Genomic DNA, 72,089 nt, shown 5'->3' with positions numbered 1-72,089 from the left:
ATCTAATGAGCTATAAAATTGCATACTTGAAATTCTGCATAAAAAGTTTGGATTTCTCTCTTTCGTGAGGCGTGTTTTATTGTGTGTGAACATAGTGTTATTTAAGCAATAATTTTAAGTAACTTAAATTAAGTCTTCTTAGTACGTACTGCCATCATGCTAGGTGAAAATGGGCCCCGCTTCGCGCGGTATGTGGAGGGGAGAGTGGCTTGGGAATAATAATAATAATAGAGTCCCTCTTATATAAATTTCTTGTTGATGGTTGTTGATGCAAAATGGTTGTTGTCATGCAATACGACTGTAGCATGAAATTTATCATTTCGTAAGCCTTTTGAGGCATTCGGCGATCTGCTCGGCAAATGAAATGTTAAAGAGAAGCGCAACTTATTTCATGCTGGCAGATGAGAAAGAAATTAAGCGCTCATTGCTTAAACGCCCAAGTCATTGAATCGGAAATCCGGGACTCTGCCAACTAGACGATTTCCGCCGGAATTGCTGTTTGATATTTGTTTACCAGAAATGTTCACTGAGCGATTCTGTGTCCAGTATCCTAGTATTTTGGACATTTTCATATTTTTTTTTTTAAATGTGTTTATATGAATGTTTGAATATAATAAAAAGAAACTAGAAAAATTTTGAAAAAATTAATCATTTTAAAATTTTTGGTAATAGGACTATGAATAAGTTCGTGCGGTTTTTTTTTCGAAATTTGAAACTTTATTGACGTAAAATGGTTACAAATTTAATATTCAAAGTATTGTCCATCGCTTACTACTACTTTTTCCCATCTTTCTGGCAATTCACGGATTCCCTTTGTGAAAAATTCGGTCGGTTTTGCCGCAATCCACGAATCGATCCATTTTTTGACTTCATCGTAATTACGGAAGTGCTGGTCAGCCAGGCCATGTTGCATCGATCGGAAGAGATAGTAATCGGATGGCGCAAGGTCTGGACTATACGGCGGGTGGGGTAGGACATCCCATTTGAGCGTTTCTAAGTATGTTTTGACCACTTGTGCAACATGTGGCCGAGCATTGTCATGTTGCAAAATAACTTTGTCGTGTCTATCGGCGTATTGCGGCCGTTTTTCTCGCAGTGCTCGGCTCAAACGCATCAATTGTCGTCGGTAGACATCCCCCGTAATCGTTTCATTCGGTTTCAGTAGCTCATAATACACAACACCCAGCTGGTCCCACCAGATACACAGCATAACCTTCAGGCCATGAATATTCTGCGCCGACGTCGATGTTGAAGCATGGCCAGGGTATCCATACGTTGCCCGACGTTTTGGATTGTCGTAATGGACCCACTTTTCATCGCCAGTCACAATTCGATGCAAAAAACCCTTTCTTTTGTGCCGTTGAAGCAGTTGTTCGCATGCCATAAAACGGCGTTCAACGTCTCTTGGCTTCAATTCATACGGCACCCAATGGCCTACCTTTCGGATCATTCCCATGGCTTTTAAACGTTTGGAAATGGTTGATTGATCAACTCCCAAAGTTTTTGCAACCTCTTCTTGCGTTTGAGCCGGATCTTGATCGAGCAATTCCTCCAATTCGGTATCCATGAACTTTGGCGGCGCACCCTCGCGTTCTTCGTCTTCCAAGCCAAAATCACCACTTTTAAAGCGTGCAAACCACTTCTGGCACGTTCGCTCAGCTAGAGCATGCTCACCATAAACTTCCACCAAGATACGATGACTTTCGGCTGCTTTTTTCTTCATATTAAAATAATGAAGAAGAATTCCCCGCAAAAACACATTATTTGGCACGAAATTCGACATTTTCAAGTGTGGTAAAAATATTGTTGTTTACGCTTCAGATAAAAAACTTATACTGACGTTTGTGCCTTACGACAGTAGCTCTCCAATGAATGTTTGGAAATGTGGATCGATGGAATAATAATCAAGTTACGCCATCTGTTGTAAAACCGCACGAACTTATTCATAGCCCTATTACAATTTTTTAAAATAAAATATCTTCGATTCTTCTTACCATTAAAAAAATGTTATCTTTTTCTTGTTTTGGGATAAAATATACTTTAAAAATTTTCAAATTGGAAAAAAAAGATTCTAAAAAGTATATTTTATCAAAAAAAATTAGATACAATTGAAAAAAAAAATATAAAAAACTAAAATACTCAAGCATAGGCTAGGCTAGTTTAAGTGGCTGCCATCCGAAACACTTAGTCCTCAATAGTATCAATAGAGACTACTGGAGCTCGTCCTTTACACTCTTGAGCCTCCTGTGAACTAACCCCTGGATGTAATGAATTTTCTTAATTTCGGCAACCCTATTTGTGATACCTTTTCATTGCTGTTAAGAAATGGGAATTCGAGCGTGGAAAGCCCCTTTCTGTATAGAGAAATGCTTGTAAACAGGAGGTGTTCCACAGTTTTCTCTTCTTCAATATATCGACAGCTTCGATCATCATGCATCATCATTGCATGCCAGTTTATTTGCAAGCCTTTCAGTCTGACTGTGGCCTTTTAGTACCTCTATCGTGTTTCTCATATCTTGTCTCCTGGGATTTAGTAACGCCATGGTTCCATTCTGGCCAAGTTTATCTGCTTATTTGGCAAAAGAGTGATTGCCTCCAACGGGCATTAGCGGCATGGATAGAGTGCCTATCTATAAATAGTTTGCAGGTAGCTTAGGGAATCGGTATTAGTACATTATTTAAGTGAATATTTATTGTTGTACCTTTCCTTCCAAGCTCATCTGTTTTCCAACTATCTTTTATGTTTCTATGGGCTGGCACCCAATTCAGGTTTATTTTAAAATATTGCAATACTTCGCATAATAATTTGTGGCATTCAGCTACCGTTTTTGATGAGTATTTTACTGACTCTAACGCTTTCAGAGCTGCCTGATTATCCGAGTAGAGCAATATGCCCTCTCTTATAGCGATAACTTCTGCCTTTAAAATACTACAGTGATTAGGCAAGCGAAAGGATGCACTGACGCTTAGCTTTTCTAAGTAAAATTCTACACCTACCTATTCATCAAGCTTAGATCAGTCAGTAAATATATTGGCTCTATTTTCATCTTCTACCGTACCATTGTTCCTGTCTTCTTTTAAAGGGAATATTGTGATAAAGAGTTTATCAAAATGAAGCCCTACACTGTTACGAAACTTTGTTATAAATGGAAAATTTTCCTCAAGCGTAAAATAAAACCAAATTTCAGAAAAATTTACAACAGCACACAAAATACTTGGCTTGAACCACTTCAATGGACTGGACTCGACTGGAGAATATTTACACTTCATTTCTACAAAACTTTAACTATGTAGCTATATATGTATGTGTGTACATATGTATGCATATCAATTCCACATTAGCATTTATCGCCACACAATCGATTAGCACCTCATTGAGAGTAATTAGCGATTTGCAGTAAAGTTAAACATCAAGCAAAGACTCCACTTAACAAAACGCCGCTGCCACACTGCGTTGACCAACAACAATGCACTACAAATGCATATATTTGCACAAATGTAATACTTTCTATTCATTCTAGAGTTTATTTGTTTGCTTGTATTTGCATTTTCAACGTTCGCATAGAATACAACTCATTTGAAAAGGGTTAAATTAGCGCCTCTTTAACAGCGTAAACAATGTTGACAGGCCAAACAAAACCCAAACAAACATTTGTGAGCAAAAGAAATCGAGTGAGAAGAAGGAAGCACTAACACCGTCGGAGTTGCGCATGCGTTGCTGCTGATCTGCTAAACAAAAAATTAAGAAAAAAACTGACAAAGGCTTGATTCAAATATTTAAATGACTTAGCGCCACACGGCGACATATAAATATTGACATACAAATGCACATACAAGCTGGACTTAATGCAAGTGTTTTACACCTGCACATACATATATTTCTGTGTATGATAATATCGCCGCAGTCTTAGCCCAATGTTTGTAGGTATTCTTAGCAATTCAACATTTACAAATTGCCGAGAAATCAATGTTCTCAGCACTCAAGTCAGAGTTGTTATGCCGAATTCTTGGCGCTGACTTTGGCTTTAATTGTTTGCACAGCGTATTACATATGTGTGTACATATTTATTTTATTCCCAACCAATGTTTATTTAGGCCTTCTGTCTTCTGCACCTCATCAATAAGACTTCTTTTTTATTTGATTTTCTTCACATGCGTTTGGTAGGATATACATATATACTTATGCAATCTTAATAAGCGTTTACAACTAACTCAGATGTGTATTTCTCAACTCGTTTTCCTCCTTTCTTCCTCTTCTCGTTTTTCAGCCCTTTGAATACGTTTTCTGTTGAAGGTTACACTCAACTCGAATGCAATCGATCACTCAACTGGGCTGTTGCATGAGTTTCCAAGTTTTTTTCTCCGAAAAAATGGCTGTGAAAAATGGCGTTAGTATTTTTTTATATTTAATTATTTATTCATTTATTCCACAAATATGGATGTGTATGAGTGTATGATGTACATTGGATATACCTGTATGGGTAAATGGTGGATTTCAAGTATACTTTCATGGAATTTGCTCTGATTATTGTGAATAATGACAATTTTGTTTGAGAATCTCTGGGATGTATTTATTATAGAATATTTTCACTCTGTTCTGCTGTTTGACATAGTGACTGCAGTGTGCTTGAATATTACATACGCACGTATGTGTTATTTGAAGACTTATAACTCAAAAATTGTTCAACTTATTTGTTAATAAAGGTTGTCAAAAAAGTCTTGCGGTATTTCCGCAAGCTTGTCTTTGCAAGCTCGTAGTTCTAGTTGTATTCGTCGCATCGGTTCACGCTAGAGCTTTTTGGAAAGCTCTTTTCACGTGCTAACACGTGTTTGATTAATTGTTGTTTGCTTTTAGTCGTTCGTGAGTTATGGCGTCGCAAACATGGAGCAAAATAAAGAGAAAATACGGCATATTTTACAGTACTACTACGTTAAAGGCAAAAATGCATCTCATGCTGCCAATAAAATTTGTGCGGTTTATGGACCCGATACAGTTTCCATTTCCACCGCACAACGATGGTTTCAACGTTTTCGTTCTGGTGCAGAGGTGATCGAAGATGCGCCACGGTCCGGAAGGCTTGTCGTCGAAAATTGCGATAAAATCGCTGAATTGATCGAAAGAGACCGGCATAGTAGCAGCCGTAGCATCGGCCAAGAGCTGGGCATGAGTCCTCAAACCGTTATAAACCATTTGAAGAAGCTTGGATTCAAAAAGAAGCTCGATGTATGGGTGCCACACGACTTGACGCAAAAAAACATTTTTGCCCGTATGGATGCATGCGAATCGCTTCTGAATCCCAACAAAATCGACCCGTTTTTGAAGCGGATGGTGACTGGCGATGAAAAGTGGGTCACTTACGACAACGTGAAGCGCAAACGGTCGTGGTCGAAAAGCGGTGAAGCTTCCCAGACGGTGGCCAAGCCTGGATTGACGGCCAGGAAGGTTCTTCTGTGTGTTTGGTGCGATTGGCAGGGAATCATCCACTATGAGCTGCTCCCCTATGGCCAAACGCTCAATTCGGACCTGTACTGCCAACAACTGGACCGCTTGAATGCAGCACTCATACAGAAGAGGCCATCTTTGATCAACAGAGGCCGAATTGTCTTCCATCAGGACAATGCCAGGCCACACACATCTTTGATGACGCGCCAGAAGCTCCAGGAGCTCGGATGGGAGGTTATTTTGCATCCACCGTATAGTCCGGATCTCGCACCAAGTGATTACCACCTATTTCTGTCCATGGCGAACAAGCTTGGTAGTCGGAAGTTGTCCTCAAGAGAGTAATGTGAAAATTGGCTCTCCGAGTTTTTTGACAATAGAGAAGCTAGCTTCTATAAGAGGGGCATTATGAAGTTGGCATCTCGTTGAGAACTCGTCATCGAACAAAACGGCGCATATTTGACTTAAATCGCATTATTATAACCAATTTTATGAACAATTGAAAATTCAATAAAAATACCGCAAGACTTTTTTGACAACCTTTATGAGCTTTATGGAAAGCTATTGCTTTTGTAAATAATGTTAAATTTCCAGTAGAAAAAATTGAGTGAATAAGAGTTTAAAGCTGGAAGTAGCTGAATTTATTTTAAGATTGACGAAATTCGATTTATAAAAATTCTGCGTTTGAATTTATAGAAGTCCGAACGCAAATACTTCCAATTCCTTTTGTAATAGCCATAATGATTGATATGATATGAAATCATTGGGAAAGCGAGCTCAGTGATTGGTTTTATCAAGAGGAATATCCAGAAATTTGCAAACCCAATGACCATTAAGGCCCTTTTATATGTGCATCTGTGATTTATAGTGTCACTGAATACTGCTTTATCATTGGTATTCATGTTATAATATCACTAATTTACAGCCGAAAAATCCCGCGGTCCAAACCACCCAATTGCAATATAAAATCGGCCCCGTCAATGTTGTTAGTTCTTGTTTTAAATTTGATATCTGCATTGTTACTGTTCTTAAAAAAAATTGTAAAATTTATTACCTTAAGTAATTTGTTACTAGGAAAATTAACTAATGATATCACAAAAATCGATTCTATATTTCCCACTTATTAAACTTTACTTATTACACAACTGAGTATTTTTATTCTCATGCGTTTAATTTTTATATTATTGGAAAGTTTGTCTCATTTTAGTCTTAAATTTATGTTAGTGCTCAAATATTTATTATAAAATGGCTATTTGTGCACTGCGACCTAGAAAAGAATTTATTTTAGGGTATTAATAAATCTTTAAACTGCTATAGGCTTAATTTCTGCCAGGAGGTTTGGAGGTATACCCCTGTTCCTTAGGTAATTTAGTTTGCGTCTCGCCACTGCTGGGCAATCGAAGACAAGTTGTTTCTAGTGCCTCTTTACAGAGGCTACAAGAATCATTTTCTGTCACACAATTTTTTCCATGTGGTAATTGAGTTTCCAATGCCCTGCTCGTAGTTCAGTGAAGAGCTTTATGCCTTTTTTTAACTGAGGTTAAGGATTGCCTCTACCTTTATATGTGCTGGATCAATGATTTTTTTTCAATTGCCGGTTGTCCGTTTTGGCTATACAGTATTCGATTAAGCCTAGTTGTTCCCGCTTACGTAAAAAGCACTTTTTAAGCTGTTTTTTACCCCGCAGAAAGGCGCAGGACCAATGAAGGGAGTGTTTGTACTCTTTTCTGCTAAAGTGACCGCAATTTCATTCCCTCGTGTCCCTCATGCCGTGGTACCCACATCAGAGTAACAAATTTTCTTGATGCTAGAGTTTCGAGAATTTTTTAAACATACCCGGACCAACCTTGTTTGAAATGAGAAGCTATCTAGCGGTTTTAAAGCTGCTTAACTGTCAGAGATATGATAGTGACTCCACGTGTGCCTCTACGAAGACACTCATAGCTCCGACGGAAAAATGGAAGTCGTTTTTCCCATTGCAATTGCCTTCTTGAAATATTGTCCGGCAACTCAAGCCCCGGCACTGCCGTCTTCCATTTGGGAACCATCAGTAAACCACTCCTATGCGCTCTGTTTTAAAGATATTTCATTGTTTCTCCGTGCTGAGCGATTACTGTTAACAACTTTGAAATTCTTGGAGATTTTTAGATCTCTTTTCATCTTGCCACAGACCGTCAGGCACGGTGAGTTCATGCTTGAACCCAGAATTCTTACATGCCCTGTAAGATTGCTTTCTTTAAGATCAAATAGATTAGGCAGCCTTAGGACCGCACTAGCTACCGACCGTTTGGCTACAAAGTGGAGTGGAATGAGTGACCATTCCTGAAGCCTTTGTGGGGCAAGTTTGCATTGCTCCTGTTACGCTCAGAAAGGCTAGTCTTTATACCTTGTTATGTGTTATCTGAGTCTTAATTTGGTCTACTTTTAGCCACTATACTAAAGAGGCGTAGGTGATCATTGCCACTTAGACGATATGCGAACTTGTTCTCTCTGCGTGATAAAAAGTTTTTAATTCCTGAAACTCATAAGTCAAACTACATATTAAGGAACTATTAAGGATGCACACGATTATGGACACACGATAAAGGGCATTCGTTTCAATGCTAATAAATCCCAAATTATATTAAGCCCTTTTGTATTATTTAATTACATTAAATTAATAATTTTTAAGTATTATCTGTATTCGCAGTCTATAAGAACGCACAGTTTTCGGCAGACTAAAGAAATAAATAAGAAAAATCATTTGAAGCAAAAAGGTTGTCTGAACCTCCCATATTTTTCATTTAGTAATCACTCTTATGCATACTATTATATCTCAAAATTCACAGAAAGGGACAAAAAGGTAGTGAGGAAGCAGCTTTGGTTAAACTTTTTTAATTATCTAATGTTAAAAATTAGTAAATTTGGACGTAAAGAAAATCATAAAAATCTTTTAGCTTGGAAAAATTAACTATCAGTACGTTTTCAATAAATATCAAATTTTTGAATCTCTAAGTATTAGTGAAACGCAAGAACGAAACAAATCTAGAACTATCCACGGGTTCAACGCCGATAATTACGCGTGAAATAAAGAGTCTTTCAAAAGCGAAGCCTAGATGTCAGTGAATAATTCCTAGCCGGTACCTTTTTTGTATGTCTCCCTTGGCATTTGTCAAGTAGGCAGATGTACAATTTTACTCCTCAAAATTATTAAAATTTATTATGAAAATGGTCAATCTCAATGCGTGATTGTTCTGGTGAAAACAATCGTCCGAATGATTTGACAATTCAAAGGTTGGTGCAAGCATTTCGAGAAGGTGGTTTTGTCGAGGATAGAAGAAGGACTGGCAGACCCTGAAATTCAACTTAGTGTTGAGAATATTATTGCCGGCTGTAGAGCAAAGTGTTGGTGAAAAACCTTCAACATTGACACGAGTACCCTATGATCAGAAAGTACCGGGAATGTTTAATTTAAACAAACCGCGCACGTGGGAACCGGTCCATATTTTTTTCTTATGTTGGTAGGACTGTAAGACATACATCTGTCACTTTTTAGCGCCATCGGACCATTAGTGTGTGCTTGGCCGGCCGGAAATGTAGGCAAACAATTCTTGGATTTTGCATGATGACAACGCGCCATCGCACCGAGCCCAAATTGTGCTGGATTATTTGACCAAACACCACGTAAATACCATCATGCAAGCACCGTATTCAGCTAATATGGTCCCGTGCGACTTCTTTTTGTTTCCCAAGTTGAAGTTACCACTTCATGGAAGGAGATTTCAGTCGATAGAGGAGATCAAAGAGAATGTGACGAAAGAGCTGAAGGCCATCCCTTCGTCGGCCTACCCGGGAAGCATAGAGGACTGGGTTAAACGTTGGCACATGTGTGTTGCTTCAGACGGGATAAAATAAATTTGCCTGAAATTTAACTCTGTTTTGTTCAAACAATCCCGGTACTTTCAGATCAGAGGGTATATCAACGTACTCAATAACTGGGCATTCATGAATGGACTATTTGGCGGATTTGCCCTGTAGACGTGTTTATGGTGTACATTTAAATGATGTAATTTTTCACAAATAATTTATAAGTGCTGAATTTTGGAATAAAGAATCAAAATTTTTGCATGTTTTACTTTAAAGCATCAATAGGGCGTGTCTTTTGGAATACCTCTTACAAACAAGCCCAAAGAAATGGCAAATAACTTAAGAATTGTGTCAAAATGTGTTATAAATGCTGAAAAAAAGACATTTATTTCACTCCAATAACTTTAAAGCATTTATAATAAGGAAAATACCTCTGCTTTCCGTGAAGAAGACCGGAAAACATTCTTGGATTATATCAACAGGCCCTCGGAACATCGGAAAACGTGAAATGTATTCATACATAAGTCTAACTTAAAATTTCTTGATCTGACAAAAGGTTGTTTGTTTGGCAAATACTCAGTCAATATTGTCCATCCTACGTAAGACCAGGAAAGCGAATTTCAAGGTTAGAGACAGGTGAAGGGAAATTAATTTTTGTAAGAATCTTTGCAGTTTATGGAGAAAAAGTGTACGTAGCTGGCCCTTTGTCTTTACAACTGGTCCAAAAATGTATCATCTTATTGAGGTCAAAGCCAGACAGCGGAAAATTTTCTGTACATTCTCCAAATGAAATGTACATAGTGAATCGTGGTTGATTATAGTGACCCCTTTTCTTTCCCATTCATTGTGGCCCGTAATTAGTCCTATCAGGGTTCGTAGCTTACTTCTTCTCTGTTTGAAATGGAATTTTGCAACCACCGTGTCAGGTAGGGCGGGTCGATTTAAAAATCGCTCATTGCTCTGTGAAAATCATATTCTAGGGATCAAAATAAGAAACTTTGCCGAAGGAACCATACCTCTAAAACGAATTCTGATGTCCCCCAATTTGGGTCGAACTTTTGGGTAGGGGCAAATTTTGAGAAATCCCACTTTGACCCATTTAGAGTGCTCCAATCGAGTCCAAATGTGTGACCGACCTCCACTAACTTTGGACGGCCGATCCACCCATGCCAGTGGCACACCCCCTGGAACTCCTCTGGGGGGTTCCCCATACAATCATTTCAAGAAATCATACAAAAAAACTAAAAAGTTCGACCCAAATTGGGGGACATCAGAATTCGTTTTAGAGGTATGGTTCCTTCGGCAAAGTTTCTTATTTTGATCTCTAGAATATGATTTTTACAGAGCAATGGGCGATTTGTTTGCCTCCCCACAAATCGACGAGGCCTAGTGTCAGGTCTTCTAAGGGCGCCGGACTACTTTCGGTCCAATTGAACACCACAGTGTTCAGACTCACACATAAGTTCAAGTTCGTTCCACCCACAACTTACATTACTGGCTTATTTTTGAAGAGGTGCGATTTCTAAGACTTTTAGAGCAAAGAACTTTAAAATTTTAACCGAAAATTGGAAAACTTCCACAAACTTCTCAGCATAATTCCATGGTTTTTAATTAAAATTTGTAGAAAAATGTTTGGTATGCAGTTTTATAACTCATTAAGATTTAGTATAATAAAGTGCCGCCGAAGCTGAAGTGGTTGTTGCGTGACTATCACGCAGAAGTGCACCGGTTCGAAACCCCGGGCATAAAACACCAAATGATAGAAAAAGTTTTTTATAATGGCAAACCTCTGAACGTATTGCTACCATGAAAAAGTGTTCTGCCGTTCGGATGTGGCATAAAACTGACGCACACCACAAATAGGAGGAGAGGCTCGCCAAACTTCCAGTAAAGGATGTAATCGCCAATTATATTTTGTATATAAATTGTAAGTTTGCGGTTGCTATTGTAAAAATATACGTTCATACTATTAATGGTTAATGGTTAATGGATGTAAAGGGTTAAGGTATAGCCCTTTAGCACTGCGACCATATTGATCTATTGTGCACCCTATGCTGTCTGTTGACTGTTAAGTAAGCTTATGAATTGTACCAGCTCCTTCTGAGGAAGTGATTGAAGGTCTTCATCTATAAGCATGAACTTGTTTAAAAACCTTTTCCTTCTATGCGTCAACCCCGGACATTCGATAATGAGATGTTCTATAGAAGTGTTATATGTAAGTGTTTGTTGCAGGTGAAGTGACCCGTGAGGGCGCCTGTGAGAGTGCGAATGCTTTTTTTGTTTAACGTGAGGTCCATGTTAGCTCTTTTAGCGTTGAAACTTAGGAATTTTTTGGAGTTTCTAAGATCCTTACGTTGATACTATTAATTTTTTATAACTTTTTTCCACTGGCAATTTACGCATTTCCTCCGTATGACGAATGCACACATTTTTAAAGTAGTCGGATACGTGAAATAACAAGATTTAGAAATTCGCACATATTCGCAGCGGAGAGTAGAGTCATAAGTCGTTCAACTTTTTTTTAAGTAAGCACGCCGACAGGTGGAAGAAACTCGAGCGGAATATTTTTGAGAGTTGAGATTTTAACAAATTTTAACACACCGAAAATTAGGGGATATATAAAGGGTGGTTAAGTTTTAAGGGCCGGCGTTGATTTGGAATAAAATACAATTCTTTTAAAAAATTATTCTCATTTCTCTTTATTATGATAATATTGATATGGCTCAACTACGTATAGAACAAAATATTGGCCAAATGGCTGCCGTGGCCTCAGCGGCACATCTCCATTAGACCGGAGTGAAATACGTAAATTTTTTCAAATCATATCGTAATAGCAGGGAAAAGTTGCTACATATCAATACAAATTTAGGAAAAAAAAGAAATTTCAAATCGGTTAATATCTTCCGTTCGCGCATTGCATTTAAAATTTACAAATTTTATCCCAAATCTAGCTGATTTACGAAAACTTGTAGAAGTTGTAAATGATTAAAGATCGAGCTCCCTTTTTATACATAGAACTTTCAGCATTGAGTAGTAGACTTTTAATTTACTAATCTATCCATTTCTGTGGTTCTGAGCGATTAACTTTTACCAATTTTACACCAAATCTACTAAGGAAGCCTATGCCAAATGAGGCTTGCGTGAAAGCGGCTTACGGCTACTACAACACGTCTGTGCTTTAGATCGTCTTCCATATGGTTACTTGTATTCCATCGTCTTTCTTTTCATTTTGCTTTTGATTCTGGCATACCGATAAACGAAGTGCACGGAAGAGCTAGTACTCTCTGGTCATTACCAGTTCTGCTTTCACTCTTGTCGAACAGCGCTGTTTGGTCAAAAAAAATTCTATTCGATGTTCTTTTGAATTACATAGTTTACACAATTACTTAACATTAAATCTCTTGAAACATTTTATTCATGTCTCTTACTCGTAAGGACATACACTGCCCATTTTTTGGTGCACCTAAACCACTGCTGTCATCGGTCCTTCCCACTAATACCGACATTATACAATGTTGGCAAGAAGTGAGGTACAAAATGTCAGTAGAACCTTCTGCTGCCAGTTCTGGTCAGAAGTTAAGCTTCACAGTTATAGCAGATACCTTAGCTCATCAGACTGAGTCCCTTTATTCCAAGGCTTCGATTCCAATAGTTTCCCACACAAGAGTTGTACAAAAGATTAAACATCTACATGATCGATACTACACTCTTCGTAAATCTTATTCAAGGGACAAAGACACACCTGAGAAACAAAAGAAGTACAATGATTTTATTGAACAATCTTCAAGTACATTATTTGACATTTCGTCCTGCAAGTGCGAGATGACACTCAATTGCTTTTGTCAAAGCAGCTTTGACAAGTGTATTTGTCCCAGGCCGGTAACTATCAACTGCACATGCCCTAAAGATAGAAAGATACCGCCATTAGAAATCAAATTTCTAATATATATGCTCAAAGATATCTCGGACAAGGAAAGATTGGGACAGTAGATACCAAAGAAACTCAAAAGCTTACATTAAAATTGCAGAGAAAAGCTCGTCACTTAAGTCAGACCAACTTACCTGGACCTTCTTGTAGTAGTATTGATTCTGAAACAGAGATAACTCCTGAAGTTGACAATGATAAGAATGATCCCGATTTTCAGACCCCACACTCTATTTCCTCTCAGTCAGCAAGTTCAAAAAATGCACAGATGCGCTTATCACTTCCAGCAACGGCCTTAACAAGTGATCGTTTTGGAGTATCTGATAGAGCAGCAGCAGCTATTGTGTCTAGTGCATTTAAAAACGTTGGTCTTATAACGGACAAAGATACTTCTTTTGTTGTTGATTGAAGCAAAATGAGAAGAGAAAAAGAAAAATGTAGACTAAAACTTATCGAATCGGGGAATGCAATAGAGCAATTAAACGATCCGATGTGTGTGTATTTTGATGGCAGGATGGATGACACTTTAGTTTTAGTTGAAAAAGGAAACAAACGTTATCAATCTATAAAAAAGAAGAGCACATTTCAGTAATAGCAGAACCAGGCTCAAAGTACCTTTGTCATTTAGTACCTACTTCAAAAAGTGGAAAGGACACAGCATACAGCATTGTAAATTATTTTGAAGAAAATGGTATAAATAAATCTGATGTTGTAGTGATTGGATGTGATGGTACGTCAACAAATACTGGGTGGAAGAATGGTGCAATAAAATTCATTGAAACGCGTTTAAAAAGACCAGTACAATGGGCTATCTGTCTCCTCCATTTTAATGAATTACCTCTGAGGCATCTAGTTGAAATACTTGATGGTAAAACAACAGGTCCTCAGTCTTTCAGTGGGCTTCTTGGCAAACAGCTGGCTAAATGTGAATCTTTGTCCATCGTTGCTTTTCAGAGGATCGAATGCTCTCTTCCACGAACGCTTGACGCAATAAGCTTAAGTAAAGATCAGAAATACTTACATGACATTTCCATTGCTATTGATGCTGGTTTTTGCTCCCCAGATCTAGCAAATCGAGATCCGGGACCAATATCACACTCTCGTTGGTTGACAATTGCAAACAGGTTCCTACGATTATACATTTCTTTGCAGAAGCCATCTAAAAATCTCATTCAAATTGTAAAATACCTCTATGGTTCGAAATCAAAACAAATTCGTCAATAGTTGACGGACCTAAACATATTTTAGAATGTATTAAAAAATGTAGAATCTTATCTTCAGAAGTCCAGGCAGTAGTTCATAAGGTTATTCAAACAAATTCCTTTTTTGCCCATCCAGAAAACATTCCTCTCGATGGTGGTAGATGACAGAGAGCATGTCCGCGATCTTGGATTGAGGCGAGTTCTGAAAATAAAAGAAATCCCTTCAAAAGACAAAAATATTAGAAACTTTTTGGTTCCTAAACTGAACTTTGGAGCAAATGAATATTTTGAGTTAATTAATTGGTCTGAAATGAAACTTACCTGCCCTCCAATTTTAGACAGCCTTTCTTCTGAAGATATCTTGCAATTAATTTCTGATAAAGAAAAACCTAAATTAACCATAGATTTAACAAATATTCCATGCCATACGCAAGCTGTGGAGCGTTGCGTAAAACTAGTAACTCAAGCGTCCTCAAAAGTGTATGGGAACGAGAGACATGATGGGTTTATAAGAGCAGCACTCACTTCTCGTACACTTATGCCTCAATTGGACACTAAAGCAGACTTTGCCACTCTCGAATAAATAATTTTTCATCTTTGGTTGGTTGGTTGGGAAGGGAGTGGGTGGAACTCGTCGTACAGTCACCTTCACGCGGTGAGTTCTGAGTCGTCCAAAAAGGGCGGGCCAAGAGCTGTACAAAACTTCTTTAAGATAGTGCGGTCAGTGGGCGCGCTAAGAGGGGAATAATTTATTCTACTTATATACTCAAGAAGACTTATACAAAAATTAAAATAGAGAAACTAACCACCCGCAATTACGTAAATTTATACAAAAAATGACATTTTCCACTTCTTTTCAGGGGCTGTAGGGGCTTTGATAGAGCGGTAGACGTTTTTCTTTTCAAACTATACCTGATGTTGTAATAGTCTACAAAAAATGAACTTTATCTAACATCATTTCCACCTCTTACAATTTTTCGAATATTTGTTCAATTTATTATAAAATTTGTAAATTTTAAATGCAATGCGCGAACGGAAGATATTAACCGATTTGAAATATCTTTTTTTTCCTGAATTTGTATTGATATGTAGCAACTTTTCCCTGCTAAATTTACGTATTTCACTCCGGTCTAATCTCCATTCGATGGTCCAAATTTTCGATGACGCTGACGCATAATTGAGGTTCTATGGCGTTAATGTGCCGAATTATCTCATCCTTTAGCTCTTAAATTGTTGCTGGCGATTCTTTCAAATAACCCCAAAGAAAGAAGTCCAACGGTGTCGTTGACGTTTAGGTGTAGTTCACATTCAACATCGGCGCTTGAAATTTAGCCCCCTTTATATATATATATATATATATATATTATATATATTTTATGTATATATATATGCATATATTCTATTTTTTTATATTTTATTATGCCTTCAAAATGTTTCCTTTTTTTCTATTTATGCGCACATGTGTGTGGATTTGCACACATGTACTTAATAGCTCTATGAATAAGTTCGTGCGGTTTTTTTTCGAAATTTGAATTTCGGATCATTCCCATGGCTTTTAAACGTTTGGAAATGGTTGATTGATCAACTCCCAAAGTTTTTGCAACCTCTTCTTGCGTTTGAGCCGGATCTTGATCGAGCAATTCCTCCAATTCGGTATCCATGAACTTTGGCGGCGCGGCCAAAATCACCACTTTTAAAGCGTGCAAACCACTTCTGGCACGTTCGCTCAGCTAGAGCATACTCACCATAAACTTCCACCAAGATACGATGACTTTCGGCTGCTTTTTTCTTCATATTAAAGAATTCCCCGCAAAAACACATTATTTGGCACGAAATTCGACATTTTCAAGTGTGGTAAAAATATTGTTGTTTACGCTTCAAATAAAAAACTTATACTGACGTTTGTGCCTTACGACAGTAGCTCTCCAATGAATGTTTGGAAATGTGGATCGATGGAATAATATGATAATGATATGTACGAACTCACAATAATTAGCAGCAATTAATTTCGTATTAAAAGAAAAATGGCTTTTTAAGGTTTCACTTCCTACGCACTTTCCATAAACTCTCCTAATTTCGATTAGTTTTTGTTACTTTGTAGTGTGGTGGGGCGCTGGGTATGTAGCACATTTGCTCACTGCCAATAAATCAATTGACAAAGCGAATGGAACGGAAACAAGCGGCACGCCTAATTGCCCATTTAACCGCGAGTCTAGAGGCGCTTTTATCGCCACACAAATAAATCTTAAATTATCAACGTATATAGGCTGAAACATGTGCATACAACCATGTATGCATACATAAGTATGTACACTGATTTTGACACTATTAGTAGATATGTGGAAATATAACTTGCAACATATGCCACACTGCGAATCATGCATTAGCACATCAAAGCCATAATTGTTGGCCCAGCCACACATACACGCATAGAAGCAAAATAAATGCATTAAAAGGGAAAATTGATGATCCGAGGCTGCGTCGAGGACGAAATGAAAATGTTTCTAAAATAAATATGCTCGACACCTAAAGTATTCGTACCCCATAATGGCTTATCTAACAAGATACTTTAAACAGTTTATTAGATGAACAGCCTTGACAATATATTTCAATCAGATATTTCATTTATTAGTAATGGACATTTTTCGTGTATTTCTAAATTTTACGCTGTCTTGTAGTGCAGTTGGAAACCCGAACACAACGTAAGCTGAGTCTTTCTTATGGGAGTACCACCATGTTTCACATACCGTAAACACGGGTATCAGCGGCAAATTTATTTTTTCTTTAAATCCGTGCCTGCTATGTTCCTCTCTTCTAGACAATGTCCCCATTTTACGCTTATTGGAAACTAATGAAATTATGTAATTTAGAAAATTTTCAATTTTTCTTAGTGTAATTAAAAAAAATAAAGAATCTTGTTACTTACAGGAAAATTCACAATTTATATTGGACGAATCCAATGCTCAATGCTTTTTCTATCACGGAGGCTTTGAAGCTTGCCTGGCGAGAACTGGGCTCGTTTATGTTAAGCTTCTAGTTTAGATTAGACTAGCGTTATCACTTGCCGACATCGTAGGGGAAACGCCCCCATCGAACAGATCCTAACCCCGACAAATAACCCTCACCCTATCTTATTCTATGGATACACCCGGGAAATTATATCCTTATTCCAAATTTACGGATTAAGAGTATCTCACGCGTTCCGATCTACTTTACAGGAAGCAGCGCTTGTAATAACTGGGCTTAGTCCAATAGACATTTTAGCGAGGAAGATGGCTAAGTCCTCAAAAAATAAGGTGAAGCAGTGAAGGAGAGTTGTTGGCAGAGTCGGTGGAGCAATTCACCAAACGGACTTTGGACCTATCGCTTGATTCGTTCCAACTTGGCTAGACAGATGTGGATTTTCAGCTTACCCAAATATTAACAGGACACGGTTACTTTAACTTTTATTTAGATGCGAATTAATTCGAACATGAAGTGACCCATACTGCACCTTCTGTGCAAATAAAGTTATTGAAAACGTACAACATTGTTTTGTCTTTGTCTGTCTGCAGTTTGAAACTGAAAGGGTTGACTTTAGAAATAAGGTAGCAAACCAATTAAGGTTAACAACCTGGTTTATATAATGCTTGAGGCAAAAGAAAACTGGTGCGTTGTTTGCAAAGTAGCAAAAAAAAAAACCTCACAAAATTGCCTCCGCAAATTTTCAAAAAATTTTGAAAAATGGGGTATACTTCAAGAATTCGGAGTACTCATCGGATAGGCTTTTGCAATACTAGGGACATTCGCACCAGCTGCCAGAGTGTCTTCGGCTGAAAAACCACGCTTACATTTAACCTATTTTGAAATAGAGCTGCTTAAAGTACTACAACTATTTGAAAGAAAAACCAGATTTGTTGAAGAAAATTTCATCGCCGCGGAAGTATTATAAGGTCGCTTCGACATCGCTTACTCTTGACGAAGAAACTTCGATTCAGCTATAGAGACTTTTTACCCCGAGCCCGGAGGACTCAGAGGGGCCCAGATTCGAGAGTAATTCGAATTATACGAATTCGACATAATTGGAAAGGGTCCGCATTTGCAATTTTTGTCCGGGGCCCCGATAAGCTCTCTACGGCTTTGGAAATAGCACATGAAGAAATGGAGCTCCATCTTTTCTGCTCTTTAGTGAGAAATAATTTGTGCAGTACCCCTTTAACAACTGTCAAGGGGATGCCGATGACCGGTAGGTATGTTCCTATGTCCTGGAACCCAGATAAGAGAAATATTACCTGCTCACCCGAACGTTTTGATCTCTTCTTTACAGGAGTTTACTTATTTCGTTCTGCACCATGGCGTCATCAGAGCCTTAATCGCGGCTTGACTAACGGAAAAAATGTTAATATCTCCCTCGCTCCCGCGTCTTAAGCATATTGTATGCCTGCAAGATTGCAAAGGCTTCTGCTTGAAAAACACTAGCAGTGTTCGGCAGTTTAAAGGAGATAGATAAATTGGCTGATTTAGAGAAAACCCCTACTCCGACTCCCGATTCCATTTTGGAACCGTCGATGAAGACAGAGGTGCAAGCTTCGATGCCGATTTTCCCCCCGATCCAATCCTGCCTATGTGGAAAGATTGCCCTAGCATGGCTCTCAAACTCTAGTTTGCGGATAGAGAGATCTGTTCGAGGTTCGGAGAAATTCGATGCCCGAAAATGCTACCATGTCCTTTGAGAGATTGTCTCCAGAGGCCAAACTCCTTTAAAATGCTTGCACTTTGAGCAGCGATGGAAATGACGAAAAAGTCGATGGGAAGTAAGTGCAAAAGGACAGTCAGGGCAGCACTGGGGCAAGTTTTACATGCTCCGGTGATGCTAATTCATGCAATCCTTTGCACCCTTCCCAGTTTAGTGATATTATAGCCCTTTCGAAGAGCTTACCACCAAACCAGGCATCCATACGTTAAAATTGGCAAAACCACTGCATTGTAAATCCACAGCACTACCTGTGGCTTGAGTCCCCATTTTTTACCGAACATAGATTTGCAGGAGTAGAAGGCTATACTGGCCTTCTTTACACGGTTTTCAATGTGTGGCTTCCAATGGAGTTTGGGGTCAACTATCACTCCAAGATACCTAACTTCCGATGCGAGCGGGAGAACGTGCTTGTTTAACTTGGGAAGTCTAAAGGTTGGAGGTTCATATTTTCTGGTAAATAGCACTAGCTCCGTTTTGTCAGAGTTGACTCGGAGGCCACAAGTGGCAGCCCTGCGACTGAGTACAGCCCATGACCTTTCCAAAATCATGACTGAGAGAAACGGTCCCTATACCATCAGGACCAAGTCATCAGCGTATGCTACTATCTTAACACCACTCTTATTTAGCATTATCAGAACTTCGTCAATTACAACTAGCTAAAGTAGTGGCGAAAGGACTCCTCCCTGTGGCGTGAAGTAAAAAAGTCATATTAAAATTTACATGACAATCCAATTTAAAGTTATTCTTATATTATAAATATTTTTGCAACCCTTTGCTTGATCCCCAAATTCAAGTTTTATACAGCCCTCACAAAAATGTATAAGCATTTTTTGCATTTGAAGGGAAATAGTTTTGCTTTGATATATTTTTATAGTATTTCAAAAAAAAAATCACCTGCTATTACATAACCTCAAATATTGTCAAAAGTCGATTTTTTGCACTGTTAAGTCGGAATATTTCGAAAACATGACGCCGGGGCTATTTTCATAACAGATTCATATTTAGCAAGTCGATAACCTTGGAAAGATTGCACTTTGGAACTTAGTATCATAATGCAGCCATGTACATAAAAATTTAAGTGAAATAATTTTCGTTCGGCAACTTTACTGTAGGATGTACGTTTATCCTTTATTATTTTAGTATTTTACTTGAGCTGTTTAGGTCAAATGACTCAATCTGGGCAACCTTCTTAAAGTAATGTCTCGCTTTTTTAATTTCTATCATTTTTTAAGTCATGTATTAATTTTATTTATGATGTTCTCTTGAAAATATATATGGCAACCTGCCCAATACTGTTTTTATGCAACGAAGTTTTTTTACTATTTCTTATTTCTTTTGCAAAAATTTATGTATCACTCCCACTGTCATCATCTTTTTAAATATCATCTCCAACCGTTCAGCTCTGAATCAGCTGAATTACTAGCTCACTCAAATATTCCGCCAAACAAACAGATATTTTAAAAATAATTGTTTCGTTTAGTTAACCTCAAAGTTGTACAAACTTTTATAATTAGGACTAAATCGGAGTTCACAAATAGGCAGTCAAATTTTGTCCAACTTCACAGCATTTCGCACGCTTACATATATACATGTTCATATAATGTATTCATATATACATAAATATGTATTCATCTGCTAATTTGTAACTTTATATGTATGTGACTGTGTTGATATGTATGTGAGATGGCGCGAAGGCGGCATTTGCCACATGCCAATATGTACTTTATAGCGCCGACCGCTTTTCTGCCAGCAAATTGAAATTGAAGCAAAAAAAAATTCAGAATAATAAAAAATATTAAAAAGAAATTAAAAATTATGAAAAAAAGGGTTTGTTGGTGGCAACAAAGTGGTTTGGTTGCTTAGTCCATTCGTTGGCAGCGCCGCACGAAAGCAATTAATACAACAAACTGTAAATATGTACGGCCACACAAACAACTAAAGCAGCGATTGCACGTAAGTGGGGTGATGAGGTAATGGGGTGCCAGCACGCTGCTTGTATGCAAATGGCACGTTTTGATGTGTGTAATTAAAAGTGTTGCACAGCCATAGACATCACCTTAGCCACTGCCGCAGGCAAGGAAGCGTCAAAGTGAAAATCAAAGCATCTGTCAGTTGGTGCGTTCCCCCCTTGCGAGTGCCCCAGCTCAATAGCTCACACATGTGTCAATGCGCGTACGCACTGGCAATTAAATATACATAAATATGTACTTTGATACTTGCAATTGAATGTGTACTATGTGAGTGTGTGTGTGTGTGGATGTGAGTTTGTGCGCGTTATGATCACTGCCGCTTAAGTCGATTTATTTATGCCGCAGTAGGCAAGTGAAATTCATATAAATCACTCAGAATGCTCCGCTCCCCCAACAAACGCCGATCGGACGCACCATTAAATTATAAAACTCCTAACGCATATGCCCTTCAAAACAACAACACCAACAATACATATATTTTGTATATATGTACACACATAGTTTGCTTCTACTTTGTTTTATTTCAATTTAATTGCAGGCGACAAAAGAAAACGATCGCACTTTAGCTGGCAACAACTTTTTATATGCCACAAATAGTGTGTGTGTATGTTTGTATTTAGTTTTGTGCAGTCGGCGTCTGCTTCCTTCATCATTTGCCTCTTCACTTGCCTTGTGGATATCTTCTAAAGTAGCATATTTTTTGCTTCTGTGGCGCATCGATCGCTCGCTATCGTCGCTATCGTCCGTCTGCTTGTATTTTTGTAGCTGCGTAAGTTTCTACTCGTTTTTCACGTTATGTGGCATGCCACATGCCACGTTGTGATTTACATTTGCCAATGTGGCGCAATTAAATGCCGCCTGTCATCCACGGGAATTCCATCCAATTAGACGTGCGAAAATCGTTGATGAACTTCAATTGCCCCTAAAGAACACACACATACACACACATGCATGCACAAGCTGATGGAAAACTGTTGCAGTGAGTTTGAAAGGTCCCAATAGTGGCTGTGGTGCGAAAGTCTATGCATACAAAAAATGAGAGCAATTTATGTTTTTGAAGTATGTGGCCCATTTTTAGATATTTGCCACAATTAGTCGTGAAATATTCTGACAAGAATTTGAACGGGATTTAAACTGAGCTACACAAAAGAAAGCAGCATTCGTACGAAATATAGTCGATTGTTTTATTATATAATAAGTTGGATTGCTCCGAGACCTTTTACATTGGATTGCATATGCGAATTTCCATCAGAAGGTCCCGGCAGAAAAAATATAATATTAAAAGTTTAATGAAAACAAATGTAATATAGGCATTCGTAAACCACTTTGAGATGCTTCTATAATTTTTTTTCTTCTTATATTTAATTCCTGATTCATACGACATATTTTTTGTTATGTTGTCTGTTAATATGTGACAAAAAAAATGCTTCATTTTTACTAAACTTGTTTACGAGGGTGGATTGATAAGTCTTTAAAATTGCGACATATATTGGTCATTAATTTACTTAATTATTGTGATCTTTAAAAGTGAACTGTCAAAAGCGAGCTGTCAAAATTTCATAATATATGGTCAAATGGTACTTTTTTGAGAATTATTTTTGCAAAACACTATTGTATTTTTATTAAAAATGGAAAAAAGTGAACTTCGTGCTGTTATAAAGTACTTTCATTTGAAAGGTTTAAACCAGAAACAAATTATTGAGGAGTTGCAGACAGTATTAGGGGAACATGCACCCTCAAATGCAACAGTTTACAATTGCGTAAACGAGTTTAAACGTGGTCGGATAAGCACCAAAGATGAGCCACGCTCTGGGAGGCCAAAAGAGGTAACGACTCCAGAAACGGTGGAAAAAGTGTACAAAATTGTCACACAAGATCGAAGAATTAAATTGAGAGAGATTGCTGACTTTGTTAACATTAGTTGAACGTGTGCATAACATAATACATGATGACTGACCGCGTTTGCTAACTCCTCTGCAAAAAATGAACCGAATGTCGACTTCAAAAGTTGGTTTAGACATGTTTAACAGAAATCCATCGGAATTTTTGCGTTGTTTCATAACGATAAATGAAACGTGGATCCACCACTATACACCAGAGTCTAAAGAACAGTCCAAACAATGGGTAGAACGTGGCTCAAATGCTCCAAAGAAGGCAAAGGTCGTTGCATCAGCTGGTAAGATTATGGCATCTATTTTTTGGGATGTACAAGGTATAATTTTCATAGATTATCTTGAAAAGAGTAAAACCATCACAGCTGAATATTATTCACCTTTGTTGAATACATTGGACCAAAATATTAAGCACAAACGGCCATATTTGAAGAAGAAGAAAATCCTCTTTCATCATGATAACGCTCCTTCACATTCATTTTGGAAAACGCAGGAAAAAATAAATGAGTTAGGCTATGAATTGCTCCCTCATCCGCCATATTCGCCAGATTTAGCTCCCAGGGACTTTTTCCTTTTTCCAAATATGAAAAAATGGGTCGGCGGAAAAAGATTTGTGTCAAATAGTGAAGTTATAGCTGAAACAAATGCTTATTTTGAAGGTTTTGAAAAAACTTATTTTAGAGAAGGAATAAATATGTTAGAAAAGCGTTGGAAAAAATGTATTGACTTAAAAGGAGATTATGTTGAAAAATAAATCAATTTTTTGTTAAAAAACCAATGTCTAGTTTTTCATTCTAAAGACTTATCAATCCACCCTCGTATATATCATTTCGTAGAAATAGCAACAAAAACAATATAAATATCATGATGGGCATGTCCCGTGTGATTAATTTGATAAAAGAATAATTAATCTTTGGGTAAAATCAAAACAATTTTTAGGAGACATCAATGCATAACATTCTCAAATTAATCACATTGCCCCAGGTTCACTGATATCGGCATTTGAGCTTGTGGCAGCCAAAAGTATTTCTGTTTTTGTCCCTGCGAATGCCTTGGTTTTTTTGTAATTATCTGGAAAACCGAAAAATTTCTGAAAATAAACTTTAGACTAATTAAGAGCTATAAGTTAAAAATATTGCCAAAATAATAAATAAACACACCTCTTAGATGACAGTTATTCTCATTTTGAGTGTGTACGGTGGTTACGTTCGCAATGATGATGGAAATCTAGTGCAGCATTTATCGCGTCGCATTTTTGGTTCACTTGCAATTCTTCTCTTATCCAACAGAATTTATCTAACAACTTCTTTTGATTTTTGCATAAAAAACATGTTAGCTAATTGATTCTTGATTGAACTAATTAATTTGTATTAATTTTACGCATTCTCCACATTTCGTGGACGAACTTTTTTTACAATGAAAAAATGAAAAACAATGTTTAAACTTTTTAAGCTTTCTTACGTACAAAAATGAAAAAAAAATTAGTTTTAATAATTTAAAAAATGGCGCTGAAGTTGACCCTCCCGAAAAATTCGACCTTGACGGTATTATCCATTTTAGCTCTTTTATTTATCTGAAACACAAAAACCAAAAAAAAATTATTATTCAGTATGACTATAGTTACGTTCCTTACTAGAATAAAGAAAAATTGACAAAATGACGCGGTTTTGAATTTGACACTCTAAAAATCGTTCTTCTTTCAGCTTTTTAATCAAAAAAATACGAAATAATTGAAATAACAATATGATTATAGTACGGGCGATAGCCATTGATGTTGTGAGCAAGATATCAAAATTGCAGACGATTCGGTTGAATAGGTTTTTTTTTACAACACCAGACCGAAAAAAGTAGTTTTGAGATATTTGAGTTTAAAGTTTTGAGAGTGGATAGTGCGACCATTGATGCCGCCGCGTGACGAATTTGACCCTACCTGCTAAAAGGGCTGTAGAATCGAAAATATCCTTCCAAAAATTTGACATGTTCTTAAAAGCCTATACTTTCGAAATATCAAAAAAAATCGGTTTTTGAAGAATTCTAGACCAACGGGACCCCTTAAACATCGAAAAAATTATTCTAAGAACGAGCACTTCTCAGCTAATTAAGGTAAAAATCCAATTGTTATTCCTTTATGAAAACGCTTCTCAAAAAACTATAAAACTGGAATCTTGGATGTCAGCATCGTAACCTCCGTAGCTATGTGGTTTAATGGCTGAGAAAGCTTTCTTCTAACAGCGGAAATTCTGAACAAGTAATCAATAACCACCAAACTCTTTTCAATAGTCCAGACAGACGGCGGTGTTAATCGGGATTGCCTAGCACAGTTAATTTTGATTAAAATTGTTGTATGACAGACGGTTGGTACGGTTGAACAACTGATTTGTTTATTGGATAGTTTCGTCAGTAAAAGGTGGATCACAGGCAACAAATATAGTTTTTAGCTGCTCTGATACTAAAAAATAATTATTTATTAAAAAAATTTCAATTTCTCAAACTGTTCCAAAATATCAAAACAATGTATTGTAATAATGTATGGGAATAAGTTTACGCCCTCGTAAAAGTGGTGTTGCTGCCGATACTATTTTTGTGTTCGCTCTAGTAATATACCGGTGATTTCAAGGTGTAGGTACATGTGAGGTCTCGATCGCAGTAGTTGACATTCGTTTGAAGCGTAAAAATCTTTTTCATCTGACGTCAAAAATGTCTTCGTTCGTCCCGAAAAACCAGTATTTGCGGGAAGGCATGCTTCGTTATTACCTTTTAAAGAAAAGTGCAGCTCAAACGTGTCGTATATTGATCAATATTTACGGTAAATACGCTTCATCAAATACAACTTGTAAAGAGTTATTTCGACACTTTCAAAGTGGCAATTTCGACGCGAGTGATAAAGATCGCGAAGGGGCACCGAAAAAATTCGAAGATACTCATCTACAACCATTATTGGTTGAAGACGCATATCGAACTCCTGATGATATGTTGAGTAAAGAGTTGGATGTTGACAGATCAACCGTCGATAAACGTTTACACGCGATGGGAATGGTTCTGAAAGCAGGTAACTGGGTGTCACACCAATTGAAGGAGAGGGATATCGGGAGACGTTTGGTGACGTGTGAGATGCTTCTTGAACGGCAGAAAAGAAAAGGGTTTCTGCCTCGCATTCGCACTGGCCATGAAAAATGGATCTATTATGATAACCCTAAGTGTCGAAAATGTTGGAGCCTACAAGGTGAACCAGGTCCATCGACAGCGAAAAAATATATTCATGCTTCAAAGGTTACGTTGTGCATCTGGTGGGGTCAGAAGAGTGTCATCTATTATGAACTCCTTAAGCCATCTGAAACCATCACTAGCAATCGGTACTGACTGCAGTTAATGCGTTTAAATAGAGAGCTCTCAAAGAAAAGCAGCTGGAATGTGACGGTAGACATGACAAACTGGCTTTGCTGCATAACAACGCCAGGCCACACGTTGCTTAATCGGTCCAGAAATATTTAGAGAAACTGAATTGGGAAATCTTGCCCCACCCGGCGTATTCTCCACACATCGCACCTTCGGATTACCATCTGTTCCGATCGATGCAGTCAGCCCCTTTTGGAGAGAAGTTCACTTCTTACAAAGCATCGCAAACTGGAATGGATCAAGTCAAAAGAACTTGAATTTTTCCTCAGAGGATTCCGTATGCTGCCTGAAAGATGGAGTAAAGTTGTAGCTTTCAATGGCGCATGCTTCACATAATATCAAGTATTATTTAATTGTTTAAATAATTCGTAATTTTGGCTAAGAAGGGACAAAAACTTTTCCCATACCCAATAATTTCGAACGCCTTAGTGCAAACTAGCATTGCATGGAGTCTTTCTTGTTCTTCTCTTAAAAGGTTTCATTATTTTTCATTCACAATTCATATTAGCTGCCATTTTTCGGCAATGTTGCCATCAAAAACTCCCTTAATCCGCTTGAAGTATGAGAAATAAGACTAGCCGTCAATCCATATTAGTTGCACTTCATTCTTGAGATAATTCCCAAGTAAACCGTTAATCCCGAATAACGTCAACATCTGTCTAAACTATAAGATACTAAAAAATTCAATTACCTGAGTAGGTAGCAGGTTTGGGCATTCGCAAGGTAAATGTCTATCGGCTAAATGTGAGGGCTGGGGTACTATTTGCTATTTTAGTTAGTGTAGATTTTCACTTTGCTTTTATGCAAATGTTATCTGAGAAGACCAGTAGTACCATTTTCCAAGCAATAATTCTCTAGAACATTTTAAGCCTGTAGCCATCTTACAATCGTATTGTTTTTCAAACTTCTTCTAAAAAAGACCAAAACAAGAAGTTCATGGGTTAAAATAATATCTTCTTATTCTTCATTGGCGCGATAACCGCTTACGCGATTTTTGCCGAGTTTAACGAAGCCCGCCAGTCGTTTCTTTCTCGAGCTAATCGGCGCCAGTTGGACACACCAAGTGAAGCCAAGTCCTTCTCCACCTGATCTTTCCAACGCAGAGGAGGACTTCCTCTTCATCTGCTACCACCAGCTGGTACCACATCGAATACTTTCAGAGCCGGAGCATTTGTATCCATTCGGATGGCATTACCTAGCCAATGTAACAGCTGGGTCTTTATTCGCTGTGCTATGTCTATGTCGTCGTAAAGCTCATACAGCTCATCGTTCCATCGTCTACGACACTCGCCGTCGCCAACGTGCAAAGGTCCAAAAATCTTGCGTAGAATCTTTCTCTCAAACACTCTAAGCGTCGCTGCATCGGATGTTGTCATCGTCCACCCTTCCACGCCATACGTTAGGGCGGGCATGATGAGAGCCTTGTAGAGTGTTATTTTTGTCCGTCGAGAGAGGACTTTACTGCTCATTTGCCTACTTAGTTCAAAGTAGCACTTGTTGGCAAGGGAGATTCTACGTTAGATTTCAAAGCTGACATTGTTTTCGGTGTTGATGCTGATTCCTAAATAAACGAAGTCTTTTACAACCTCGAAATTTTAACTGTCTACAGTGACGTGGGTGCCGATACGCGAGTGCGCCGACTAATTGTTTGAAGACAGGAGGTACTTCGTTTTGTCCTCGTTCACCACCAAACCCATTCGCTTTGCCTCTTTATCCAGTTTGGAGAAGGCAGAGCTAATAGCGCGGTTGGTAAGGCTGATGATATCGATATCATCGGCATACGCCAACCATTGTACGCTCTTATAAAATATTGTGCCTGAGCGGTTAAGTTGTGCGGCTCGTACGATGTTCTCCAACATCAGGTTAAAGAAGTCACCCTGTCTGATACCTCGTTTGGTATCAAACGGCTCGGAGAGGTGCTTCCCAATTCTGACGGCGCTGCTGGTGTTGAGCAACGTCATCTTGCATAGCCGTATTAGTTTTGCGGGTATACCAAATTCAGACATCGCGGCATACAAGTACCTCATTTCCGTACTGTCGAATGCAGCTTTGAAGTCGTCGAAAAGATGGTGTGTGTCGATTCTCCTTTCATGAGTCTTTTCCAAGATTTGGTGTATTGTGAATAATTGGTCGATGGTATACTTTCCAGGTCTAAAGCGACACTGATAAGATCCAGTCAGTTGGTTGACGGGCTCAACCTCTCACACAATACGCTCGCTAAAATAATCTACAAAAATATTTGCGTGGAACTCTATGTCCAAATTAAGTATTCGATCAGATTGGTCTTTTTTTACTTTTTCGAAAAACGCTCAAGTAGAAGTAATTTAAAAATTAATTGAGTTATATAAAAATTTACCCTTCTACTTTCATCCTGAATTAGATTCATTGGGCTACCAAAATGGTTCTCCATTTGTATGGCAGCATCAAGACACTTAGTACAATTTAGAGTAGAAGCTTTACCTATTTATTTGTTGGCACTATTAATGTAATGCGCTCTACTAAAATGAGTAAATAATTTTTCGAATGAAATGATGAAATTAGACAATTAGCAAATGTGAAATGATCCTAATATATCTGGCATCGCAAACTGTCGACTACTGCGAGCATATTTACACTCATTGCATACTCACACACACACGCACAAATGTACATTCAGACATGTGATTGCAAGCTAAGTTTCATTTCAGATATGGCTAGGAAGACATATTCCATTAAATGAGGTAAAGGAGTGCCAAATAAAATGAAATTTCGTTTATTGGTTGATTAATTTAATGACTATTGGGAGGAGTGCTAACATTATAAGGGGTCAACCTGGTGATGCCCATTATGAACTTGAAACATGAAATGATAAAAAATGGTTTCTAATAGTGGACTCCCCTCGGCAAGCAATGCAAAGCATCTAAATATATTTCTGCAAAAAAGAAGCTTTCCATAAAAATTATCACTATGAATTTTGTACGGTAGCCGAATTAAAAATGAAAAGCACTCACTTTCCGGCCCTAGATTCTCCATTATTTTTTTATATTTGTATTTACGTCCTTTTATAAGTCACACAAACATGAACAAAGTAACGCGAATATGACCTAATAGCATTTTACAGTAATTCTACATAAAATTTCTGGCCTTGTCCGAGTGCACCACGGATACTATAGAAGATAGAATGATGAAATGTATGGACTTTATATACCAGTAATGACATTGCAAAATGAATAAAAATATACTAACAACGCTAGCTTAGCTGCAATTAGCTCTGCAATTGTCCCGCCTTAGCTTAGAGTAAAGCAAGATTATTAGGAAAATACTCCTTTGACTCCCTTACGGAACTAGCAAGTGTTGGAGTAAAACCTATTCTACGCTCATAAGAGCGGCTAAATGGTTCCATGATGAATAAACACTGAGATTCACGTGTAACGCAGTGGTACCACAATGCACCTACATGGTCAAAAGTTAATTGGTCATACTAAATATGGGGCCATGTGTAAAGATGGGGTAAAACCTACCCGTCAGGCTTACAACAGCAGCTAAGATCCATCCGGTAATTTGCTAATTTTCGATGACATTAATTCAGAAGTCGACTGGAGCCAGTCTACCAAAACCTACAGTATCGGTTTCCCTAAAACTACTTATCGAATAATCAGATCTAGAGGATTCAGCAAGGATTCAATAGCGAGATGTGTGTAGCTTAGCATAACAAACCATTGAGAGTCAACCAATGCACAATAATGTCAACTTCAACAAAATTTTATTATTTAAAGACTAAATCAAAAGCAAAAAATCAAAATTGCAACCCTACTGCTATCTGCTTAATGTTCCCTGGGATCAACTGGGGAAGATACAGACGATGTCGAAGATGTTCTGAAAAAACAAAAACAATATATGGCGTTATTAGTTATTATCCGGGATACAACTGAGAGGACCTATGCTCCTGTTAAGAATAATGGGAAAATATATACTTAGTCCTGCCATAAGTTCTGTTACAAGTTAAGTCCGTGATATGTATGAAATTATAATACTTTTTTAATGAAGTTAGTTTTATTCAATCATGTAAATATTAAAAAAAAATTTAATTGTCATTCGAAAAGGTCACCATTTACCGCAGCCTTCAAACGATTAGGCCATTCAGCTATTGCAGCACGCACGGTTTCCATGGATGTTAACGTCACTGCTCGAACCAAAGAACCCAAATTTCGGTGAGCTCTTCCACTGGCCATGTTCTCCAATTCTGACCACAAACTGTAGTTCAATGATTCAGATCTGACGGCACGGCCTGTGGCCCAGGCCCATCAGAAGGCCCATCATCTGCGGCTATGAACCCAAGAATATTGGTTTTTAGTCACTGATGGGTGGTTTTTGCCTTCTGGGCTGAAGCGGAATCTTGCTGGCAGATCCAACGCTCTCCATTGAAGAGAGTATTACTCAACTGCTTCATCACGTTTTCTTAGACATCCTCCTGGTACACTTTTGCCTCGGTCATAACCTCTTTTTAGCAGCAATAAAGAGATGTAACACCTTTATAAGACACTCCTCACCAAACCATTACGGATGCTGGATGGGGCCACGCTGAACACTTGGGACAACACGTTTTGTGTCTTTAGAAAATTTAGCATACATTTTGTCATTTTGCGTACTAAAAACTTTTTCAACAGTGAAAATTATCCCATTTGTGAAAAGAGTATTTTCATGACCGTTTACCGCGAGCCACCGAAGAAGCAGCTTGCATCTGTCGAGTCGACCCAAGGTTTTCAAGTGTAAATCATCTCTAATTAGTCTTGACGTGGATCTGGAACGTATCGAACGTTCATTTTCCTGGACATGATTTTCGGTTTTCTGTTTGCAAATTATTTCTCGAACGGCTTTTAAGGATACTGTGGTCCGAAACACGCGAGGACGACCTCATCTTTTTCTGTCTGTCACTTCAGACGTTTGGGAAAAACGATTGATGGTGCGGTGAGCAAACGTTCTCGAAATATTAACTTTTTCAACAATTCGTAAATCTCACTAGCACTTTTACCACACTTCTGTAATGCAATCACTGCAATGCGGTTTTCCTTAGCTCCTTAGCATTGGACGCGGACAATTTCTTGACCTCGCTTGAAGGCATTATTTGCGTACCATCATAAGATAGTCTTTGAATGTATTGCATGCATTGTTTTGTAATTTTTTCAGAGCAGTCTAGTGAAGCTGCATAGTTTCGGCTTAGCCAAGCAATTACTTTTACTATTTCAGGAAAACGTTCTGATCATGAAACCTTCTGATCATGAAACCTTCTGCAAGCTGCCGAACTTTTTGGTTGAATTTACGGGCGTTCATCCTATCGGTCAGCATCTGAATCTCTTCAAACTCACATATTTCGGTCTCTCGTTTCTTATTTCGTAAAACACGTATGTTCTTCAGCTCTTGGTACCGATGTCACCCGGCCCGCGTTTCGCGATCACCCGACCCTATATGCAGTGGCTGCAACAGCATGGCACCCCTTGTCGTACTAATTATTTCTTCCAGCTCCCCGAAACCCAATTTCTTCTTCCGGCTGGCAGAGAGCTAGAAATATGGCTCTCTTGCTCGCGACTGAAAGTCGAGTAGTGAATTCACAACCGCCTAGATATACCGATATACAAAATGGAGAGCTGTGGCCAACATCAGACCGTTAGTCCAAGGATGTTATATTACCAGGTTTGGTCATCAGAAGCAAAATTGTGACAGTAACTCCAGCTGCCACGTCATCGGGTACTTGGCACCAAAACTCTACTCCTTTATTTCAATGTTCAAAAAATTTGATCTTTTTTATATTTACTTTAAGTATAATATTTTCGAAATATCGTGTGAAAATTTGAAGTGAATCCAAAAACTACTTTTCGAGTTATTCAATAATTAACAAAGGGCGCTCGGGCGCTCCGGAGCATTCGAGAGCAAAGAGCAAAACTTTAAATGCGTTTTTCTCAAAACTACGTACCCGATCACTGTAACTTACATAAAAACCGCTTGTAAAATGTATACTGCTTTTGAAAAACAGTATCGAAAGATTTCTTTTAAAAAATTTCGATTTTTTAAACAATTAATTGTCGGTTGTTTTCTCGAAAATCTGAAAAATATTTCCTGAGGCTACCATATTGTTAATTTTGAAAAGCAATCTTCGATTAGCTTTTTTTTTATGAGGAGCTTTTTCATGGCAGAAATACACTCGGAGGTTTGCCATTGCCTGCCGATGGGCGACCGCTATTAAAAAAACTTTTTCTTAATTTTAGTGTTTCACCAAGATTCGAACCGACGTTCCCTCTCTGAATTCCGAATGGTAGTCACGCACCAAGCCATTCGGCCACGGCGGCCGCCGATATATTTGTGGAACAACATCAAGACACACACCACAAATAGGAGGAGGAGCTCGGCCAAACACTCAAAAAGGGTGTACCCGCCAATTATGTATATATGTGTAATCTTCAATTAAGCACAAGAGCATATATTAATAAAACTAATTTCTCTTGTCCGATTGATTTTAGATGAATCTCCAAGGACTTGTGATGATCACCGTAAGGGACTTTTGGAGAAACAGGTTCCACACAAACAGCGATAACTTTTACAATTATACATTTTTTTTGAAATTTTACTAAGTCAAGTCGAAACATGATGTATTAATCCCAAGTTTTTATTTTTGCAAAATAAAGCAATTGACCAGCAAAGAAAATGATTGAAAATCACTATTGTTTCGGGTCTCTGACTACCCCTAACCCCTTAAATCAGTCCTTGTTCACACGGTAACTAAGTAACATGACTGTTGTGTGCGTAAATTCGTATATCGCCAATAACTTTCATTTTTTCATAAACCAATCGCTGCCATAACCCCGGATACGTCAGCAAATCAGCTGATTCCTTCAAAACCGCTGAGACCCGTTTAACGGCGTGTTATGGGTCACAGCTCTGCATTCTGTTCATCGTGGAAGTTACTCTCAAAATTTGGTTCGGATGGCCAAACTTTGTAACTCACCATTGTTGCCGAGATATTCACAATACGCGAAGTCTTCGAAAAGATTAGTGAAAAGAGAATCGACTCACGCCATTGCTTTGTCGATTTAAAGCCGCGTGCGATAGCACGAAAAGGAGTTGTCTGGGTTTGATAACTTGCCGTAAAACTAATATCTATTAGACAACGACACCCAAAAAAATTGTTAAAATTTTTTAATAAAACTTTTAATTAGTTCAAATTTTTTAATATTGTTTTATTGAACATATTTAATTTTTAACGCTTTTAATTCAATTATATGCATTATTTTTAAATAAGTATATATTTTTTAAATTTTTTCTCAAATATTTTTGCGCAACTATGCACATAAATACATGCATGGGTATGCGTTTGAAGCCAAATATTTTGTTGAATTACTTTTTTTGCACAATTTATTTTAATTTTATACAGCTTAAAAACTATAGTGAAAACAAATATATATATTTATATTTAATATGTAAGCATTACTGCTCAAGGGGCCTTAAATTATTTTAATTCTGGAGTGTTGCTTAAAAACTAAAAACTACTGCTGCGCATTTTTTACATATTATTACATACATACACTTTGACATAAATTAGGCTATGCGAAAAAAAATTAAATAAAAAAATTAATTTACTTATAAACTAAGTAGCAGACAAAACAAAATGTTGCTATAATACAATTGCAGGTAATTTTAAGTGGGTTTGAGGGGAGCCGATTGTGATGGGTTTCAGTGTAGATGAAGAAAATAGGCATAGCATTACATTTACATAATTTTTAATGAATTCATTTCATTCAACTAATTAGAATAAATACAATAATTTATAATATTAATTACGAGGAATAAAAGCAGCTGCTATCTAACGCGCGGGAGGGAGGAGCGTGTATTGCGGATAAGGTTGGGAATGTGGCTTAATGTGAAAGTGTGTTGCTTAAAATATTTTAATATCCAAGCTGAAGTAGAGAATCTATAACTAATATTTACAATTGATGCAAGAATTACTGTTTTTTTTTGTCGTTTTTGTTTTGTGTTTTTAATTTGCTACTTGAATTTACATTTTTATTTATTATATTTGCTCTTTAACGTTCTTTTATTCGCGTTTGTTTTCTCTTTATATATTTATATCACATAACAAACTTTTCCTTTGCTGCTTATTTTATTTTAAATTATTTTTTTGAAATTTTACATTATTTTCTATTAACGCCTCACAACTGCACAACTGAATTTCCTGATTGCCGGTCAGTTGCCCCTCCCACCCCTAATTATTGCACGCGTCGTCACAACCGCTTCTCAAAGCATACGAATCATTCTCCTTCCGCCTTTCTTCTTCAACTCAACTCTTGCTCACCCAGAGCAGCTTATGGTATCTGCCCATTCATACGCATCTCCAGCTCCTCCTCCTCTTTGGTCAGCGGCACTGTTGTGTGATTGTACAGGCCCTGTGCCATCAATTGCAAGGCGAGCGGGTTTTTAGAACCTGAAGATTTCTTAATTTTGGCGCGTTTATTCTGGAACCAAATCTTGATTTGCGCCTCATTCAGACCCAACTCAGAACTCAATTGTTGACGACGACGTTCGGTAAGATAACGATTCTCGTTGAATTCGCGCTGCAATGAAAAAGAAAAAAGAAGAAATGCATAAAGTCAATAAAATTTGCGTATCAAAAGTTTGAATAAAAACAATTTGAAGAAAAAAATAGTAAATTCAAAATTTAAGTACGGCACAAAAGCGTCAACAAATAGCAGGCAAGGCGAATCAATTATTTGCGGTTAAATGGTGTGAAGTCTCCTGCACGAGGAAGATAGAGCAAATTGTTGTAAGGTAAGAAAAATCGCAAAGACCCGCTAGAAGTGAAAATAATATATTGACCATAGCGAATTGGTAGTGAACAGAGAGGACAACACGATGACGCACAACACGGGCACAGTTAGGCAGCTAAAACCAAGCTACTATAAAGCATGAGCATTAAGGTGGAACGATAGCATACGGATTTTTTTATATATTTTTATTTTTTGTAATAACTAGAGAAGGGAAATGCTGCCTTTAAAAGAGTTAATAAAAATAAAAATCATATTAACTTCAATTTCCAACCTCATTGCGGTGTTCACTGGTCACTGGATCCTGCAGAGAGAGGGACTGTGGAGCACTTTCTCTGCAAATGTCCGGCTCTGGCGGCTAGGCGCTTGAGATTCCTTAGCGTGCCCTTTGGGGATGACTTGAAGAAATTCTCCAGCCCAGATCCCTTTTCTCTCCTCTGCTACATCAACAGCACTGGATGGCTGTAGACGGTTTTTTCTCTTCCCCAAATCCTTTCACAGGTAGTGGTCCACATTATGGTATCAAAACGGCACGTAAGTGCTACTTGAAGTGTACCTGGGGTACTCTTGCCATCTTACCTACCTACCTAACTACATGGAATAACGTTTACTGGCTCTAAGGTCAAGAAGGAGATGAGGGCAGCACTAAGTAAGTAAGTAAGGATAACCTTTTGAGATACTCATTTGATGCCAGCGTCATTTGGAAAAATAAACGAAATTTTACGCAGCTAATAAACAACTTTATGTATCAACGATTTTCGTTTAATTATTGTATATTGAACTCAATTGAACTTAATTTTTTTTTTGTTTAATAATTAATTGTAGCCCCCTTAACAAACGATGAGGCAAATAATATTTTGCAACACTCTGCAAGTGCACCCAAAGCGGTTTAAAAGTAAAAAGTATCGTTCCACCTTAATGAACATGCACATACACATACGTACGAGAATGCTTAGAATGCATTTGAATGCTTGAACGGCTCAGCATTAGAATCACAATTCTTTTACGTGTTTGTTGTGGTTGCCGCATGCTCAGCACGTAATCTTCTTGAATGTAAGTATGTGTGTAGGGTGCGCTTTGTCAGGGGCGTATTTAATTGGCTTGACAGATAAGCCTAATATCTTCTACTCTCTTTTCTGATCCGTTCGAAATGCATGAAAACTAGTTTTGGAAGAATCCATCACTTTTATTCTTCTTCTACGGCTTTGCTACGCCCTACGGGTGACGAACTGTGCGTGAGTGTAAATATTTTGCAAATGTGGCACGCAATAAAAAATAGTATTAAATTTTGAAAGGAGTTTTTTTTTGTAAAGATATATATATTACAATCAGTACTAAAGTCTGCATAAGGCACATGCAAAAAAAATAATTCAAAAATAAGCGCGGTTTTTGAGCCGATTCCAGCTTGCACTTTATCCAAAATTCAATGGACTATAAAATTGCTTCCTCGATACTTTTCAAAAAATTCTGACTAAAAAGTTTGAAGTTTTGATAAAATTTTTTAAATTATTTTTTGAGCTTGAAACTTGGTTTATATGGTTTATGTAGGAGACTGAACTTTGTTTTCCTAAACAATTATTGAAATTAAAGAATAAGTAAATAAGATCTCAGAACTAAATTGTCAATAAGTCCCTGTGCTATGGTTGTGTACTATACCGTATGTTGTGCATCGTTTGTACTGTACGTAGACTTTAGTCCTTGACTGTATGTTTATATTTACATACTTTTGTGTATTGTATAATATATGTTGTGTGAGGGAAATAAGAGTGTTAGAGAAGAGGACTTTTATAGGAAAGGAAGTAGCAAATCAGACATGCTTGCAGATGATATAAACAAAGGGTATTGTGACAGTTTAGCTGTCCATGCATTTGAAGGTCCTTGTGGAAGTCTCGAGGCTTTGAGCAGCAAATTAAATAAAGAATAGCGCCAAATTAGAGCAATCAATTGAAAAAGGTGAACGGCACGGTAATATTTTCTAATTTTATCCTTAATTGTTGAGCTTTGCGGGAAGTTTTTAGTTTCAATAACACAAACTTGGAACTTTATGATGGAAATTTAAATTAATTAAAAACAAAGCCAGTCATTACTTTAAAAAAGGCATCACAGAAATCGTAAATGAGTTTAATTCCATTTCTATTACTAAGCCTGTTAGAGCCTTTTCACCTTTAGTATCGAATTAAAAAAATGCACTTTTAAATTTGACAACTATCAGACTGTGCATTTTCGGAGCTCGAACTAAAAAAATGAATTTTGAACGAAATTAAAATTATGAAAGTTTTAAAAATTTCTAGTTAAATTTGTTATAGTTATACTCTGCTTCTTTCTGTGGCTTATGAAATTCGTAGTGAAGAATTTTGAGCGAGTACAGAGTATTTTAAATTTATAATCGATTTTTTTTCAGTGTCCACTCCGCTTATCTGTGGAATTGCGTTATGAAATATGCGTTTTTGAGCATACTAATGAGTTCTTAGTTCGTAGAAATTTTTAAAACTTTAAATTTAAATTTGCGTTAATAGAACTGAATTCGAATACATTTAGTTTTTACGCTTTTTCATAGTTTGTAGATATTGAATTCATAATTTTTTTTAATTTTTTTTGTTGTTTTTTAAATAAAAATAGTTAAACCTTTTGTTTCTTTAAGGTTTTTAGAATTTGATTTGGACATTTTGGCTTTTTTTGCTTCTGAAAGTAAAAGTTATATTTACTCGAATACTGTGTTTGGTAGATTTTGAATTAAAATGATCGTTTTTTTCATTTTTTGAAAAAAAAAATATTTTACCGTTTTTTCAAAAGATTTCGTATTACAGCACTTTTTGTTTATATTTTCAAAAGTAGAAACTTCCTTTAGTCGGAAACTTATTTTAAAATTAAAGACAGACTATTTATTCTGTAGCGAATTCTAACTCCAAATACACACAAAGTAAACCTCTGGGCACTTTAGTACATCAGATGAAATAGAAATTGTTCCTAAAACTTTATAGGAATACTCAAAAACTTTAGAAACACGTTTTAGAATTTTATTATAAAAATGTTTCAATCGAATATGCAGACTATGCCGTGCTAATACAAATTAATACTCCTGTGGCCATGCGTACTTTACTTCCTCTTTTACTTCTTTAGTAAAATTTTCATATGAGTCTTAGATCATTTAAAATATTTATAAACTTCTTTAAGTAATCTTGATTTTCTTATCCAATATTTACCTTCAAACGCGCCAACTGTTCACTGGAAAATGCGGTGCGCGGCCGTTTCTCGTCATTATTTTTGTCTTTCGGCTGCTTGGGGCGGCGATAGCGTGGACCTGCAATGCAAAAAAAAAATATATATATATATGTTAAAATTAAATAAGAAAAATAATTCTTAACGCATTTCTGCGCTCAAACAACTTCATAATAATGAATATGTAATGTCATAAGTATGGAATTAAAATATTTTTCAATAGAATTCCGCAAATAACTACAAAAGTCGGTACATGCTAAGCTATATAGACGTCTACTCGATCATGTGTGCATGTGTGTGCAGGAATATAGCAGTAGAATTTCATTGCGTGGCACATGTCAATATGTCAGCTGTCAGCCGTTGACAGCCAGTCAGCCGGTTGCATGCAACAACGCGTAGGCGGCAAGTTTACACAGAAAAATTAATGCAGTGAAGGTAAAACTAAAAAACTCAATAAAAACAAATAATTTGCAAAAGCAAAGACAGACCATCTCATAATTTAAATATGTGTGTATGTACGTGTATATGTATTTACATATTTAGTTTTATATATAGAAGAAAACGGCCGGCGCAAAGCTACGCACGTTTGTCGGCGTTTGTTTTTTTATCTATTAAATTTTCAATAAATTTTTGCCTTTATCATCTCTTTTTGACTTCATTGGATATTTGAATATTTTAGAACATACATACACACATGCAGAGATGAATTTGATTAATTATTGAAATTCATTAGTTATTAATGCTTCATTATTATTAATTCAGTCATTGTTTAATTAGCATATGTATATGTACATATGTATGTATGCGTGTTTATATGCGAGCAGGTATATTCCTCAAGCCATAAATACTCGTACATATGTACGTAACATATAGAAATGTATATATTGTACATATACCAATTTATTAATTAGCAGCTTAACCCACACAACATCGCGACTGTAAAGGTTGCCAACCAGATTTGCTTAGTTGGCTGACTGACCAGGTTTTTTTGTTTTTGTTTTAGTTTTGTTTAATTTATTATTATTATTTTATTTCCACTTTTAAATTAGTTCGCTCTTTAACAGTGTGCTTGTCGCCTTGGCAGCCTAATTTGTCAGCTGTCAGAAGCGACACAAACTAAACTATTTCATGCATGTCTGTCCGTCTGCATTTAAATATTTGTATTTTCCATTGTGAATTTAGTCGAGCCTCGCCATGCGCCATTTCTACGCAACCGCCCTCTGTGGCCCTCCCCATTTCTTCTCAGCGTTAATAATATTGTTAATTAATTTTTGTAGACCACAAAAATGTGTTACTACTGCAACAACGGAAAAAGAAGAAGCAGCTTTGTTGTAAGAAAAAATGACACTGTCACATTTTGCATGTATGGATAATTAAAAAAAACTACAGCAAAACAAAAACAATAAATGAAAGAAAAAATAAACTGCCGACTAGGAACAGCCGCCAGTAACCAAAAAAAAAAACAAAAAAAAATGAGAATTCAAATAAAACTTTAATGCTATGCAAATTAAGGTGCAGCTGAGCTGCTTGAGTGAGACGATGGTCAAAAACAAAGAAAAGAAACAGTAATAATAATAATGAAATAAAATGTGTGAAGTGCTTTGAGTTAAGGCGTTGAAGGTGTCTGTTTTTTTTTCTTTTGTTTATGATAGGAAAAATAAAGTGTGGCAGGTGCGTAGTGAAATAGTGTGTAGAATAAAATTTAAATTGGGAAATTTATTTTTTAATGAACGAATTTTGCTTCAGTGTTTTTGACATTTCATTAATGTCTTTAATTATTTTACAGTGGTTTTACGCTCTATAAGTGGTGTTAAAGAGTAGTACAAAATTGATAAAAAGAAGAACAAAAATTATTTGAAATAAATGGCATAAAAAATTTTCAAAAGTTGCTTTCTGTTCTAATATATTAGTATAACAATTAGAACGATTTTACGGTGCTTATGAGAAAGTTCAATTAAAAAAATGGCTTCAAAATGCATGCAAAATTCAAAATATGAATTTAACAGCTTTAAAAATACTTGATAAGACTCAAAGTTGAAAATATGAATTTAAAATTAGCTTTAAAAATACTTCATAAGATTCAAAATTGAAAATATGAATTTAAAATTAGGTTTAAAAATACTTCGCAAGACTAAAAATTGAAAATATGAATTTAAAATTAGCTTTAAAAATACTTAATAAGATTCAAAATTGAAAATATGAATTTGAAAACAACTTTAAAAATACTTCATAAGACTCAAAATTGAAAATATGAACTTAAAAATAGTTTTAAAAATACTTCATAAGATTGAAAATTGAAAGTATGAATTTAAAAACAGCTTTAAAAATACTTCATAAGACTCAAAGTTGAAAATATAAACTTAAAAATAGTTTTAAAAATACTTCATAAGATTCAAAATTGAAAATATGAATTAAAAATTTGCTTTAAAAATACTTCATAAGATTCAAAATTGAAAATATGAATTTAAAAACAGCTTTAAAAATACTTCATAAGACTCAAAATTGAAAATATGAATTTAAAAATAGTTTTAAAAATACTTCATAAGATGTTTTCCTCTTTAGTACTTTAATAATTAGTGCCTTTCAAAGCTGCTATCGATGGGATTTCAATCTACAAAAAGTTGTGCTCAAAATCTTTCAAAATATATAACATTTTGTATGCATAAGAAATTAGTCGTTTCGAAGAAAATTTAGCAAAACTCGCCTTAAAAATCAGTCATGTGGTAAGGAGTATAATTCTCAAATATTTTAAAATGTAATCCACATGGCCGCACACCAACAGTATTTTTGCGCAAAACTCTTTTTTATGAAGAAACTCTTAAAAAAGAAAAAATGGCCTTAAAAACATTTAATGGACTTTCAATATTTTTAAAATAGACTAGTATTTAAATTTCTTTCCAAACACAATAATTTTCAATTTACTCGCTCGATAAATATGGGAAGCAAAGTTCGCGCTTAACAGCTTCACTTTTATTTTGAATAATATTTTTTAGAATTGCTTACATTACTTTCTTTGACAATTACCGCTGCTAATTGGCGCTACATATTTTTTATTTGTTTTTTTTCCCCCCATTATCTTACTTTGTTTGAGCCCTAAACCCATACATTTACAACTTTAATACTAAAGGGAAATAAATAGTCAATTTAAATTTTAAAGCCCAACATTTAGATTATAAAAAAGTAATTAAGAAGAAAAATGAAAGCTTTGGCAAAGCATTGCAATTAACACCTTTGGATTTCCTGTTAGCAGTTGCTCAAGCAATTTCGACATACCAACAACAATGAAAGATTGCTGAGAATACAACCACATTACCCCTTTATGACTCCTCAATCGCTTTACTTGTAATCCTCAGTTAGCTGCAATCTATTCTTAAGCTACAACCTCAAGCGCAAGCTGTGCCTCCTAAGCATTCTGCCAGTACTTAAGTCTCGAGTAGCTTCAACTTTCAATGTGTACTTCTCACTTTGTTTTTATATTTTTTCCCATACACATTCTTTTTGTTGTTGTGTGTTGACGCTTAGTTGTTAATTTTTTGATTTGCTAATTGCAAATGACTTAATAAGCAGACGGCTGACTAAGCGTTAGGCGCTGGAGCATTTGTTTTTGTTTTTTTCCTTCATAGCTGAGAAATCGGAATTAATAGGCGCTTTGCGCCAATAATAAGGCTTTTAAAGTGTTCAACAACAATAACAAATAATACACATTAAAGTGCTTTAAGCCGCTATTAACAACTAAATTATAGGTTTTCTGGGAGAAAACGGAAGTTCCAACCGCAACTTTAAGTAGGCAGTGGAATAAAGTTCAATTCAAATGAAATTGAATGGATGCTGCTGCTGAGACCGCCACTGGAATTATATAATTTTTAAAAAGTGTTGAGCGTTGATGGCATTAAATGTGTTGCGAATTGCAAATGGCCGCTTATTACCAATTCATTATTTATAATTAATTGGTGTTCTTTTTTATTTGAAGTTTAAATTGCGAGTTTTTTTTAATTTGTAAAAGTATATTCCTTTTTTTGTTTTGGTATTGAAGTACATATATGCAAATAAATGCAGAAGCAGAAGCAGAAGCAGCAGCAGAGTACAGAGTCTTTATACCAATTTATAAAAAAAATTTGGAATTTATCACTTGCTAAGTAAGATTTCATTTGAGCGCCGAGATGTATACACACATATGTATGTATACTTGAATATGTGCATATAACCAAAAACATAACCTTGCCGCTTCTTCTTTTCTTTAAATAGCACCGAATTTATCGCTCGCTGCTGATATTTCAATCAGCAGTAAATTAAAAATCAATTCAAAACCATAAAAATGCACTTAAATCATCAATTAACAACCGAAAAATCAGCCAAGAAGCGGTCATATTTATATGTACACATCCATACATACAAGCATTCATAATCAAAGTGAATTGTGTGTGAAGAAAGGAAGAAAGTATGTATATGCGCATGTGCTTATGTGGGTGTGTGCATGTATCATGAAATAGAAAGCGCACTTTAAAAAAAGATGCCACAAGTTAGGCTGATGTGAAATCTACATACGCACATACATATTTATGTTACTTATTCATACTTACATATATGAGTGCACGTCTAAATACAAACTAGCAGAAGTGCTTCGTTTATAAAGAAGTTAGTATATTTGCCTGTGTGCCTGTGAATTCGTTAAAAAATTCTCATACAAAGATTAAAAAACGGAACAACAGATTAACAAAGTACCGGACTTCAGTGCCAAACAATACAAGCATTTTTTTCAGGGCAAACACGTGACAACCTATCCCCTATCCCATTTCCATTCAGTTTTCTTCTTGAAATTTTTCGTCCTATCATTTCAGCAGCTCTTTGGGCGCGTCACTCATCACTGAATTTTAATTTATCATTGAGTGGGCGCACTTTTTCACAGCGAGTGGAAAAGTAAATTTAGAAGGAGTATTTTAATAGTGAATATTGAAAATCAAAGGTATAACTATAAATAATTATTTTAATAAGGTTAGGCCAACCTCGTTGTGAATTTGAAAAAGTTTAATAGGGGAAAAATTTTTTAAAAATTTAAAAAATAAAGGAATATAGGTGGTTTACTATAAATTTTTTAATTTTTTTACCGAGAATAAAAATTGATATAAAAAATAAAAAGTAGTGAAAAACTTCAGTTGTAGAAGAAAAATAGCAATCATTAAAAATAATTAGTTTACAAGACATACAATAGAAAGTTTAGAAGTTCATACACAAACAATTTTTTCAAATTAAAATTATTTCAAATTAAAAAAAAAACATGTATCATATTTTATATATGAAAATGGAAATATAAAAATTGTAAAATAAAATGAGGCGTAAAAAATATTCTAAATATTTCGAAGCTTCTATAGAAAATAATGCTGTCTCTAAATAATTTCTGCCCAGCTGCAAAATTTAAGAAAAAAGTAAATAAATATAGACATAAAAATAAAAATCGATAAAGTCCTACGTAAGCGCCTTGGGAGCACTAAAAATGAGAAAAGTAGACTTTATTTATTTTTGAAAAAAAATATGCAAAAAAATTTTGTGCAACTAATTAACAACAACGACAAGTCAAGTCGGTATATACAATTAAAATAAATAGAAAATGTGCGTTATTCTTAATTTTAATAAAAAAAAACTTTAAAATTCTAAAATCACAGCTTCTATACAAAAAATTATTTTGATGCATTAAAATTTCTACATAAAAAAATTAACTTTTGAAAAAAGCGAAAAAAAAAATTATTAAAAATAAGAGTATTCTTAAGTGTCACTTTCTTATTATTATTATAATGGAAGCCTTTTTTCAGAAGTAGATAAATAAATATGGCTTAATATTTATACGAGTAACTGTGCAGAGCAGACCCTGAAATATGAAAATTTAGAGTTTCCAACAAAAAAGAGTTTGCGTTAATTAATAATCTGTTTTTTAAATTGAAAAAAAAAAACCAAATCGCATACTCTTCAAAAGCGAGCTTCTTTAAAATATAACATACATAAAAACCTCCTTAGAAGTCAAAGTAAAACCAGAAAAACAATTTGTAGTTGTTTCTCTTTTACAGAAAGTAAGAAAAAGTAAATGTAAAATACCGAAAAGTGTTAAACAAATTGTCCTGGTAAAATTAACTAAAATTAAATTCTTAAGAGAAATTTATGAGATAAAACGCTGGGAGAGGTATAGTTACGTTGCCGACTTTAGACGCGTTTTTCCCCAAAACTATATTTTTCGAATTGGTCTACACGATAACTCGAAAAGTTATTGACCGGTCTCCCTGAAATGTTGCACACATCTTTCTTATGATATTATTTACTTTCTATGTGAATTTACAATTCGAAAATTTTTTTTTAAAATAATTTTACCGAAGCAAAAGTAGTAGGAAAATTAGCCTCAAAATTCCTTTGGTTTTTTTTTGAAGCATTTTATTCCACGAATTTTTTCCCCCCCCCCCCCCCCCCCCATTTATTTTTAATTCATATTGAAATTATGACATTAATAAACAAAAAATATTTTGGTTTTTTGTGTTCAGGTCACTGACGCCGATGCTACAATGTATTGTATATTATTTTAATGTAATGCCAATTTTTGAAAAAAATATATTGACTTCTTCATTTTAAAGAATTTTAATGAAAATCTTGGGAAAATATGTCCGTTTACAGGTACAGGTATAAGTTCCCTTAAGTTAAAAAAATACTAATCATATATATTTTTCTATATTTTTGATTTTCGTTGCCATGCCAAAGTCGAAGCTTAACAGATAATATCCGATTTTTCCTTTGTTTTTCTTTTGATATTTTATTTTTCTAATATTAAGAAATTTTTTTATTTATAAATATCCAGCGCGAATCTGTGGAGTATGAGTGGATACGAAGTTTTTGATTTCATGTTTTCCAAAAAAAAGTCGTTTTCGACTTGTTGTAACATTAGAAAAAAACAAATTTTGCAATTCCAGGCTTAAGAGCTACCAAAAAAAGAAAAAAAATGTTTAGATCTATTACATATTTAATAACATATTTGAAATTGAATAACAATAAGAAAATAGACTTTCTTTAGTAAAATATACTAATTATTAATAACAGAATAGTGTAAAAATCGACAAAAGAATTAAAAATACTAAAACAAACCTACTCCCCACGCAACTTATTTATGTCTAAAATTCTCTGCATCAATAAAGGTATTTCTATTATTGGATAGTTTTAAAGTGGAAGCTATGGCAAAAAAGAAACCAATCAAGTTTTATTCAATATTCGTGCATATATATGTTATAACATTTCGCAAAAATGCAAGTTTTTAGCCAACAAATCCAAAATACAGCATATTTCAAATAGAAAAAATAAAATAATTTTTCAATTTAATTTTGATTAAAATTGATACACCATTATTTTTCACAATCATGAAAAAAAACAAAAACTAAATTTTTTTAGGGAAAATTGTGCAGAAAAACCCTCTAATTCGCAGTCCAATTTTAATAAAAACCATATAGCATAAATGAATTAAAAAAAAAGTGTATTACAATTTTTTTTAAATACAAAAGAATAAGTCAGCAAATCGAATAAAATATTCACTGATAAAATTAAAAAAAAGTGATATGTTTAAGTATACATCGACGCTCACAACCGTAATTCCCAATCAACATTTTTTTATTTTTATTTTTAGTTTCTTCAGATTTGATTTCTTTCTGAAATGCCGAAATGGTTATCAACAGCCATTTCCCCATTATAGAACAAACAACGTACACACACATATACACATGCTTATGTGTAAATCAATTCTATTTCTTCTGCTTCTTGTTTTTGTTTTAACTGTCACATAAAATTGTCACATAGCGGATAGGCATCAAAGGCAAGCTCACGCACTCACACACACTCATCGACCAGCCTCCAATGTAAACACTGATATTTCGCACAGCATGTGGGCGTACTTTGAAATCGAAGGATATGCCGCCAATCGTCACTATGTGTGAGTCCTTTGGCACGATTTTTATCTCCCAATTTTTTTGTTGTGTTTTTTTTTTTTGAGAATATAAAAAACAAGTTAGGCTGCTTTATTTGACCTTGCATATTTCCATTTCATACATTTTTTGTTCTTGTGATATCTGCACGAAAGATGTAATTAAATATCGCAACAAGGAGAGCCAATTGTTAATATAAAATGGCAGACTGCTGTAGGTCTAATTTGAAAGCAATACAAATGGCTTCGTGAACTTTGCCTTAGATGCCCTTGGAAATAAGATTTTCGGAGAACGAAAACAGTTAGATTTTTAGGCTATTGTATTGCGAAAAGACACACAAGTACACAAAAAAAAAAAAAATTATCTGCTTATTTTAGTTTTAAAAAATCTTCACAGTCTAGTAAAAAATTACGTAGCCAATTTCCTAGTTCCTACCACAAACTTGTCTAATCATAATTCACCAAATTATAACTCACCCGAACTTGGTCGATCACTGTAGCGCGTGCAATACACCCACGCCGGCCACACTTCATTTTTGCCACCTTCCGTTGTCGTAGAGCCGGTTTCAGAGCGTGTATCATCGGACGACTCCATGCCCGAGTCACGGCTGACGGCCGAGGGCGGCGGTATGGGTTGTGGACTACTACTCTTACTGGGCAGGCGGCTGGTGGGCGAAGAATTTAATGAACTACCCGCCGATGTCGACGATGATGCCGAGGAAGATGCGCTCGACGCATTGGAACCGGGTGGTGGGCTGGCGATGCTTGATGCACTTGCCGCCGAGGAAGTGCTTGAACATGGTGGTGCCGCTACAGACTGGCCAATTTGTGAGACTGCCTTGCAAAGCGAACCCAAAGCGGACTTCTCCAATGCGCCTACACTGCCGACGGCTGCTGGCGAGATTGCGGTTGCTAATGGAATCCCGGGCTCGTTACATTTTGCCGCAGCCGGCGGTAGGACGCCACTGCGACGCATGCGACTGTTGACAATCTCCTCATGTATGCGTGGATACGCTGCGGGATTGAAACAGTTCAAGAAGTTGGCGCGCTCCAGCATCATAGCAGTGGCGGCGGCCGCAGCGGCTTGCTGCTGTCGACTCAGCTCCAAGAGATCGACGCGCGTAAAGGCGGAGGGTGTGGCAGAGCGTGCGGCATCAAAGGGCCGGAAAATACTATTCGCATTCAAATGCGTTTGCTTGCTCGCCGCTGTGGTAGCAGCGCTATTAACACCGCGGCCACTCGCCTCATTGCCGCCAAAGCGATCGCTGAGTATATTGGAAATGGAAAAGGCGAGTGTTGGCTTAGCGGATTGTTGATGTGCGGGTGGCGGCGTACGTTGAGAAGCGCTGTTTGGACTATCGTCCACATCATCCACATCGATATCGTCCTCTTCATCCTCCTCCGCCTCGTCGTCTTCTGTGGAGTGTACGCGCGTTTGAGCTTTGCTATTAAGTGTCGCCGTTTCGGCATCCGCATGAAAGCTATCTTCTATAATCGAATCACTTTCTTCTTCCTTGATGGTCATTGTGGAGGCAGGTGTAGATGAGGGTGTAGAGGAGCCGCTTGGAGAGGCAGCCAAGCGCTGATGCAAGGAGGCGGCATGATTGGCTGCGGCTAAAGCAGTTGCTGCAGCAGCATCAAAACCTGGATGATGATGAAAGGCGGCGGCATTCACCAGTTGTTGCTGGTGCAGCTGCTGCAGTTGTTGCAAATGATGCAAATGTTGGAGCTGCTGATGTTGATGGTAGAGTGTGGCAGCGGTAGCTGCATTTGTAGCGACCGTATTCACGGGGTGTGGCAGCATTGTGGGCGTTGCGGGGGCGGCTATGACATGTGGTAGTGGTGGCGGTGGCGGATGTGGGTGCAGGCTCATATCCAGAACGGTGCTGGCAGTAGGACTGTATTGTAAATGTTGTGATTGTTGTTGGTGTTGCTGGTTCTGGCGGTGATGGTGCGGCGATTGTGGTATACCAGGCGGACTTGGAGCAGATTGCGGACTGCAGCGATCCTCTAGGGCCATTGGTAGTTCCGTGGCAATTTTGGATGATGCACGTGCGTTGACGTGGCGCGGACGCAAATGGAATTTCAAAAGCTTCTCACCGATAACACTACTCGAATTTCAAATTGTTGAATTTCATATATTGTTAAGTTTCAAAAATTGTCACACTTGCACAAGATAACGATTTGGAAATTTGCTTAATTAAAAATGGCTTTAATTTTTGTTTATAGAATTGTTAATTTCTCTGTGCTTTTACTTCAAACACTTATCACTTGAAACACTTGTTTTTGGCTTTCTTTTTTTTCGCTTCACGCAAATCCGTAGGCGTTCACGTTTTCATTGAAGTTCAATTTGCTTCTACTCGAACACTTGTTTGTTGGATAAAGAAGAAAACACGTTTATTTTTTTCTTATTTGTATTGCTTCTTCGTCTTCTTCTTTACTTCCTTGTACATGCTCTCCAAACACACGACTACGACGCACACGTCTGTTCACGGCGAACGCAACGAGTAAATTAACTAATCACAGTTGCTTATCGTCCCAATGAAGCGACAACTCCAGCAAACGATGACGACTTCAACAACGCTGAGCGACAGTCATAGTCAGTCATACAGATTGAACTGTTAAGCCTGTCAAACAGGCTGCCAAGCAAGCAGGCCAGTTCCTGCACTCTCACTCACAAGGCGAGCACGCATAACGTAAACGTCGACCCTAAATGTGTGAGAGCGAGTGAGCACGACAATCCGATGTTGTTGCTGCACAATTGGAGGCTGAGTTGTGGTGGTTGGTTACTCACGCGCGCACTTCCATTTATGTATGCATTTGCATGTGTGCGTGTGTGTACGCGCAACGAAGGCGGACGATTTGACAGACAGGCCGAACGACTGATTGGCTTCTATAGTGTGATTTTTGTTGCTGCTTTTGTAAATAGCTTGTACGCTAGCTGCACGTTGATCGATTACTTTTGGACAGCTTTGACAGAACTGCGCTGGACTAAGCTTCCACAACGACTGATATGCTGATAACCGTCGACCAGCTGATGGCACGCAGATTGAGTAGCGTGCTGGTTGAATATGGTATGCGGCGGCAGCGGTACGGGTGAAGGCAGCGACGACTAACTGAGCGGCTGGATGGCTAACCGGCAGACTGAGCGCGATTATTACTACAATTATTGGATATTTTAAGCTGTCAAATGTGGAGTAAATGTAGATGTGGAAAATGTTTGTTTGTAGTTGAGCTAAGCGTGAGCCTTTGAGCGTTCATTTATTTTGCTTCTTCAAAACAAGTATGTACATACATGAATATGTAGTTTGGCGCACAGTGTACTCTCTCGGAACGGAAGGTTTTTCAGTACCAAAAAAATTGTAGGAATTTTTCAAATTTTTCTTTCTTGAGCGGACAACCCTCGCAAAACAGTGCACTGGCACTTTTTCGCTCCACTAAAAGCATTTTAGTTTCTTCATATGCAGACAGTTTAAAACACTTTTACTTCGTTTCAAACACAAAATAATTTCATTAAATGTTATTAAAAAGAAACATAAATTTAGGCTCTTCGCTGGAACGCAGAACATGTCGTTCTACGTATGAATTATAAGTAAAAAATTGATGATAATTATGCACGAAAGCTGTCTATGAAATCGTAATCATTTAATGCATCATTGAAACGATTTATTAGATGTGGTTTATTTCAAATACACAGCGTCGGAGCAAGTGAGTCCACAGACACTTTTTCAGGAAGGTTAAGGCTGATTCTGTGAAGATAGCGATTGGACCGTAGAGGATGAGCCTCCTCTATCAGCAATTGCTCAGTGCAGAATCAATACTGAAATAAATTTTTTTTTTCAATAATCGCTGGCCAACTCTTTTGGAGATGAACTAGAAAACTAGATTGCCGGCAAGTTAACTTCTTACAAAGAGGATTTTTTTAGTTATAAGAAAACTAACAATTTTACTTTATATCACAGCGCCCTCAAAGGCTTTTAATTGCTTAATATGTATATATGTATGTATATGTATATATAATTGGTATTCCTCCACAAATGGAGGGATCTACAGTTTTAACCCGATTCCAAACGGCAGATCGCTTTTTATGAGGAGCTTTTTCATGGCAAAAATATCTGTATTCGGAGGTTTGCCATTACCTGCCGAGGGGCAACCGCTATTAAAAAAAAAAAAGTGTTTCTATCATTTGCTGTTTCATGCCTGCACACTTCCGAATGATAGACATACATCAATACATTTGGTTACGGCGGCCACCTCTAAAATATTGAAATTGAAGGAGACTCGCTAAATTAAAATTTGTAAATATTTGCATACCTTGCATAACAAAATTTGTTTTTCTATTTCCCGTGTTAATCTTTTTTAATGAAAATTTTGTGCATTTTGTCAAGTATTTACATAAATTTTCTTGTTTGGAAAGTAACACGGATTAAAGATTAAATATTTGTCACAAATTACTATTAATTTTTTTTTTTGTTTTTACATTTTTCTCATAAGCAGCCAAATTTTCCACTCCTTTAGGTGTCTGCTGAAGAGAGAGTGCATTTATTTCTATATTTATTTGTGTATTTATTTCTGATATTCGAAAAAACGATTTCCTTTTAGTTTAATTAAGTCCTTTAAATTATTTTGCATGTATATATATGCATTTTGAATGTTTAGAGCTCTGTTGAGCAAAACAAATATATTATTCAGAATAATAATTCTTATAGTTATACGCCAAATTTTATTGAAATTTTTCAAACCATTTTTATTTTTATTATAAAATATTCCAACCACTTATAGACTACCAAAATATTTTTTAACTTTGGTTATTTTGTTTTGGCAATATTCCATAAACAAATTCTGTTTTTTGTGGTTAGCGGAATTTTTATATTTTAGAAATAAAATTATAGCGGAAAACTTTGCCGATTTGTTCTTTGAGTGGGTTATGAGCCGTCGTCATTATATTTTAATTTTTTTATATTAGAAAAAAGTATAACTAATGATGCCAATTAGTTAAGTTAGAAAAGCCACTTCTTCAATTTAGACTTCTAGAGCTAGTTTTATTAAAAAAAACCCAAAAATTATACTACTATTAAATGACTTTTGTTATATTAGGTGCAATTTTCTTTCAATTTTTTGGTAGATGCACTTATTTTTTATATTTTATTACTCACTTTATTTGCCATTGTGTTCTATAGCTCAAGATTTTATTCCGAGTTTCTGAAAAGTTTTATTAGAAAAAGGACTAAAACTGTAGATACTTCCATTTGTGGAAAAACATCAAGATGCGCACTCCACAAACAGGAGGACGAGTTCGGGCAAACACCCAACAAAGGTTATGTATGTATGTTGGAATAAACTTTGAAAATTTTATAACGCGCCTTTTGCTTAAGTACCCAACATTCATGTTCCAAAAATGCATTAATATTTAAAAATTCCCAAACCACATAAGCTTTAAATATGCCTGGTATGTAATTAGTTTCTTAATTAAGCCAAAAAAAGTAAATTATTTTATTATAAATATTTTGTTTTTAATTCTTGCATGTCGCAAACCTGTTGCGTTATCGGATTTATTTGATTCTTCAAATTTATTTTGTAGACAACGAGGTTTATTTGTGAAGGTACTATTTTTATTAACAACACCACAAATCAAGGTTCAGGATTTTAGAAAAAATGAATATGAACGAACATACACATGTTTTATTTTTTATTGGAATTATCAATTGTTTGCTTTCAGCATGTTTTTAATTTTTACGCTAATACATTTTAACATACATATATAAGTATGTACATATTACGTCTCTTTTCTCTTAGACTGCCCACTTCCGTAGCGTGACACACCGACAAAGCTTGTTACCGTCCGATATGACTCTATTACGGCAAGCTGTCAAACGCGCTTTTGACAACTGTGTCTGCTGCCATCCTAAAAAACAAACCGCACGTCGCTACAACACCCATGGCACAGGTGGGCGCGTGTGTATGTAGGTGTATACGCAACTTGCTCAGACTCTTTATTTCTCTCCAACGCGTTTGTTATACTCAACGCCTTATTTCTTTCCACCTTTCCATTTCTTTTCAACGCATTGATTTGCCCGCTCGGCATTCAAGTGTATGGGTGTCTTATATACAATTGGGTTTAGTGGGCGTGTTCGTGCTAAATTGCTATCTCTTTTCATTATATTTAGTTTTTTAATTTTCAGCGCGTTCTTTACAATCTATATTTGTCTCTGTTTCTACGTTAAACGCGCTCCCGCGCTCTTCAACACAACTCAATTAATGGGCGAGCATTCCAATCAGCATTGTTGTACTCTCTCAGTTCAGCTGTTGCTTTTGTTTTTCTAAGACAATATTCTTGCTGTTAATTTTCATATTCCAGCGAGCTCTCAATAGTTAAGAAACTTGTACGCAAGTAAACATTTAATGCTCACTGCCGTTTTTCTCACGTGCTCAAGTTACTCCTTATTTATGTATTACTTACATTGTTGTTGTAGACTTTGTTTCACTCATATATTTTTACGATCCAATTTGCATCCTAAGCTTCGTTAACTACTCTTGTTGTCCTCTTCTCTCAGTTTTTCTTAATGCATGCCTGTGCCTATGCATGCCCTTTCTTCTGTTTTAACGCCTCTTCAACTGATCAAATGAAGAGCAGAAAAAAATACCAGACGCTTCCCCTACACACTCGTCCGTAAGTGAATGCGACATTTACTTATTAACTTTGGCGTTTGTGTTTCAATTTTCTTACAAATGAACATTGAGCCTCTACGCTCTCTGTGCTTCGCTCTATTGTAAATCACTGCGAGCGTTTCTGCTGCATTTCCTCGTCTTCTACGTGCCCCTAAATTTTTAAATCACATTTACATTTGTTACATTCACTCCTCATAATAAGCCTTGCTACACTATTTACGTTGCTTTCTTGTTGTACAACTAAATCGCGCCCTGGGGTGGGGTCCCACTACTACAGCACTGCACCCACTGCTTCACATACAACTCTTCAGCGCCTCAACGCTTCGTATGCTGGGCTTTGGTTTCGCCTGTCAACGCGAGCATCGATGCTTGCGCACCGCTGTTCACTGCCGCTTTGCTGATTTTCTCCTGAGGCGATATTTTGAGTAGCTGTTATTGCTGTTGTTTGTGCTTTTGCTGCTTTTGCTTTTGCTGTATATTCAATATTCGTACATATGTTGGCTGCATAGATGTGTTTGTTGCTGAAATAGTTTTTGACATGCGTTGATTTGGTACGTTGGCGGTTATGTATCAATTGTGCCAACATTGCGAAGATAGTGAACGACAGGCTATAAAAGCAAAAACAATTAAAGTATAAATAAATATTGTAAAATAAAATAAATTCGTATTGTAAAGAGTAATGCATTGTACTCAGTAATTCTCTGTGTTTTGCATAGGCATCCGCTGACTTTGTTGTTGTATATATTTTATTGAACGCAGTCATTCACACATTCATATGCAAGTAGTTGCTCACTTACAGCCATGGACAGATAAATAGCACAAATGTGAACTTCATATGTTAAATTAAGTCTTTAGTACCTACGAACTATGCTTTGATCAAATAAATTTGTTTGTTTACATTTATTACCGTTATTAAGCTTACATTTATGCAAGGAATTTATCGTTTTTTTCGATGGAATTTTTTGCGTTCTATTTTATTTATGCTTATTGCTGTTTTGAAGTGGACACAAAAATAGCATATTTTAACTTGTGCAGCGGAGAGTAAACCTTTAATATTGTTTCAGCGATTTTTAGTATATATTTTGTTTCTTAAACAAAATTTTAAAGTAATTACTAAAAATTGGGCGTGAAAAACATTGCACGCCGGGGAAAAGAGCTCTTATATACCGAATGAGTCAAAACGGAAAAGGCTATGCAGAAAAAGCTGAAATGATGATGTGCTCTAGGAAAATGGTTTATAATGCTTTAGTTAAGAAAGATTCATCCTATCTAAGCAAAAAAACGAAAAGAAAACCAAAGCCGCGAAAATCTGATGTTAATGTGGATAGAGCTATAATAAGCAAGAGCAAAGCAGATCCTTCTAAGTCGGCACGGCAAATAATGCTTGAAATAAACCAAGAATCTGGCCTACAGTTGTCCAGAAAGAAGGCGACTTAACGAAGCCCAGGACTTTGGCCGCATAAGCAGAAAAAACCAATCCTCTCAAAAAGACATATCAAACACCGACTTGCCTTTGCAAAAACCCACAAAGGTAAATCTATTCAGTTTTGGAAAAACGTACTTTGAACCGACGAAACAAAAATAAATAGGATGGGACCAGATGGGAAAACTATTGTACGCCGTCCAAAAAATCCATCGCTAAATCCTAGGTTCACAAAAAGACGATTAACCACAGCGGCGGAAACATCATAGTTTGGGCGTTGATTGGTAAAATGGATAGATTTCAGTAATAAAATGGAGCCATTTGTGTTTGAGTTTATGCCATTAAATTGGACATTTATGCAGGTCAATGATCCAAAGTATACTGCAAAGAAAGTGAAGCAATGGCTCGGAAGAGAAAAAATAAATGTACTGGATTGGCCGGCGCAGAGCCCTGATATCAATCCTATAGAAAATATGTGGAATGACGTTAAGGTCAAAATCGCTAACAAAAATTTTAAAAATTTCGATGATTTGTAGGCCGCACTTGAGGAGGCTTGGTACTCGATCTCAAAGAAAAGATGCCACAGGCTTGTAGAAAGCATGGAGCGACGGCTTGAAGTAGTAATCAAAAACGATGGATATAGCACAAAATACTAATCTGGTAAAACATTATTATTACTTAACTATTTGATTTGTTTACTATTTTTGCTTTTATTTGGATTTTTTTAGGATGTGCTATTTATGTGTCCAGTAGGGTTCGTGAGTTATCAACATTCTTGTAAATTAAATCAGAACTGAAATTCTTTTTGATCATTTTTTTGTTTTAAAGTGGAAGTAAATAAATTTTTTATTTTTTATGTTGCTTTTTCCCAATAAAAAATAATTATTTAAAAACATATTCAACTCCTTGCTTTCAAAGTCTAAATGAGCTATTTATATGACCATTTATTTATATGAAAGTGCGCTATTTATATGGTTCAATGTGGGCTTGTCAACTTGTGCGAATTGTTCAAAAGCAGGAGAATAAATGTTTTCATAAATACATAATTTTAATAATCTAAAGTATGTGTGTAGATGCGAACAAGTTTTATATATACAATGAAAAAATCAATACCTTTTTTCCATCGGAGTAATGAAATTAAAATATTATAGAGACTTCAGCTAAAATAATTCAGAAAATCGGGGTTTTTATAAATATAATCAGTTTTTTCCAAAAAATATTTTGTAGGAGGTTTTAAATATAATAAATTGTATAATTCCGGTGAAAAGCCGCCTTTGTTTGGTAAGAGACTCTAGCATAGATATATTATTACATATTTTAATAAATTACTAAGTACTTTTAATAAAAATAAATTAGTAATTTTTTTTTTTCAAATAACATACAATAACACTGAAAATCAAATAATTGTAAAAACAATTATGAAAAATTAAATTCAGCTGTTGAGTGAAAATTAATTTAATACGTTTGGTGTGTATATTTTCGACTTTAAGTTTAATCTTCTTTTGTCATTAAAGTTCTTTGAATTTGCAAAATAGCATCAAAATTTTCTTCAATTCAAATAAAACCAAAACTTTTAAAGGGCTTAAAATTTCAAAGTATTAACGTTAGATATTATTTTCGTTTTCTATGCAAAAGTTGTCCCTCTGATAAACCGTTATCAACCAAATGTTATGTTATGCTATCAATTGAACGTTGAAAGCTGCTACTCAAATGGAGGAGTGTAAATACTAAGAGAGTAAGCACGACGGGAAGTCAAGTTTGTGGAATGAAGGAATCAGACAGATAGTGAGAGATTTTCTCTACTTAGACACAAGATATATTAAATAAAAGGGAGATTGACAACTAGGGCAGCACTTTTGTAAGGAAATGTATAATAGTATAAATTTTATTCGAAACATATTCGAATTTAATAGAAAATATTTTCACATGGAATAACAATTTTCGTTTTTTTTTTTCAATTTAACATTTAGTACATTACTTATGAGAGCAGGGTCAAATTCAATCACACTTCGTTAAATAAATTTTGCTTAAACCTTCTTCGCGAATCAACATCACAATAAATATGTACATAAAAGTTCAGTCCAATCGGTTCAATAGCCTTCTTTAAGAATTCGTGGTCAAACAAGTCAGTCGGCAATAAAAACATTAAGCATGGGAAAAATGTTATTTCATGTCTTGAATAGATACCTTATTGAGAAATGCTTAAGTTTACTATTGCCTAGGAAAACCAATGATTTGTAGAAATTTAGAGAGTCAGTAGAAGGGGATTAGAGTTTTTGCTGGCCGAATGAGGCCAGATATTGCTGGATATTTTTTGATATTCTTTCGAAAGGTGTACGTTTGAGGAATAATCTATGATCGTTTTGATCGTCTTGTTATGTCGAATTTCAGCATAAGAAGCAAACTAGGCGAGTACCCGCAGGTTTTTTTGATTGAAAAACCTAATAGGAGGAATACCTCGTGTTGTTTTGGTCATCAAACCGAATTAGAATACAGCAGAAATGAAAAGAAAAAAATCTTTTCAAAATTTTGTTAACAAAAATTTATTTTTAAATTCTCCAAAAAAAAACAAAAACATGGCTTTGATCAATTTATTCGTCATATGGTAGATACGTTACTTGGAAAATTGTGCAAAGAAAATTGTATAAAAAAATACAGTGCTACTATGGTAAATTAGGAACCACGAGGAAAAAACAAATATATCGTCCCCTTTCTGTGTTAACCTCGTATCTACAAAATCATAATTTTCAGTAAATCGATAAAAATGTTTAGAGTTACTTAACTTCTATGAAAAGTTATAACTTATTTAATACAATACTTATAGTAGATACGAGGTTTTTGAATTCGAACATGTAGATACGAGAAAAATCGAAACGCTCTAAAAAAATTCTATAATCATTATGAGCATTGTATGTTTTGTTTTACGTAACAGCAGTGCTAAGGAGTGTTTTTCACGAAAAATCTCAATTTCGAAAGAAATTACGAGGTTAACACAGAAAGGGGACGATATATATATTATATGGTAAATTATTAGATAATTTAAAAAAAATGTTAACGTGAATTAACTTCAAATATTACCCCAAAAATTAGTGTAGTGTTAGCTACTTATAAAAACGGTTCATTTTTACTAAAAAAATTTACTTTGTATAAAATTAAAATTCCAAGCAAGATATAAAAATTTCAATAAATAGGGATTAGGAAGATCCCTTTCGGAACTAAGTATTAACTTGGTTTACTGCAGCGATATCTCAAATTGTTAAACGAAAATGTGCGCACCACTAAATACTGTGTAGGAATAGTGGCGACGGTTAATTTAAAAATAATTCGGCGGATTTTTCGCTTTGCATGCACACCCAGTCGGAATTGGTTAGTTCTAAAATCTACTTGTAACATCGTTTCAAGGAATCTATGTACAAATATATCCATTATAAGAAAACCAATGCCGTGGACTCAGAAAACACCAACACCTTAGACTCTGGGTCGTTGTCGTCATCTGAAAAATATGTTATTCATGGTATTTCAACTTTGTAATCCTCCTTGAAAAGAGACATTGATGGAATATCTTCTTTTTTTACTTAAAAACTGTAGTTATAGTTATTCACTTTGTTCAACATTAAGCTTTATCTTCAATATTTCTCTATATACTGGCATTTTTATTGATAGTTGGAAGTTGGTGTCCATCACTCCAATCTTCAATATTAGTAATAAGAATGAAATAATAAATTATATCGCTATATCTAAATTATCGGCCTGTTCCAAGCTCTTTGAGAAAGAGTTGTCCTTTATCTCTAGTATTTGCTATCAAATTTATTGATTTATTGATCCTTGTAAACATGGGTTTGTTGGTTGACGATCTACTGTTACAAATTTAACTGTGTTTTCTTAGTTTTGCGTCTCTGAATTTAAGAATAGGTCTCAAATTGTCACCATATACACCGATTTTACGAAAGCATTTGACACGGTCTCGCACAAAATTCTCCTTTGGAAAGATGAAAATCTAGGATTCCACTCGTCTTTCCTATTATGGCTCAAATCATAACTGTCAAACAGAATCTCATATGTTTTAATTGGGAATACTAAATCCCAAACATTTGTGTCAACTTCTGGGTACCACAAGGTAGCATTCCTGGTGCTATCTTGTTTATACTTTTCATTAATGACGTTGGTCCTTGTTTCAAGTATTCTAAATAAATACTTTATGCAGACGATTTGAAACTTTTTCGTAACATCTTTGGTAGTCCCTTGCCATTCTGCAGTGCTAGGTGAATGCTTATCAATGTTTTATCACTTGAGATTCGAGGACTTTTTCAAAGCTTAATGTTTATATACGATATAATATCTGGCACCATTGGCTGTTCATACTACTTGGCCAATTAAGTTTCAATAGATCAGGTGGAGAAGGACTTGGCTTCACTTGGTGTGTCCAACTGGCGTCGGTTAGCACGAGAAAGAAACGACTGGCCAAAATCCAATCCGCCAATTATGAAGAAGAGTATTTCACTCTTATAATCCATTTTATGTTCTCAGATTTAGTTCCTTAATTTCGCCCCTCTTAAAAGAGGACTTGAAAAGTACAATGGCCTTTTTAGAAGTCTTGAGCTTGATTTTGCGATGCGAAGGTCTCCGTTTAAGTCACTTATTGAGTCTTATAATTTGTCAAATAAACTATATATTTTGTTTTAGTTCTTAAGTTTTGGTATTTTAACCCATAAATTTAGTCAGTAAGGTTGTCAACATTGAAGATATAAAATATCAATTAAATTCATAACAAGTGTTTTTCTCATATTTTCAAAAACTCGATACACATTTTTAACAAATTATTAATGACAGAAGCTCTGAATTTATTTTAGCTGTAATCCGGATATTTGGGGTCTTTGAAAATTATCGGTACCTTTAGCGCATCAAAGAGCGGCTATATTAACCCACTAATAAAAATTTCTAAATTACTTCCGCTATGCTAGCATTCACAAATGAGATTTCTTACATACAATTCGCGGTATTCATGTATTACATACACACGTATATGCATATATATGTATTTATGTGCATTTTACTCGCAATTGGCAATTGAGTGCGCGAACAAACAACTTCATTTACATTTATACAAAAGCGTATCCGATTTCAGTACTCAATTAGTGTAATTAATTTGCCAACAAATCCAGCTGCATGCAACAATTGCTTATAGGAAACCCGACAATTTTCAATTTACACCCATTTCAAAAGTTTTCACTTTTTGATTACCGTTGTTGTTGTGCACTTATACAATGCTTAGACTGCATGGTTCATTGCGCGCTTTCGAAGTAAATAACATTTTAGCTGGCGGAATTAAATACTCACACATTTGTATGTATATACATAAGTATGTACGTTATTTGGAATACGATATTTTACGTATAATATATACATATGTATGTAAGCACATTTGCTCGTGTATATGCGGCTAGAAGAAAGAAACTCAAAATATAAAAGTGACGAGAAACAGATTCAGAAAAAATAATGTGGAATAATCTAAGAATTTAAAAACCGGCGTACTATAAATCACATTAATTACTTCTTTTTGTTAGAAATTAAATTAAATTTAGTAAAGTTGAGCTTTCACAATCCGTGTGGTGCCAGCTATAAATCTGAAGGCTGTGAATTCTCAGTATCCCAGCTTCTCAACCACAAAATGCCAAAGTAAAACCGATGATTGACAAAGAAAGGTGTTTCAGTTATACGAAAAAACTAAAGAAAAAGTTGCTACTAAAAAGGAATACACGTAAATTTTCATTGCATCGCCTTGTCCAAATGCTAGTATATTTTTTAAAATATATAAAGAATAAATTTTAATTTCTTTTGGAATAAACCTTAATTTGATTTTCCAGAAAGAACAAGCTTTTCCCTAATTTATGAAACATCTAATCTAGTCAATCAAATTTTATTTCAGCTAATACTGGTTTTGACTTTGTCTATGAAGACCTCGTGTTTAATTTAGATACTTCCATCAACTTCGTAAATTAAATTTGACTGACGAGGATGCATAAATCAGCTTAAGACATCTACTAAGACTGCTGATGTTGATGGCCTTTCGGTTGTTTTAATTCAAAGTTGTCTTGCTTTAATTGTGCCTTTAAAGCAAATTTTCAACCTGTCGCTTTCGCTGAGGTCTTCCTTGATGACTGGAAATTAACTTTTATTATGCCTATCCTTAAAAGCGCCAATAAAAATAATATTCAAAATTATAAGCCAATTTCCAAACGACTCAAAGTTTTTGAATTGTTTGAGTGCATAGCGAAAGACAAAAAATACTTTGCAGTTAAATATATAATACTTAGTCCTGCCATAAGTTCTGTAACAAGTTAGCCAGGCAACTATACTGAGATCGAAGGTTGCACAGGAATGCCGGGCAGCTCTAAATGATATTAGTGTCGTATTCAAGGTCAGCCTTATTTGGGTTCCGGGGCACAGAGATATTGAGGGAAACTGTAAAGCTGATGAGCTAGCCAGAAAAAGTACTGCTCTGCAACTGCTCAGTGATAAAAGTACCATTGGAATACCTTTGGCCACGAGTAAACTAATAATAAGAGTCCAATAGGTCATGGAGAGATGAAGATGCATGTGTAACAATGCTACTATCAGGCCCGGCAGAAGACTTTCAGCCTGGGTGGGTAGTTGGTTAGGGTGAAGGAGGAAGGGGGGGGCGATGTCGGCAAGAAAAAAAGATTTTTTTTAATTTTCAAAAATTTGTTTACTATCATTTCTTATTGAAGTTACAAAATATTATCATTAAGGTAAATATCGTAACTCTACGTATAAATAAGCAACCTACTTTAATAGAAACTCAGGTGCGCAATGCAAAAATTGCGGTGCGCTTTGCTTTTCGTGAAATAAACTGATTTAATAACTTTTCTAAATCAAGTTTGTCTGTAATCTCGCGATACACATGTAAAATAGCAATGTTATTAAGCCGATCCTGCGACATTGTAGACCTTAAATATGATTTGAATCGACGGAGAACAGAAAAACTTCGTTCATTTGAACAAGATGAGCCAGGAATCATGATGAGCAAGCGAACAAATCGCTGGAATTCTGGAATAATCCGTCTAACCCATTCATATTTTTTTAGAAAATCTACAACCTCTCTCAAGTTATTAGCTTGCTCATTTTGTCTTTTTAGAAGTTCCATAAACATGTCTCTGTCGCTAAGCAAACGTTCTTTGTCAAAATCATCTTTATAAAATTTCACAATGACATCACTGTCTGCGGCCTGACCGATTGCAAACCTTTCCAACAATTTGAAAAATTGCGCGGAATCATTTTCAAATCGCCTTCTCAGTGACGAAATTAATTGATCATAAATTTCGATGTACGACTTTCTGAAAAAATCTTTAGCAGTCTTGAATTGAACGTTTGTGGTTGTACCTGTATCGAGGCGTTTCGGAATTTTTCGTTGACGCGGAATTCGTGGTTCGTCAATTTCGAGATCCTCAGCTGCTTGGACGCTTTTTTGCCAAATTTCTTCAAATTTTGAGTCACGAGAAGCATTTAAAACGTCAGTCACTGCTCCGACTTTTTCGTATGATTCGATGACGGAAAGATTCATCTTTTGCAGGTCTTTGTTCAATATTTCGATGCGATCAAACATTTCTATTAACATGTTCAAATAAAACGTACAATCAAAAGACTCCATGTAATCGTAGAATCCAGATGCCTTGGCTGACATTACACTGTTAATTTCCTTGTCGACACTGCGATCATGGAAAAATTGCATCAGTTGAGCATAATTGTCCCTCACAGTTTTTAAAGATTTTATTCGTACAACCCATCTGTATCATGAAAATAACAAAATCTAAAAATCTTAAACATGTATGTATATTTCGACGTGCCATACGAAAACTAACACTTTTAAAATTGCCTACGAAAAATTACACTTTCAAAATGATGTAAGAAAACTAACACTTTTAATTTGTGCTGGCGAAAACGAAACAATTTTAGGTAGTACATTTTCTTCAAACAAAAGTGAAAGTGTTAGTTTTCTTCAGACACAAAATTTCTAGTGTTAGTTTTCGTATGGCACGCCGATTTAAACTGAATAAAAAAAATTGGTGCACTAAAATTTTTTTGAATTTCGTTAGACATGGTGCTAAGATGGTATTTCTAAAATCTTGTAATTAAAAAATAGCCAATTATATAACAGGAAGAAAAAAAAGTTTGCACAAAGTTCAGGGGAATTTTTCAAAATTTGCTAAACGGCCATCAAAATGTTCACCTATTTGGCAGAATTTTTAGACATTTTCTGAGTACGCAGTTTTGTAGGCCAGTCAATTTGACTGTAATAATGTGCAAGCTAGAAGTAGCGAAATTTCCCTGATTTTTTAGAATTTTTTTCGTCGAGGGTTTTGCCTAATTTCTTCCATACAAAAAAAAAATTAATTCTAAACATTCTGCCAAAAAAGGTGAACATTTTGATGGCCGTTTAGCAAATTTTGAAAAATTCCCCTGAACTTTGTGCAAACTTTTTTTTCTTCCTGTTATATAATTGGCTATTTTTTAATTACAAGATTTTAGAAATACCATCTTAGCACCATGTCTAACGAAATTCAAAAAAATTTTAGTGTACCAATTTTTTTTTATTCAGTGTATACATTTTAAAGACGAAATTTCGATTCCTTATCAATACCTGGTCGGGCAATAGGCTGCAAGAGAAGGCAAGTTTTCCTCTCCCTCGTTTTCCGCTTGAATCTGTAAATCTCTGAATTGTGCAATTCGTTTTGGAGAGTCTCTAACAAAGTTTATAATTTCTCTTAATATTCCAATGCATTTTCTTGCTGATGACATATTTTCAATCGCATCCTGGACAACGAGATTTAAATTATGAGCATTGCAGTGTACATACAATGCTCGAGACTCTTTTTCAAGAATTCGCGTCTGCAATCCCGAAATATTGCCAGAAACATTGGAAGCTCCATCGTAACACTGACCCCTGACTTTTGACAATGGCAAGTTGTATTTTTGGAAGATTTCTTCGACAAGATCGAACAATGTTTTGGCATTTGTGTCCGAAGTCGAAAAAAATGAAATAAAGTGTTCTTTTGCTGTCAAATCTTCGGAAACAATTCTCAGACAAACAGATACTTGCTCGATTCGGGATACATCCGAGGTTTCATCCAATAAAATGGAGCAGTATTCGGCGTTTCTTATGTCTTCTATAATTTCCATTGAAACTGTGGTGGCCATTAGTTCGAGGATTTCATTTTGACTTCTGTGGTGTAGCCATTTATGACCATCTCTTTGGAGCCAAGCTTTCAGTTCCACGACATCTTCTGCACGGGCCTATAGGAACGTCATGAAGTTCGATCTTTCATCATTGTTGTCTCCTCTTATAGGCAAACCTTGTATAGCCAGTGCTTTCAATGTGCTGAATATTTTTAATAACGCTGTACGATTATCCATCATCTGCTTGAAATGGGCTGTCGATATTTGCTGAACCACGTTAGTTTTTGCAACGTTCAATAATGCTTCGACGCAATTGAGGTGTAGGCAAGTTGTTGAATGAATTTTTAGTCGATCTGCTCCATGCTTCCAGTTTGAAAAACCGTCGTCAACCCAGGCTTTCTTAGATTGGACTTCACGCGTGTGCAAATTGATGACTAATTTCCGTTCGCATGCATCAGTACAATCAGTGCAAAATCCTTTATCATTTTTGATTATAAGCCATGGATATTGTTCTTTATAGCGTTTGAAACGCGGGGGTGTGGTTAGACTTTTTGAAGTATCTGAAAAAACATGAATACAAATATAAATGTATTTCATGCACATGTGTATAAAAAGCTATTTTTTACTTACGTTTTTTAATATCGTTTTTATTGCTTTCTTGGTATTGATTTTGATTGCAATCTACTACATCAACGCGCTCGTCAGCTTTAGTATACTGAATTTCTGTCAGTTGTTCCACCTCGACTTGTCTAACCGCATCTTCCACGCTCACTTCGTTATTTCTTTTCCGTCGCACTATAAATTTATCCATCGTTCTTTTCACTTCAACCCCCTTTCCAGTTTCTTTTCTTTATTTTCGTTTCATCACTACTTTTTAACAATAGACATGAAGGTCGACAGGGCTGCCAGTATTTTTTTCAAAATCACAAATTAGGGCTCTGCAATAACAAAATGACTGTGGGGAAAAGTAGGCATCGCAATACCAACGCATATTTCGATAAACTCGATAGTTCCATAATTTCCAATCCTAGTTAGCAGCTGTAACATGCTAGTAAAATTTGGTGATTTTGGCAATTTTTAAGGGAGAATACTGGCAGCCTTGCAGGTCGAGTTAGTTGAACAGCTGATTTTTACTTTTTTCATTTTCAATTGCAAGCATAGTTGTCAAAATCAAGGCGCTTACATTTGTTTGTGTGTGTGTGTGTTTATGTTCTCGTTTGTACTTTGACAAGTCTCTTTCAAATTACACTAACAAATACATGGGGAAAGCTACTGCGTACACCTAACATGAATACACCTTGATTCAGCTGATTGATTTCTGGCACGTACTTTACTGCCAGTCTCAAAAAACATAAATTTTTCGAAAAATGTCATCAAAATCTGGGTGGGTGTTTTACCCACCCGGAATTTTCTGAGTGGGTACAACTACCCACCGTACCCACCTATTTTGCCGGGCCTGGCTACTATGGCCGCAAATAAGCAAGAAAAGGACAAAGGAGTTGCTTAGTCTCTCAAGAGACAATATCTCGAAGGTCGTGCTTTGTTTAACCGGTCATTGGCTATTTGGCAGCCATTCCTCAAGACTAGGAATTTTCTCCCATGAATATTGCAGAAGTTGTAGAGATGAGGAAGAGGAAGAAAGAGTTGAGCACTTCCTTTGCAATTGCCCAGCCTTAGCTAAAATCAGAGCAGGTTGTCTGGGTAAAAACTTTTTTAATTCTCTTACAGAGCTGTCTGGCGTGGGGTTGGGAACAATTCTACGTTTCATAAGAGCCACAAAATGGTTCCACGAAGGAAGGTAAATGGGGTTCCCGTGCAGCACAGTGGTATCACAACGGTCCTATAAGGTCTAAGTGAGTTGGTCGTGCAGACCGACTACTACCATATCCTAACCCAAACCTATAAGTTCAGTCCGTTGGAGATATGAAATTATAATCCTTTTTTAATGAATTTAGTTTTATTTAATCCTGTAAATATTAAAAAAAATTTAGTTTTCATTCGAAATGGTCCCCAGTAGTTCAATGATGCAGAACTGAACTTCCAGATGGCCCCTCATCTGCGGCTATGATCCCAGGAATATTGGTGTTTAGTCACTGCTGGGTGGTTTTTGCCATACGGAATGGAGCGGAATCTTATTGAAAGATCCAACGCTCTCTATTGAAGAGATTACTGCCCAACTGCCTCACCACGCCTTCTAAGACATCCCCCTGGTGTGTCTTTGTTTCGGTCTGAACCACTTCTCACAGCAATGTCGAGATGTAACGCCTTTACAAAACATTCCTTACCAACCCATTACGGAGGTTGGAGGGTGGCCACGCTGAACCATTGGAACATTTTTTGCGTTTTAGTTAGATTTTGTCGTTATTTAGAAGTTTTAGCCTAGAATTTGTCGTTTTGCTTATGAAAAACTTTTTCAACAGTGAACATTTTCTCAACTGTCAAAAGAATATTTTCATAACCATTGATCGCATGCTGCCGAAGAAGCTGCTTGCATCTTTCGAGTCTTCTTTTCTTCAAGCGCTTTATCGAAAGATAACCAGATGAGCGACGGATGGCTTTCATGTGGAGATCATCTCTAATAAGTCTTGACATGGATCTGTTCGATACGTTGGAAAAACGATTGCTCGCGCGGTAGACAAACATTGTCGAAATATTAAGTTTTTTCAGTAATTCGTAAATTTCACTTGCACTTTTACCATTCTTATCTAATGCAATCACTGCAATGCGATTTTCCTTAGCGAAATTTGCCACGAAGCTGAGTATAATTTATGATTGTCTACTCATACAAACAAAAGCAAAAATAACGGAACTTTCATTCAGCTGCCTTTATGGAGGGTTGTTTGGATACCTTTCAAAGGCGTTTTCAAATGGATGCAGATTTTACTAAGGCTTTTGATAGGGTAGCTCATCCAATATTGATCGATAAATTTAAGAGTTTTGGCTTTCAGTCTCAATTTCTTAAGTAGATAAATTCCTATCCTGATAATAGGCACTGTGTCGTTCGACTCGATAATGTAGAGTCTTATTCTTTTGTTGCTTCCACTGCTGTCCCACAAGGTAGTGTCCTAGGCCCGTTACTATTTTTCATCTTCATTAACATATTTCCTTCTGTTTTCCAGCTTTAATTTTCTTCTATACGCAGATGATCTGAAAATCTATTATGAAATCAATTGTCCAGACGATTCAATCATTCTCCAGTGTGGGTTGAATAACTTAGACTTACATAGTTGATGTGTGCGTAATAAGGATTTTCCAATAAGAGATTTTATTTTGATTTTCAAAGAAAAATGCCATTTTTTAATATAAATGATCGAATGTTCGGATATTTATTTCATTCTAAAGAGGAAGGTATGCCGTTAATAGTGGAAAATAACATCAGGCAAATTACCACCACGACCACGCTTACAGGATAATATCCTTTTCATGAAATTTTCCATAACCGAATTGCAAAGTGGCTACCCTATGTCCTCGATAGCCTCACGAATTCCATCTTTGAGATCTTGAACAGACCCTGAGCTGTTGGCGTAGACCTTCTCTTTCACGTTGCCAAAAAGAAAGAAGTGACAAGGTGTTAAATCACAAGATCTCGGTTGCCAATTGTGATCACCTCTTCGAGAAATAACACGGTCCGGAAACTTTTCCCGTAAATGATGAATGGTTTTGTTGCTTGTGTGGCCCGTAGCGCCGTCTTGTTGAAAATGAACGTTGCCCAGATCAATACCATCCAATTCCGGCCATAAAAGATCGTTAATCATCTCTCGATAGCGCAATTCTATTCAAAATAACACCTGTTATTGGAAAACCCTTTAGTTTGTTCCTCAACATTAGAAAATGTGATTACACTTCTTACACGAAAGCGTTCAATAGTGTTCCAATATTTTACTACATCTACATAAATTATATTGTTTCTTAATAGTTTGGCCTTTATTCGTCGAAATAATTCTTCGTTTTTTGATCGCCTTACTCTCAAACTGTTGCACTCGTCCTTACGTCGGTACACTATAGAATACGCGGTATTCGTTGGGAAACCATTTCATGCGGTCTATATTGGCAGATTCGAGTATATTCAAAGAGATTTCGTGCATTTCGATTTGCACTCTATTAAATTCGTTGATCCCATTCCGTACTATCGGTCTCTTTGCTTACTAATAAATTTCGTGTCCTTTGAGTCTAGGCGTGTTCTGTTTTCAATGTGTTTTGTCGTTGATAGATCGTCCGCATCTGCTGGGATCAATGCTCCCTTTAGAAGCATTTTAAATTAATCCATCTTTAATTAACATGAAGTTAATATAAACAAGACTTTTATGGATGTTATTTTTTTTTTTAATACAAACTTGCACTTCAAGATTTTTTGGTTCGAATAATTTTTTTATATTTATTTTTACTTAAAGAACCTCATGATGGTGCCTTAAAGTAACTGATACGTAATTTTTTTATAGCTCCATACGAAAAGTGGCTGTAATTTCCTTTTATATGTAAAACGAACTAAAACTTGCAAAAAACCAAAAAGAACTAATTTTTATATTTAAGAAAATTTATTGGGTATGGGAATAAAGTTCCGTGCTTTCATAGCCAAAGTTACGAGTTATTTAAACAATTAAATAATAAAGGGTGTTTTTTTAGAGGTTAGGTTTTCAAGATGAAAAAAAACGTATATAATTTAATGTTATGGCCAAGAATTTAGCTTTATTATAATGATAAGGGTTTGCCATTATGTTTTAAAAATGATTTCGGGCAAGTGGCCGCCGTGGTTGGCTCGAATAAATTCCAGCCGAGAGGCCCAATTTTCGACCACTTTTTGCAGCAATTGGGGCCGTATGTCAGCAATAACGCGCCGAATATTCTCTTCCAAGACGTCAATCGTCTCGGGCTTATCTGCGTAGACAAGCGACTTCACATAGCCCCACAAGAAATAGTCCAGCGGTGTTATATCGCACGATCTTGGAGGCCACGCCACAGGTCAACGGCGCGAGATAATGCGCTCACCAAAAGTTTCCTTCAATAAATCGATTGTTGCGTTGGCTGTATGGCATGTAGCGCCGCACACTGGGGATTTAGCGGAAGAAAGTCAAATTTGCAACATACCACCTACGCAATTTTTAATAGTATTTCTAAATTCCAGAATAGAACCAACAATAAAATCAAAAAGAATTACTAAACTCCGACTTACAGTTTTTTTTTATAAATATGTCAAAAGTATAATTTTTTTATAGCATTGAACTGACTAAGAAAAAACTTCAAAGCCCAAGGTGGTTTTTTTTCCTTTTGCTTGAGCCGACTTCCAATTTTTTATTTTTCCTTTAGGGTACGATATTTTTATATATTTTAGCCGGAAGAACAAAGGCTGTGAAGCATTTGATTATCTATTTATAATTAATTTTACGAAAAAAAAAAATCATATTCCTTTATATTCTTGGATCTGCAAGTTGAGCTACATTTACCTACGGTCAGAAACTAGTATCAACGTGTTGCTTAATAACGTCTCTTTCAGTTTTAATCAATTGTAGGTGCCACCAGGCGCCACTGATTATTTTTTGGCAATGATAATAACTAAACGCTTTCTAGTGTGTGCATAATGATAACGAAACACTTTTAATTTTGTTTTGACATTTTAAGGGTAATTCAGAATTATGAACTTACATGTATCCTGTGCGTAAATATTTGCTGGCTTATATTATATTAATAAAAAAAAAATGAAAATTTATGAATTTTAAAAAACATTGTTTTTTAAAATTTTTTTTAAAAATAGTTTTTAAACATGTTCTTTTCATACACAAATATATACAACTTCGTTAGTAGTAAAAATGTAAATATTTTTTGGGATGTATACTTTTTTCCGCATCTCTGTACAAAAATCCCCAGTGTGCGCCGTCTTGTTGGAACCAAAGGTCGTCCACATCAACATCGTCCAATTCAGGCACGAAAAAGTCATTAATCATGGCTCTATAGCGCTCTCCATTGACTGTAACATTATGGCCGGCTTCATTTTTAAAGAAATATGGACCAATGATTCCCTAACGGCGTCTCAGCAATGGCTTGTGGATTATGTTCACTCCAAATGCGACAATTTTGCTTATTGACATACCCATTCAACCAAAAGTGAGCTTCATCGCTGAACAAAATTTTCTTCGATGCGTCGCGCGAACCGAACCATTATTTTCGTAATAAATTCGAACGATTTGCAAACGTTGTTCAGGTGTAAGTCTATTCATTATGAAATGGCAAACCAAACTGAGCATAAATCAAGTGACAGCTGTCAAAAAGACCATCTACGAAAAAAATAGTGCCAACTTGAAAACCTAACCTCTAAAAAAAACACCCTTTACATGATATTATGTGAAGTACTACTGTGGGCAAAAAGTAAGGTGAATTTATTTGTCAAACTTCGTGGGATTAAAATTTCGCTCTAGTTATTTTGTTCATGAGTTGTCAGCACTGTTAATAACATCTGGACCAACTTTCATGTGAACGCCATTATAAGTAATATATTTACGCTTGTGTTTACCAAACGACCAAGAGTACATTTTTCGATTTTTACAATGTCTGATTTGATTGAGCAGAGAAGTGCCATCAAATTTTGTTTGCGGAATGAAATTTCGGCTGCGGAAACGTTTAGCATGTTGCAGAAGGCATTTGGTGATTCGACCATGTCGCAGAAAAATGTTTATAAGTGGTACAAAGACTTCAAAGAGGGTCGAGAACGTGTTGATAACTTGGAGCTCCGGACGACCATCGACGTCAACAGATGACCAACACGTCAATAAAGTGAAGGAGTTAGTGCTCTAAAATCTTCGGTTGACTGTTAAAGACCTTACTGATATGATTGGAATATCAAAGGGATCTGTGAAAACCATTTTGAAAGACCATTTGGGCCTGCGAAAAGTCAAATCTCGTTTGGTACCGAAAACTCTCAATTTCTTGGAAAAAAGTCGTCGCGTTGACAAGCTCAAATGCATCATTATGGGAGATGAGACTTGGATTTATGCTTACGACCCTGAAACAACCGACCAATCAAGCGAATATCGTGCTAAAGGCGAGGCCAGACCGAAAAGAGCACGTCAAAGTCGTTCAAGAGTAAAGGTCATGATGACAGTTTTTTTCGATTTTCGTGGTGTGGTGCACTATGACTTCCTTCCACCTCGCCAAACTGTTAATAAGGAATATTATTTGAGCGTTATGCGTCGTTTATGTTAAGCAATTCGTCTAAAAAGACCAGAATTATGGGCCAACAACTCTTGGTTTTTGCATCACGATAATGCACAGTCTCACACTGCACTCGTTCTTCGTGACTATTTCGCCAAAAATTCCACGCATATCGTTCCGCAACCACCGTATTCGCCTAATTTGGCTCCGTATGATTTCTGGCTATTCCCAAAACTCAAGAGACCACTCCGGGGAGGAGATAAAAGCTGAATCGAAGAAGGTGCTGATGGCTATACCGGAAATGGACTATTTGGCATGTTTCGGGGATTGGAAAAATCGTTGGCATAAGTGTACTTCATCGAGAGGGGATGTTTTAGAAGGGGATGAAATTGATTTACAAGAATAAATAAAGATTTTTAATTTTACAACCACATTCACCTTTTTGCCCACAGTAGTATGTTCCATTGGAAGCTACAACTTTATATGACATACACACCTTGAAATCACCAGTATATTACTTGAGCGAACACAAAAATAGTATCAGCAGCGACACATCTTTTACGTGGGCGGACTCTTATGCCCATACCCAATATTTACAACATTTCTTTTTTAATCATTAAATTATTTTGCACAATTAGCAACGTATTTACCTTTGTTCTGGTTTTAGATCCTTTTTACTTTCAACAGATGGCATACTTTTTCTACGTTCTATCTTGTCTACCTCTCTCATTTTTCTTTTTAATTAAAGATGTACTCTACTAAAATTTGGAGAGCTCGAAATCGGCATTAAAGCTGTACCCTAGTGGACTTGTTTTCTTAGAATTTCGTGTAGAATCCGAAACTGTTAGGAACGATAGCGAAGAAAATCGTTCGATACAAATTTCTACAAATTCGATTTTAATAGAGTTTTTCCAAAACCAAAACTGCGCAATACCTTACTTTTATGTCCAATTAATTAAAAAATATTCGCCATACAACAGCCGATTTTGATTGATTTGTAATTGTTATGTCCTTGAAGGTGCTTGTTCTTGTTCTTCTATGTATGCCAGTTGTGTTCATTTTTGTTTGCTTTGCTTTTTGAAAAGTACTAACACCGATTGATGCTAACCTTCGCTGCATAATGACAAAATAAGTAAACGTCCACGTCTGACCAAAAAATTAATTTCAATCCTATCAGAAGTTCCAAATCTACAAATTCATAATGAATTCAAAAAGGCAAAAACAAGCAAGTCAGCAAATGTTTTAATGTACTTGTGCTCGTATAAATGAATTCAATGAGCGCGCGGGTGATGGTCTG

The 72,089-nt window shown here is 36.0% G+C and overlaps 2 protein-coding genes across 2 annotated transcripts; both read right to left on the bottom strand.

Moving 5' to 3' along the window:
- Nucleotides 1–33,870: 33,870 nt before the first annotated feature.
- On the bottom strand, nucleotides 33,871–50,069 carry LOC129245907 (segmentation polarity homeobox protein engrailed). The gene is made up of 3 exons (XM_054884346.1): nucleotides 46,840–50,069; nucleotides 38,402–38,499; nucleotides 33,871–34,988 (listed from the first exon to the last, which is right to left on the bottom strand). Exons 1-3 carry the CDS (start codon nucleotides 48,380–48,382, stop codon nucleotides 34,740–34,742), a joined length of 1,890 nt encoding a protein of 629 aa, XP_054740321.1. The 5' UTR covers nucleotides 48,383–50,069; the 3' UTR covers nucleotides 33,871–34,739.
- Nucleotides 50,070–63,766: 13,697 nt separating this feature from the next.
- LOC129244173 (uncharacterized) lies at nucleotides 63,767–64,533 on the bottom strand. Its single transcript, XM_054881789.1, has 2 exons — nucleotides 64,280–64,533; nucleotides 63,767–64,209 (listed from the first exon to the last, which is right to left on the bottom strand). Exons 1-2 carry the CDS (start codon nucleotides 64,458–64,460, stop codon nucleotides 63,767–63,769), a joined length of 624 nt encoding a protein of 207 aa, XP_054737764.1. The 5' UTR covers nucleotides 64,461–64,533.
- Nucleotides 64,534–72,089: the final 7,556 nt, after the last annotated feature.

The sequence above is a fragment of the Anastrepha obliqua genome, chromosome 4, assembly GCF_027943255.1.
Source record: "Anastrepha obliqua isolate idAnaObli1 chromosome 4, idAnaObli1_1.0, whole genome shotgun sequence".
NCBI classification, from domain to species: Eukaryota; Metazoa; Arthropoda; class Insecta; order Diptera; family Tephritidae; genus Anastrepha; species Anastrepha obliqua.
Note: the sequence above shows the minus strand (reverse complement) of the source record. Positions and strands in the feature narration are given on the sequence as shown.

Excerpts from the sequence above, each read along its gene's own strand:
- LOC129244173 (XM_054881789.1), bottom strand. The coding sequence starts at position 64,460 with ATGGATAAATTTATAGTGCGACGGAAAAGAAATAACGAAGTGAGCGTG. Across the intron at positions 64,210-64,279 it reads TAAAAACGATATTAAAAAAC|ATACTTCAAAAAGTCTAACC; the intron begins GTAAGTAAAAAA and ends ATGTTTTTTCAG.
- LOC129245907 (XM_054884346.1), bottom strand. The coding sequence starts at position 48,382 with ATGGCCCTAGAGGATCGCTGCAGTCCGCAATCTGCTCCAAGTCCGCCT. Across the intron at positions 38,500-46,839 it reads CAGTGATCGACCAAGTTCGG|GTCCACGCTATCGCCGCCCC; the intron begins GTGAGTTATAAT and ends TTTGCATTGCAG. Across the intron at positions 34,989-38,401 it reads AACAGTTGGCGCGTTTGAAG|CGCGAATTCAACGAGAATCG; the intron begins GTAAATATTGGA and ends TTTTCATTGCAG.